Source organism: Solanum dulcamara, chromosome 3, assembly GCF_947179165.1.
Source record: "Solanum dulcamara chromosome 3, daSolDulc1.2, whole genome shotgun sequence".
Taxonomy (NCBI): Eukaryota; Viridiplantae; Streptophyta; class Magnoliopsida; order Solanales; family Solanaceae; genus Solanum; species Solanum dulcamara.
This window is the reverse complement of record NC_077239.1, coordinates 19,266,153-19,338,241: the sequence shown is the minus strand read 5'-3', so window position 1 is coordinate 19,338,241 and position 72,089 is coordinate 19,266,153. Positions and strand designations below refer to the sequence as shown.

Here is a 72,089-nt window from a genome sequence, read left to right as displayed (position 1 = left end):
CTTTCTTCTATATTTTTCGATAAAGGGAATTAATCTATGACCTATCCGAAGATGCAAGCGGTATGCGAATGATGCATAATTATTTTTGTATTGGGGGACAGGCTGCCGATCTACCCTTTGGCTAGATAGGTTTAACAGGGGTTGTTGAGTATCAAAAACTTATTGCCCAGAATCCTATTTTTTTAGAATGATTTGAAGGTATAGGCATTATTAGGAGAGACGAGGCACTAAATTGGGGATTATAGGGACCAATGGTACGAGCTTCCAAAATAGAATGGGATCTTCATAAAGTTGATCATTATGAGTCTTATGACGAATTTGATTGGAAGGTTCAATGGCAATGAGAAGGGGATTCATTAGCTCATTATTTAGTACGAATCAGTGAAATGACAGAATCCATATAGATTATTCATTAGGCTTTGGAAGGAATTCCAGGAGGGGCTTATGAAAATTTAGAAATCCGACGATTTGACAGATTAAAATACCTTGAATGGAATGATTTTGAATATCGGTATATTAGTAAAAATCCTTCTTCGAGATTTGAATTGTCGAAACAAGAACTTTATGTGAGAGTTGAAGCCCCAAAAGGAGAATTAGGAATTTTTCTGATAGCTGATCAGAGCATTTTTCCTTGAAGATTGAAAATTCGCCCACCGGATTTTATCAATTTACAAATTCTTCCTCAGTTAGTTAAAAGAATGAAATTGGTTGATATTATGACAATACTAGATAGCATAGATAGCATTATAAGAGAAGTTGATCGTTTAAATGATAATTGATACAACATAAATAGAGGCTATAAATTCGTTTTCCAAATTGGAATCCTTAAAAGAAGTCTATGGGATGGACAAAACAACTACCAAAAAAACAATGTGGTTAAGCATGCTATACCACAGAATTACAGGACCAATGATCCATCTCAACAAAAAAACACAGGGACAAGTACACTTTTTAATCTTATTTCTACTTCCAATAATTATGTTGATCTTGTTACAAAAGATCAAACCACTAACCAAGATGCAGGAGAACTAACCAAACAAAGGAACTCAACACTGAAGAGCTCATCAACACAATAGGAAAACACCAAATCTCAAAGACAAGGTACTGAATTTGTGCTCCCAAAGACCCCTCCCCCTCATATTGAATGCACAGGTATTACTTTCAAAGATACCACACATGTGAAGAATACAACAAGTGATTTAGGTATTGACTTAGTACTCCCAATACCCCTGAAACCCCTTCAATATAAATTTATTGTTGTTGATTTTGTAGTTGATGGAGGTATGGTTGGAGGAAGACAGGAGAACCTCACTAATAAGCAGGATGGGGAATCCAACAGGGGTAGGGTTTTGTCTCATGTTTTGCATGAGAACCACAGCACAGACCCTAGGTGTGACCATAGAGCCCCTACTACAAAGCAACTCCAGATCCTACAGAAAGAAATGTCCCTACAGATGACTCTACCATGCAAACCATTAAAGGTTCTATGGCCAAATATCTGAGATCCATTGCAAGTACTAGTGGCAAAGGCTCTACTGCTAAGAAGAATAAGTTGAGCAAGAAAAGGAGAGAGGCCATCAGAAAGAAAATTGAAGAAAAGAATTATTCTGAGAAATGCTAAACTCCCAACATTCTTGATAGTGTGGTACTGCAATAAAATGATCAGTATTGTCAACAACCTGTACTTGATGATGATATAGTAGGCATGGATATCATTCCCCTCTAAGCCCATTATAACCACATTCCACCCCAGCAAGCTGCAGACAAACCCTCAGAATAACCTACCAATTCTCAGACCAAATGCATTCCCATTACCAATACACAGATCCCCCCTAAGTTGGATGAGTATGCTGTGATGGAGTCTAAGAATGAGTATGACAATGATACTCACCCATTGATCGATCAAGATGAAAAAGATGCTATTAATGAATATCTTATCAGAGCCTCTAGTACAACCAATGAAAGAGACTATGATGATGAGATACAACAAATCACCAAATCTCAAGGCTTATCTCCTAGAGGTGTTCACAAACCTAGGTTCATCACCAAAGCTACCAGTCCCATCACATCTACCACTACAAGCAGACCTCACACTAGGTTGTTCATTTCCAAAATTTCTAAATGATTAGTACCCTTAGCTGGAATGTGAGGGGTATTAATAACTAAGAAGCCATGGAAAGAATCAAACTCCTCAAAAACATCTATAAAATTTCTCTTATTGCTCTTTTGGAGCCTTTTTTAGATAATACTCAGCTTCAACACTTCAGAAACCATCTTAATATGGATTATGCTATGCACAACCCAAATGGTAAGATTTGGATTTTTGGACCAAAGATGTGGACTGCAAGATATTGGAAAATGATGAACAGTTCATCCCTGTGAGACCACTCATGTAATGATCCCAAATTAGTTCATTACTACCTTTGTCTATGCAAAATGTAAGGATTATCTCAGAAGGCCCCTTTGGGATAGTTTACTGCAGTAGTCAACTACCCTCCTTCCATGGTGCACTATTGGTGACTTCAATATTATTACTGACCCTAAAGAAAAGCTTGGAGGTGTTACTTATGATATGAGAAAGAGTCTTGAGTTTATTTGTATTACTGTGGCTTCTGGTCTGCATGATCTTGGCTTCACTGGTCAGAAATACACCTAGTCTAATCTGAGGGGTATCATGTTCAAAATTTGGAAAAGACTAGATAGGGGGATGGTTAATGATAAGTGGTTAGAAACTATACCCCATACGAGCATTACTCATCTTCTTTCTGTCAGTTCAGATCACTGTCCCTTGCTCTTGGAAATGGTTGATCAACATCACAACCCCATCAAGTACTTCAAATTCTTGAACTGCTAGCTTGACCAGCCATCCTTTATGGACACTGTCAATAATTGCTAGAACAGACCTATAGATAGTAATCCAATGTGGATCTTTCACTAAAAAATAAAGAGACTTGCTGCTACCCCTAGTAATTGGTCCAAAAATCAGCTTGGAGACATCTATGCTAGAGTTAAAGATTATGAGGAGGAAGTTAGACAAGCAAAAGTGAATTTGATTAGTATAAATTCCAATGAAAACAGGTCTAAGCTGCATGCTATCAATGCTGAGTACATTTGATACCTGAAAATGGAGGATGCTATTCTCAGAAAGAAGACTCATCTACATTGGTTCAAAGAAGAGGATGTAAATTCCAGCTACTTTCATACCTTGATCAGAGGCAGGAGAAGGAAGTTTTACATTCAAAGAATCCAAAATAAGGAAGACTCTTGGGTGCAAGGTGATGCTGAAATAGCTAAAGCAACTTGTAAGCATTTCCAACAAATTTTCACTGGGGAAGAGAAGTATATTGAACATCAGGCCCTCCAATGCATTCCTACAATGGTCACTGACAAGAAAAATGAGGATCTTCAAGCAATGCCTACCATGGAAGAATTGAGAACTGTTGTATTTGCAATGAATCCTAATTCAGCAGCCGGTCAAATTGGGATGAATGGAAAACAAATTCAGGTATGTTGGCATATCATCAAAGAAGATCTTCTTAGTGTGGTTACTTCTTTGTTTTGTGGACAAACCCTGCCTAAGTATTTTACCCATACCTGTTTGGTTTTACTCCCAAAAGTAAAACATCCTACTAAAATTTTTGAGTTTAGACCCATAAGTCTTAGTACTTTCACCAACAAAATCATGTCCAAAATCCTGTCTCTTAGACTTGCTCCAATTCTTCCCAACCTCATCTCCCTTAACAAGTCTGGCTTTGTCAAAAGTAGAAGCATTTCTGAAAATATCATGTTTGCCAAGTAAATTATCCACCAAGTCAAAAAAACTAATGTAGGAGGCAATGTTATGATCAAACTTGACATGGCCAAAGCTTATGATAGGGTCTCTTGGTCTTATACTTGTCTTTTGTTGAGAAGAATGGGTTTTGGTGAAAGATTCATTGACATGACTTGGAGAATTATGTCAGATAACTGGTACTCTATCATAATTAATTGTTCAAGGCATGGTTTCCTCCATTCAACAAGGGGCCTCAAGCAGGGTAAACCTCTGTCCCCTGGCTTATTTATCTTTAGAGCTGAGGTGCTCTCCAGACTTATGAACAAACTAAACCATCGTCCTCAATTTCATGGATTCTATATGGCCTAAAAGGGACCCTAGATCAACCACTTATGTTTTGTAGATGATATCATTATCTTTTTATCTGGAAGAAAAAAAACCTTGACACTCATCATGGAGACTCTAGATGCTTATGAAAGGGTTTCTAACAGTTGATTAACAAGCATAAAAGTCACTTCATGATCCCTTCCAATGCATTTAAGTTTACAGTGATGAGGATCAAGAGAATTACAGGTTTCAACCAAAAGAATAGCCCCATAATGTACTTGGGATGTACTATCTACATTGGCAAGCAAAGAGTATTTACTACTCTAAGCTTACTGCAAAGGTAGTAAATAGGATCACTAGGTGGCATTCAAAGATTTTGAGCTATAAGGGAATACCTATACTTGTCAAACATGTCATCCAAGACATGCCAATACACCTTCTATCTGCTAGCAACCCTCCCTCAACCATCATCAAACAAATTCAAAGTATCACTGCTAACTTCTTTTGGGGATGGAAGAATAACAAAAGGAAGTACCATTGGTCTTCCTGGAAAAACCTGAGTTTCCCATATGATGAGGGGGGCATAGGGGTAAGATAAATCTCTGATGTGGCTAAATCCTTTCAATATAAGCAATGGTGGATACTTAGAACTAAGAACACTTTGTGGGGAAAATTCCTTAAAGACAAATACTGTTAGAGGGCTAATATCATCACTAAGAAATGGGATACTGGTCAGTCCTTAACCTGGAAGCATATGATGAAAAACAACCACAACATAGAGCCCCATATTCAATGGCAGCTTCTATCTGGTTCTTGTCTTTTGGTGGGACAGCTGGCTAGGTGTTGGTCCTTTAGCACATTTCTCTACTAGCAGTTGCAGATTCAACAACACTCAGGTATCAGCCTTTATGATCAATGGTCAATGGAATGTTGATCTAATCATCTAAAAGGCCCCCCATAATTTGTGTCTACCATATTAGCAACCCACATCAACAATCAACCTCTTAAACAAGACCAACCTTGTTGGAATCTTAATAGCACTGGAGAGTTTAGTTGTTCTAATGCTTGGGAGCTTATCAGAGATAAAAGGTCCAAGACTAGGCTCAACTCTTGTACTTAGCACCAGCTAATACCTTTCAAATATTGTTTTCTTGTTTGGAGAGATCTTAGAAGGAAACTACCCACCAATGAGAAGATAACCAGCTTTGGACAAACTCCTTCAGAGTGCTACTGCTGCTATAGACCTGGCCAAGACACCATAGACCATGTCTTTATTGCTGGAGCCTTTGCTAGGAATATCTATAGGGTCTTTGCTGATTCTTTGGGCATAAATAAGGAGTATACACCTCTTAGAAATTGGTTGATGAGGTGGTGGACCTCAAAGAACAGGAATGAAGCCCACAAGTTCATGTTACAAGCAGTTCCTGTCTTCATATGTTGGAACCTTTAGAAGAAGAGATGTGCTTCCAAGTATGGTGGAAAGTAATCTAATCTTGTAAGAGTCAAATTTTCATTCTACAAAGACACATCCAACCTTCTCAACACTGTATTTCCCTACATCAAGTGTCCAAACAATTGGAGGGACCAGGTCCTTCTGATTGGCCAATGCTACCATGATCTAAAAATCACTCCTGTTTGTTGGACTAACAAACAGACCACATGGTGAAGTTGAACACAGATGGTAGTGCCCTTGACAACCCTGGCAACATTGGTGGTGGAGGAACCTTAGAAATGCACATGTTAAAATCATTTTTGCTTATACAGTCCCCTTGGGCACAGGAACAAACAACCAGGCTGAGATTAAAGCTGCCATTTTTGGCCTCTCTTGGTGTCTTCAGCTTGGTTATTCACAGGTAGTCCTAGAGGTTGATTCTCAACTCTTAATCAGGTGGCTCCAACAAGAAGCAAAGCCCCATTGGTCTATTAAAGAGCTGCTGGACAGTTTAAACAACATCCTCAATCAATGCCACTCTTTCAAATGCAACCACATCTTTAAAGAAGCCAACTTCACAGCTGATGCATTGTCCAAATACAGTCATAAATGCACCTCCCCAGAACTCTACTTCACCAAACAAGATCTTCCCAAAGAAGCTAGAGCTCACATGGAATTAGACATTCTAGGAATGGCTAATTTCAGAAGAAGAATACTCAAGAGAATCAAGAAACCACCATGACCTCTTCAGCTTTGTTGGTCCAACTTATTCTTCAAATTAGATATCACTATGCATAGTCATAACTACTTTGAAGGTCCTATAGTTGAGAACATTAAAAATGGGAGAGTCTCCCCTGCTCTGTGCATGCTTAGATTAACCAAACTAACTCTACAGGTTAGGATCAAAATAGAATTTTTCTTCCTTTTCTCTGTCTTTCTTGGCTGTGTAGGTACCTGTAGACATGCAATATATCAGCCAACAATTGGAGGGACACTCAAGTATGTTTCATGGTACAGCAGTGGCATAATGCAACACTTGATAACTTGGACCTTATTTTGGAGATTCAAGAATTATGCAGAGCTACAACAATGGAACCATCAAGCTGAGGTGCAGGCTGCTCTAATGGGCTTCTCTTAGCGTATTCAACATGGCTATAGCAGGGTTCCCTTAGTGGAACACCTGCAGCACTGAAGATCAACATCTTCCACATCCAACAACCTACAACTAATGGCAGATATGCACCTTTCAACAACTGAAAAGGATGATACACTTTTAATGCAGCCTCTTGTAGGTAAACTACAACAAGTATATTTTCCTTCCTTAGATTCTTTTGGTGCAGGTACAATGCAGGACTACAACATCTCTAGGAGTTCCTCTACTGTAAATATGTTTCCACAGTACAATAACTCCTTACAACCTGCAACATCTCAGTAACAACAATATCTGCAGCAGCTACATACAACAGCAACAGTCAATAAGAGTAAGATGCAACACCTGGCAACTAGGAGCTTATTTAGGAGATGTAAAAATTATGTAGGGCTACAGCACATGAACCAACAATTGGAGTACTCTTCTTTCTTGTTCAATTTGTATAGGTACACTAAGCAGTTGCATCAATTGAGTTATCCAACACCTTACAACAAATTCAAGTACTGCAGCAGACTACATCAACTGATCCTGAAGCTGCAAACATTATCCAAAGAGCTGCAACATGCTATATTCAATGCCAACTGCAACACCCTTATCTCTATAATTCAGCATTTGCAGAACTCAAGAACCACCCATACCTTAATCCACCAAGGAGCTGTACATTTCAAAAATACAATAACCAATACCAGGAGCAGTCAACAACTTGCCATAGTCACCACAATTACAACATTGGAATTTTCAGATACCACCAACATGCAACAACTTGCAGCAACTGACACCAACCACAACATCTTCCAATGTTTCTACTGTGTAGCACTCTTGGAGGTCCTCTTCTTGTTTGCTTGTTTGTGTAGGTACACTACACAGCTAAAGTATCCAAGAATAAGATCCCCAATATCCATCTCCCTACAATAATTACAGAGCTACAGCAATATAGCAGACATACAACACACCATCCAACACTTGGATTTCCTTTCCTCCTTTGCCTCTTTATGCAAGATTTCTGCAGAATGGCAGCAGCAACAACATTTCAGGAAGGTCCCCAACTACAAAAACTCTGCTATACATAGTTGCAGTTTCCAACAGAAGCTAAAGTATCCAATCTGTTGCAATCAACAGGAATAACTCACAACAACAACTAGTTCTTATTTGTTATGTTTGATATGGTGAGTCCTTCAATAACATACAATGTCTAAACCTCCAAGAACAAACAAAAAGGACTACAAAGTTCTATAACTTGGACAAACTCGGTATGATAAGACTAGGAAGGACAGAGATGAAAGAACGACTTTGATCTATGGAAACTAGAAGTTTCGTATACTTGTTCTTCTTCACTTTAGTTATGTATAAAATGTAGCTTATTTGAATAGGACTAGTGTAGGTTCTTTTGTGTACTCACATGGAAGAGGAGAGTCTCCCTCATTTATGGTTTTTCTTAGTCACATTGTATCGAGAGGAGTCCTCTCATAGGTTTATCACTTTGTCTAGTATTTAGAAGGCACTTTATAGCATCGGGGATGAGTTAGCCGACCTTACTAGGTTAGCTAACTTATGAACCACCTCAAGTTCAGAGGTAAGTTTTATGTCCCCCTCCTTGTCTTTTAATTTTTATGTATGCTAAGGCTTGGGGGTGCTGCTCAACCCCTGACTATGCACGAGAGATGGGAGCCTCATGTAGGGTCTGTTCCCATAAAAAAAAGTCTATGGGATCATATGGATGCTTGTCCCTATTTTGACTCTTGTATTAGGAATCACAATATGTGTACCAGTTATTATTTTGTTAGAAAGAGAAATATCTACAGGAATACAACAACGTATCAAACCTAAATATGCTGCCCCTTTAGGAATTCTTCAAGCTCTAGAAGATGGGACAAAACTACTTTTGAAAAAGAACCTTATTCCATCTACAAGATATAGTCATTTATACAGTATCGGACCATCCATAGCAGTAATATCTATTTTTTTAAGTTATTCAGCAATTCCTTTTGGTGATCACCTTCTTCTAGCCAATTTTAGTGTTGGTATTTTTTATGGATTGCCATTTCAAGTACTGCTCCCGTTGGACTTCTTATGTCGGGGTATGGATCAAATAATAAATATTCCTTTTTAGGTGGTCTACAGGAAGCTTCTCAATCAAATAGTTATGAAATACCATTAGCTCTATGTGTGTTTTCAATATCTCTACGTGTGATTCGGTAAGACCTAAAATTTCTCCAAATTCTTTTCTTTCTAGAAACAATGATAAAAAGATTTGATTGACTATATATATTTTTATTTTTCTTCAGCATTTAAGTTGATGAACTAAACAACATAGTTATATGAGTGAAAGAAAATAGCTTCTAAATTTACAATATAAAGGTTGAGTCTCATTTCCTATGTACAAGAATCAAATGGTGAAAAAAGTAAACATAAGGAATAGAGATTGTTTACCCCAAGATTCGTTAATTGTCATGATAGCTTGAAGCGGGTTCAGAAGATCAACTATATGGAGTTTTTACTGTCTATTACCATAGAAGGATTTCCACAATGATAGGTTTTCTTGCAAGACAAAATGAGTGGATGGTTAGGAGACTAAGATACACAAAGGATTAGTAATTGAGATTATGTAAGTTATAAAAAAGGAGATTTCTGTACGTAAAAGGAATTCAAATTGGGGCTTTACATTCGTAGAAATGATCAAGAAGTACTCCCCATGATTCTGATCCAGAGTATGTTCTTATCCACTCAGTAAGTAAATAACTATCAAGAACGAAGTAATCTTTTACTTTGGTTAAAGGCCCTTTTTCTGAGAAAGGAGAATAGGAATGAAATAAAATAAATTGAAATTGAAAGAAAAGAATCTAATTGAAAAAGCAAAAAGGAGGGATGGCTTTTTTTGTTTCCTTTTTTTTGTTTTTATTCTTTCCTATAATTCAATTTTAATTTCTATTTAGAGAGAGAAATTGTTTGTCATGATTCATGAACTAATGGACTCTCTAATTTTTTTTCGTAATTAAAAATTCGAGGTTGAAATGTCTCTATGATACTTCTCTAAAGCACATTTTTTTATTTTATTTAATGATAAGGTTATTAATCAACAAACCAAAATTCAAATTCTTAAAAGATGAGATAAATTCAGAAGCACTTATTTATTAGTTTTAAATATAGCAAAAAGAATTCCATTGGTCTAATTTGGGACCCTAGGATAGATTTTGACTCTATATGACAAACATATCAAGATAAAGAATAGGAAAGGTCCCTTAGATTGTGACCTCTGAGGAGTCGTATGAGATGAAACTCTCACGTACGGTTCTGTCATAGCGATGGGCATAGTGATGTTATCATCGACTATAATTATCTAACAGTTCAAGTGCAGTTGATGTAGTGGAAGCGCATTCAAAATATGCTTTTTGGGGGTGGAATTTGTGGCGTCAACCCATTAGGTTTATCGTTGTTCTAATTTCTTCTCTCGTCGAGTGTGAAAGATTACCTTTTAATTTACCGAAAGCAGAAGAAGAATTAGTAGCAGGGTATCAAACCGAATATTCAGGTATCAAATTTGGTTTATTTTACATTGCTTCATAGCTGAATCTACTAGTTTCTTCATTATTTGTAACAGTTCTTTACTTGGGAGGTTGGAATCTTTCTATTCCGTACATATTTGTTGCTGAGTTATTTATCATAAATAAAAGGGGTAAAGTCTTTGGAACACTAATTGGTATCTTTATCACATTAGCCAAAAATTATTTGGTTTTGTTCATTCTTATTGAAACAAGATGGACTTTACCAAGGCTGAGAATGGACCAACTATTAAATCTTGGGTGGAAATTTCTTTTACCGATTTCTCTAGGTAATCTATTATTGACAACCTCGTCCCAACTTCTTTCACCGTAAAAGACCACAATATCCTAGATTCATGACTTGTCTCAAACAAGAGAAAAAACAAGCATAAAATATTTTTTTATAGATATTCAACATATGCTCCCTATGATAACTGAATTCATAAATTATGGTCAACAAACAATATGAGCTGCCAGATACATCGGCCAAAGTTTCATGATTACCCTGTCCCACGCAAATCGTTTAGCTATAACTATTCAATACCCCTATGAAAAATTGATCACATCAGAATGTTTCAGAGGCCGAATACACTTTGAATTTGATAAATGCATTGCTTGTGAAGTATGTGTGCGTATATGTCGTATAGATTTATCCATTGTTGATTGGATGTTGGAAATTGATATTCAAAAGAACCATTACTTAATTATAGTATTGATTTTGGAATTTGTTTATCAATGACCGAAGAATATGAACTTTCTACTTATGATCATCATGAATTGAATTATAATCAAATCACTTTGGGTCACTTACCAATGTCAGTAATTGATGATTACACAATTCCAACAATTTCGAATTTACCTCAAATAAACAATGAATAAACCCTTAATTAGATTAAAAAAATTACGAATTACGAAGGATTAGTTCGGATCTAAAACAATGAGATTTTTGCTTGGGCAATTCAAACTAGTGGTTGCTTAATGAGCCTCCTAGCTTAATTTAGATTGAAAACAAAAATGATTTCAATATTCTATAGTATAATAGTAATGGTTTCAAAGTAGATAAATGATATAAAAAATAGATAGGTTAAAACTAATCTTTCGATGAATAAAGAATGTATAGTGGTCCAATAAAATAAAAGAATTTACATCAATTCATACCCATTAGAATTTCATTCAATTAACAATTTCAAACTATCATAAAAATAGAAAAACAACTTTTTTCCTGGTCAGGTCAATAAAGTCATGAAATTCTTCGTTTTTGATTTTTTTTTATAAAAAATGGATTTATCTGAACCAATACATGATTTTCTTTTAGTCTTTCTAGGATCGGGTCTTATATTAGGGGGTCTAGGAGTGGTATTATTTCCTAATCCAATTTATTTGGCCTTTTCCTTGGGATTGGTTCTTGTTTGTACATCGTTATTCTATATTCATCCAACTCCTATTTTGTAGCTGCTGTGCAGCTACTTATTTACGTAGGAGCTATAAGTGTTTTAATTATTTTTGTTGTGATGTTCATGAATGGTTCAGAATATTACAAGGATTTTCATCTTTGGACCGTAGGAGATGGAATTACTTCGATGGTTTGTATAACTCTTTTTATTTCACTAATTACTACTATTTCAGATACCTCATGGTATGGGATTATTTGGACTACAAGATCAAACCAGATTATAGAGCAGGATTTTCTAAGTAATAGTCAACAAATTGGAATTCATTTATCAACAGATCTTTTTCTCTCATTTGAACTTATTTAAATAATCCTTTTAGTTTCTTTAATAGGTGCAATTGTTGTAGCTCTTCAATAAAAAATTTCTATTAAAAATTGGAATTCAAATAAAATTTTGTTCTATCTTATCACATTCATTTTTCTTCAATTCTATTTGAATTCTAGCTTGATAAATAGAAAAACTTTAGGTCAATCTAGTACCAATATATTTCTTTGTTCCATACTTGTTATATACTAGTCAATTAAATTAGTTGAATTGTTGTTCATATTGAAAGGAGTAGAGATTGATAAGGAGTTGTTTAATGATTCTCAAACATGTACTTATTTTGAGTGCCTATTTATTTTCTATCGGTATCTATGGATTGATCACAAGTCGAAATATGGTTAGAGCCCTTATGTCTCTTGAACATATAGTGAATGCGGTTAATATAAATTTTGTAATATTTTCTGATTTTTTTGATAATCGTCAATTACAAGGAGCATTTTCTCAATTTTTATTATAGCTATTGCAGCCGCTGAAGCAACCGTTAGACTAGCTATTGTTTTATTAATTTACCATAATAGAAAATCAACTCGTATCAACCAATCAAATTTGTTGAATAATTAATATTAATCATCTAGATTCTAATATTGAGAAATCTATTTTAATTAGCATGTTTACTATGTAAGGTATGATCTTGTTTGCAAAACATATGAAATCAAAGTATTTTGGCCTTTCTCATATCTCATAAACCAATCCAGAAAGGGGTTGATTAAAAAATTATGATAACTCATTGATTCATCTGGTATCTAAATATATAATTTGTTTCTAAGTTTACTAGATCGAAAATTTAGAACATTCAAAAATGTATAGACCCAATGCCACATTCAGTAAAGATTTATGATACGTGTATATGATGTACTCAATGTGTCCGAGCCTTCCCTACCGATGTATTAGAAATGATACCTTGGGAAGGTTGTAAGGCTAAACAAATTGCTTCTGCTCCAAGAACAGAGGACTGTGTTGGTTGTAAGAGATGTGAATCCGCCTATCCAACAGATTTCTTGAACGTCCGAGTTTATTTATGGCATGTAACAACTTGCAGTATGGGTCTAGCTTATTGATACATTTGAGAAAACTCTACTTGAATTTATTTAATTTTTTACCGACAAACCTGTTCTCGAAAATCAAAATATTTTAAGCACGGTTTTTTTTGGTCCAAGTGTATCTTATCTTTACTATGAATTTTTTTTCCTTGGTTAACAATAATTTTCGTTTTTCTTATATTTGCGGGTTCTTTAATCTTCTTTCTTCCCCATAAAGGAAATAGGGTAATTCAGTGGTATACCATATGTATATGTATTTTAGAACTCCTTCTAACAACTTATGAATTTTGTTTTCATTTCCAATCGGATGATCCATTAATCCAACTAGTAGAGGATTATAAATGGATAGATTTATTTGATTTCAATTGGAGATTAGGAATAGATGGACTTTCTATAGGAACCATTTTATTAACAAGATTTATCACTACTTTAGCGACTTTAGTGGCTTGGCCAGTTACTCGAGATTCTAGGTTATTCCATTTTCTCATGTTAGCAATGTACAATGGTCAAATTGGATCATTTTCATCTCAGGACCTTTACTTTTTTTCATTATGTGGGAGTTATAATTAATTCCTATTTATCTACTTCTATCCATGTGGGGAGGAAAGAAACGTCTGTACTCAGCTACAAAATTTATTTTGTACACGGCCAGGGGTTCTATTTTTCTCTTAATGGAAGTTTTGGGTATTGCTTTATATGGTTCTAATGAACAAACATTAAATTTTGAAACATCAATTAATCAGTCATATCCTGTGGTTTTAAAAATAATCTTCTATATTGGATTTTGTATTGCTTTTACTTTCAAATCGCCCATTATCCCCCTACACACATGGTTACCAGATATCCATGAAGAAGAACATTACAGTACTTGTATGCTTCTAGACGGAATCTTATTAAAAATGGGAGAGTATGGATTAATTTGAATCAATATGGAATCATTACCTCATGCCCATTCTATATTTTCTCTTTGGTTGATGATAATAGGTACAATACAAATAATCTATGCAGCTTCAACATCTCTTGGACAAAGTAATTTTTAAAAAATAATAGCCTATTCCTCTGTCTCTCATATGGGTTTCATAATTATAAGAATTAGTTCTCTAACTAATACGGGACTTAATGGAGCCCTTTTACAAATAATCTCTCATGGATTTATTGGTGTTGAACTTTTTTTCTTAGCGGGAACGATTTATGATAGAATCAGCCTTGTTTATCTTGACGAAATGGGCGGAATAGCTAGTCCAATGCCAAAAATGTTCACGATGTTCAGTATCTTTTCGATGGCTTCCCTTGCATTACCAGGTATGAGTGGTTTTGTTGTCGAATTGATAGTATTTTTTGGAATAATTACCAGCCACAAATATCTTTTAATTCCAAAACTACTAATTACTTTTTTAATGGAAATTGGAATTATATTAACTCCTATTTATTCATTATTTATGCCACGCTAGATGTTCTATGGATACAAGCCATTTAACATTCCGAAGGATTCTTTTTTTAATTCTGGACCGCAAGAGTTATTTCTTTCGATGTCCATCTTTTTACCCGTAATAGGTATTGGTATATACCCCAATTTGGTTCTTTCATTAGAAGTTGACAAGGTCGAAGTTATTCTATCTAATATTTTTTATAGATAATTGGATGACTGAAATAAAAAAAAACCTATGTTTATTTTTAAAAACATTCTTGGACAATGAAAAAAAGAAGACTTTTTTTCTTCTATTAACTTAAGAATTAAGTAAAAAGAATGAAATTAAACTAATATGGTAGAAAATCGTGTGAATCATCAATACAATATTTGATTCACACGGTCCGCATGCTGGTTCATACAATGCATCGCCCACTCTTGTATTTGTAATAACTTGTCTTGAATTCAATTAAATGTTGATGGAAAAGAACAAAACTATGTAACCCTATTCCTAATAGATTGACCCCAAAATAGCATATTCAAATTATAAGAAATCCTATAGACACTACAATTGCAGAATTTGCCCACCACAAATTTCTATTTGTTCTAGTATGTAAATAAATTACAAATACGATCCAAGTAATAAATGCCCATGTTTTTTTTGGGTCCCAATTCCAATATGACCCCAGGCTTCTTTAGCCCAGACCTCTCCCAAAAGGATTCCTATGGTTAAAAAAGTAAATCCTAAACTAATAACTCGATAACTCTAATAATCCAATTGTTGAATCAATTGGGATCTGTAATAATTTTTAGCAAAAAAAAAGAAGTATTTTCTAAAACATTTTCACCCAAGAAAAATGACTCGTTTAAAAAACTACTGGTCTTATAATAAAAGCTTTCTATTTTTTAAAAATGTAATCACTAGAAGTGATACTGATAATAACGATCCACATAAAATGGTTGCATAGCCCAATAGCATCATACTTAGTGCATTATTAACCACTCAGATTGAAGACAAGGTAGTAATATTCCAAATTGGTGTATTTCAGTTAAAATACCTGAAGTAGCAAAGCCTTGGGTCAAAATAGCACTTGGTCCAGTTATTTTACTTAAAATTAAAACATTTTTTTGAAATACGGAATTATATGAATAAGGGAGAAACTCCATGAAAGGAAAATTAATGATTCATATACATCGCTTAGTGGGAAATGTCCTGAAGAAATCCAACGAGTAACTAATAATCCTGTTATATAGAAAAAACAAGTAACTATTATGCCCTTTTCTAACGAATCGTATAGTTTTACAATTTCATCGACTAAAAAGTTTATCAAATGAATTGTAATTACAATTAAAATGATCGAAAAGGAAATGTGAGTTAATATATGCTCTAAGGTTGAAAATATCATAAAAATCTTTAAAAAGAAGAGTCCCTTAATTACATAATTATAAAATAGAAATCGGAAATTGAATTCATTATAAGATCTATTTATCCTCTTTAGAAGATGGTATGCCTCCACTCGGACTCGAACCGAGATGCATTAGCACTGCTTCCTAAGAGAAGCGTGTCTACCAATTTCACCATAGCGGCCTGTCTTGAACTCATAATACCCTATGAATATGCAATCGTCAAGATTCAGTAAGCTATTTTAGTTTAGTAATGATTCAAATGGATCAATAACAATAAAAGGTTTTCAAATAGGAATTTGAGGTTGAAGGTTCATTATTTTTGATTTGAGTTTAGAGTCTTAGTTTTTTTTTACTTAACCTGGGACTTTCCTATATTTTATACTTTCCTCGAATTCAACTCTTATAACTAAATCGTTCTATACTCAATTAAGGAATAGAGTTAAAAAAGTTTTTGTTTTCATTGTTTAAGCAGCAATTTCTTATTTTTTTAAAAGAAATCTAAAATAAAACAAAAAAGGGATTTTGACGACAAAATAGAATGAAAAAAAACCATTTTGCATCGCTCAAAATTCACAATTAGTCATACATATTTTCATTAAGCAATTTTCTCTGTTGGGTTAAGGTAAAGATATACATGGGGTCTATATAATAATTCAGAGAAAATAAAAAGTTAGAAAGTTCGACAAAACAAAAAGGTTTCAAAATAGAATCAATTAATTTCAATGAGTTCTTAACTTTCATTAAACATTTTTATATACGTTCTTCTATAGATATGCAAATATAGAATTTTATTTTAATTTTATTCTGCAAATAGGTCGATGGGGAAAATAAAACTCCCCACCTTGGAATAGAAATGATCTTTATTCTTTTGTCAACAAAAAAGTTATTATTCAGTGAATAGTAAATAGAGGATTTCCTAATTCTATAATTTTCTATATCAATCAGAAAAGCGAATAGAGTTCCATTACATATGGATTGGTAAGCTAATCAATATCAAATATGAAAGGGAAATCGTTAAATTATTCAATTAGATAATAATTGAATAATTTAAGAATAATTGAATTATTTTTTCAAGTTGATTCAACTTATTCTAACGCTTTATTACTTATTTATTTTGATTTGGCGTACAAAAAAACTTTTTAAATTTCCGGTAGAAAGAGATTACGCTAACGAAAATGCCTTTAATGCTACCCAATACCCCTTCCTTTTCAATTTTATTTATGAATACACTTTTTGATGTCGAAGTGCGTTTTCTTGGAACTGCCATTTAGAAATTAAAAAATTACTCATTGTTATTGTTGGATGTGAATGACATCTATTGTTCAGAAAGAATTCTTTTTACTACTATTTATTTTCGAGCTATTAGTGTCCTTCAATAAAACATTATCGAGATAGGCAAAAGATGTGTGAAAATTGCTGAATATTGGAAATAAAAACGGAAGGCCAATATGTGTTTTTTCAATTTTTTCTATTTCATAAAACATTCATAATCGTAAAAAATAAAAGGTTCTCTATTGACAGGTATCTTTATTTCATAATTTCACATTCTTTTTTTTAATTCATAAAATCTATACTATAGAATTTTCTAATAGGTTGTTCCATAGAAATGAAAAAAGAAAATTAGTTGAACTTAATAAAAATCAAAAATAAAATAAAGAATCCCTAAAATATTCGATTTCTATTTATGGTTCCATATTTCATTTACGTGCAATAAAATACCTTGAAAGGTTTAAAGATAAGAAAGGCATTTTTACTTTAGTAAATTAAAAACTTGAATTCCCGTTCGATTCACTAGTCAAACTTGAATAAACAAATAGGTTTATTTCAAAGGAGACTAGTAATTAATCCCTTTCATATCATTTGAACAATTGTATGTTCATGATTTTAATAGTTGAAGTATTTAGCAAAGACTCATAATAATTAAGAATAGAAAACTCTTTTTAAGTTTTAAATTAGTTTAAGTTAGTCCATATTTTTACTTTTTAGTGACTCCTTTCAAAAGAGGTAAGATCCAGTGAATCGGAACTAATTAAATAAGAATTCAAAACTTTTTTATGGAACAGACATATGAATATGCGTGGATCAAACATTTCATTCTACTTCCGGTCCCTATGTTAATAGGAGCGAGACTTATTCTTTTTCCAACGGCAACAAAAAGTTTTCGCCGTATGTGAGCTTTTCAGAGTGTTTTATTATTAAGAATAGTCATGATTTTTTAAATCTACCAGTCTATTAAGTAAATAATAGCACTTCTTTTTATCAATATGTATGGTCTTGGATCATCAATAATGATTTTTCTTTAGACTTCGGATACTTGATCGACCCACTTACTTCTAATATGTTAATATTAATCACTACTGTTGAAATTATGGTTCTTATTTATAGTGATAATTATATGGCTCATGATCACGACTATTGGAGATATTTTTTCTTATATGAGTTTTTTCAGTACTTCCATGATGGGATTAGTTACTAGTTCGAAGTTGATACAAATTTATTCTTTTTGGGAATTGGTTGGGCTGTTTTCCTATCTATTAATAGGATTTTGGTTTACACAACCTGTTGCAGCAAATGCTTGTCAAAAAGCATTTGTAAATAATCGTGTAGGGGATTATTGTTTATTATTAGGAATTTAAGGTTTTTATTGGATAACGGGGAGTTTCGAATTTAGGGATTTATTCGAAATATTCAATAACTTGATTTATAATAATGAGGTCAATTTTTTATTTGTTATGTTATGTGCAATTATCTTATTTGCTGGTACAGTTGCTAAATCCGCCAAATTCCCCCTTCATGTATGGTTACCTGATGCCATGGAGGGGCCTACTCCTATTTTGGCTCTTATACATGCTGCTACTATGGTAGCGGCGAGAATTTTTCTTGTAGCTCGACTTCTTCCTCTTTTTAAAGTTATACCTTACATAATGTATTTGATGTAGGTTATACGAATAATAACAGTATTATTAGGAGCAACTTTAGCTCTTGCTCATAAAGACATTAAGAGAGGTTTAGCCTATTCTGCAATGTCTCAATTGGGCTGTATGATGTTAGCTCTAGGTATGGGGTCTTATAAAAGTGCTTTATTTCATTTGATTACTCATGCTTATTCCAAAGCATTATTATTTTTACGATTCGGATCCACTATTCATTCAATGGAAACTATTGTTGGATATTCTCCAGCTAAAAGCCAGAATATGGGTCTCATAGGAGGTTTAAGAAAACATGTACCAATTACCAAAATCACATTTTTAGTAGGTACACTTTCTCTTTGTGGTATTCCACCTCTTTCTTGTTTATGCTCCAAAGATGAAATTCTTAATTATAGTTGCTTATATGCTTAATGAGCATAAACCGGTTTCTTCCTATAATATGAATCGGGCAATACTATGTTATTCTGCATAATATATCGATATGAACATCATGGGTTGTCCTGTAATAAAACCAGTTATTGCTGATACCTTCTACTCGGTTCTGTGTTCCATAACCACAGCTCGGAGAAGGAAGAGATAGGAGGGCCCTATAATAAATGTGGTCATAAATCCATAATAGAGTCCGACCACAATGACCAAATTGATTATCTTCATGCATAAGGATACTAGATTACCTAGTAGAAAAGATTGAAAAATCATCACAAACCTCCATTAATTCTTTTCTATTGCCATTTCTAGATTATTATATGATGATTTTTGAACTTTTCATATATAGAAAAGAAATAGAAAGAGATATATTAGAAATGACATCTGTTATGTCAATGACACCAAAGGGATATTAAATAAATGAAATTGGGATATTGATGGAATATAATCAAATAGAGCGACTTTGACGTTCCCTTTGAAATGAGGCATGTAAGGGAGCCACTACAAAGAAGTTCAGGGAGTTATGAAGGAAGCTTCAAGCACATATTGGTCATGGATTGGGTACCAGAATTGAACTCTATGATATCGAATCTCCTGCTGTTCCTCAGTAGATCAGTGGTAGAGCGGTCGACTGTTAATCGATTGGTCATAGGTTTGAATACTACTTGGGAAGATTTGACTTATTCTGAATTCTTTAATTCAGAATAAAGGGGCTCGCTTTGCCCGTTAAGCGTAGGTTACCCATTCCCCATCTTTTGTTTCTTTTGCATTCTATCTCATTGTATCACATTTTGTTTTGCGAGATTAGAAAATCACCATCAATACCTCAGTCTAGGTCCGAGATAATCTTTACTTCATAGACCTAGGGCTATTTACAACAAGCCAATTAAGAAGTCTCAAATGTACTAGCACTGCATCTTTGATGCAGTCATCGATTCTTCCGAGAGGTCACAATTGCCGTGAGCAAAGATATTAATGATGAGGAAGGGATTTTTGTTATGCTACTAATAATTGCTCTGCTATTCTGCCCAAACTTGGCTGAGGAAGAGTTACGAGGAGTAAAACAAAAAAATATGCCAAGAAAGCTACTATGTGTTATGATTCCCCCATTCACGATAAATAAAAAGATAAAAAGAAAAGACATTCCATTTTGACAAAAGACCCACACCCAATTTCAATATCTTTTGGTTGTCTATCTCGATCATGATTTTCCAACCCTAGAGGGAAAGGTACTTCTCTTTTGGGCTAGTTGTAGGCGAGAAGGGATTCGAACCCCTGACACCGTGGTTCTTAGCCATATGCTTTAATTCTCTAAGCTACAGGCCCACCCCATCTCCACTAGATCTATTCTCGGGAGTACCCTAAAAAAGGAACCTTTCCTCTCCCCAGCCATTTCGGGTTAAGAAGATGTGAAAGCACATTTATTTCTATAAGTCTATAAGAAGGGTGCATTCCGAGGTATGAAGTAGGAGAGAAGGGATGTCATAATTGGGGTTTTGAATAAAATGACCTTTTGATTTTTTTTTTTGGTTTCATATTGAAAAAGTCATAATAATGAGAGGTATCATCCTGGCGTCACGCTATTTTTTTATAGGACCTCCCCTACAGTATCATCACCACAGTAGAGTTTAACCACCAATCTCGAGATGAATTGGTGTGGTTCCTCTACGCCTAGGACACAAGAATATCGAACCATGAACGGAGAAAGGTGTAACACCCCCCAAAATTTTTCTCTAAGATTCGGACCTTTCTTGTATTCGTGTAGGGTCAAACTCTATTATTTTGAAGTATATGCATGAGTCCCTGAGAAATTGAAAAGTGTTAGAGGTGATGTAGGATCACAAAGGACCCCTAGGACTAAGTTAAGTCCAAAAGATTCGTCGTAGCTAATTTTTAGGATGAGTTCGCATAAGGGGTCGTCTTCTAACGACCCTATCTTTTGAAAGATGATAATCTGGGTGGTCCACGACCTATTAAATTAAAGGTCATCGAGTCTTCTTTCCAACGCCACTAAGAATGTAATTTTTGGAGTTCGGAGTCAAAAGATATGACGATCCTAAGATAAACTAGCACGGAAGAAATTGTAGGCCTGGGTTTCAACTGCTGGAAATCTGGGCTTGGCACCGCAGTGGCGCGATGCGCCACTATCGCGCCAGGAACAAGCTTCAGTAGTTTGGTCCCGGGCGCGGCGCGCCACTATGAGATGTGCAGGGTTTTTAAGCCTATTTTCCAGAACTCAGAAAACTTGGGCTTGGCGCTGTAAGGACGCGACGCGCCACTATCGCGCCATAAAATAGCCTCAGTAGTTTGGTCCTTGGCGCGACGCGCCACTAACAGATGTGCAAGTTTTTAGCCTATTCAACTTGGCGCCGCAGTGGCGCGATGCGCCACTATCGCGCCTAGGGTGTTTTTGGCCTATTTTCCAGATTTTTGGAGAAAGGGCAATTTGGGTATTTCCCCAAATTATATATACACAGCCTTGGGGCGTTTTTGGGACCATTTTCAATCCCTTTCTCTCTCTCTCTAAAAGCTCTAGAAATCCCTCTCTTCTTCTTCTTCTTCTTCTTCTTCTTCTTCTTCTCCAAATCCTTCTCCAACAAGAAGTGCCTCCAAGAGCTTTAAGAGATCACGTTCCCATTGAAGACCCAACAACAAGGTTCCTTCAAAATCTACTTTAAGGTATGTAAGGCTACTCAAAACATGGGTTGAGTCCACCTATGTGCTCTACACTTTCTTTGAGGTTAAATGTTCATAAGAATGAAGTTTCTTGATAGGCCTATGTCTAAATGAGTCATGTCATCCATTAATGTGATTCTTGTTATGTTGATGTTGTTTAGAAAATAAATTTCTAGAAAGAACCTTCATGTGAGTATGAGTTGATGAAGATGAGTTGTTAAACATGCTTTATTGATTTTCTTAACTATGTGGATTATTACAAAAATGCTAATTCTCTTAACTATGTTGTTCATTTTAAATTGTTGGTCTAAAACCTTGGAGTTATGATGAGTTCCAAAGATATTTTAAATGAATAGAGAAATGGCTGGATATGTTTGTATGATGCCATAAATGTATATTTAAATTTACTCTTGAATGATATGATTGGAATCAGTCGGATAGTATGATTGGGAGATGTTTGATGGTGATAGAGTTGATGAGTTGACAAGGTTCTAAATGAGACTCGTTGATATGATTTGATTGAGTTGATTGAATGGAGTTTTATGAGCATTGAGTCTTGGGAGGAGTATCGAGCATCGAATTGGGATAGATTATAGTCCATACTCGAATCCAATAACTACGTCGCCAAACGTAGGAGGGGATTGAACCGTTAAAGTCGAATGCTTCCCCAAAATTATTGTCATGACATTATAGGACTTGGTTGGATTGGATCCATGATTGGTTGATTCGTTCATACCCTGGAAAAGTATGAACAGACGCGGCAACAATGTCGGTTTGTTGTACTGTCACTGGCTCATAAGTGATGATTGTCGGATATGAGAAACTCCCACATAGGTCTTGATAGTACTTTGAGTCGGATTGAGTTGAATTGTATGCGATTTGGTCCCGTCTAAACTATATTCTTGCTTAGACTTAGGACGCTTATTGAGTTGTACTTCTTTTTGAGTTGAGATTCCCGAGTTGATTTGGTCCTTTCTGATGTTGTTTCATTCCCCCATTTTACATACTCGTACATTCAATGTACTGACGCTATTTGGCCTGCATCATTTTATGATGCAGAGATAGGTACTAGAGATCATCAATCGGCGTACCGTTGAAGATCCACACACTCCCAGCTAGTTGGTGAGTCCTCCTAGTTTCCGGAGGATGTTGAGCTTTCCTGTATAGTTTTGTGTTGTTTCCTTTATTTTGATTATTGGTAGCCATGGGCTTGTCATTGGCACCTCCTAGATTATTGATACCATGTATGTCACACCCCGGGAGGGTACCCTAGACGTGACCGGCACTTAAAAGCCATTTCTGACCTTCAAGCGAACCATCTGATTCAGTCACCTCATCATTCAATCACACTCACCCAAAGGAGGGGTCAATCATAGCATACTATTCACATTGTAGGGCCGAAGGCCAAACATATTCAACTCAACAAAACAAGTAAAATAAGACTCCTCAAAATAACAGTCCAACCTTCTCACACTCTAGTCTATGAAGCCTCTATCAAAGTCTAGAAGGTGCCAATGACATGCCCATGGCTACCAATAATCCAAAATAAGAGGAAACGACAACAAAATTGTACAACAAAGCTCAACATCCTCCGGAAAACTAGGAGGACTCACCAACTAGCTGGGAATATATCTAGATCTTCAATAGAGCGCCGGTTGGTGACCCCTGGTACCTGTCTCTACATCATGAAATAATGCAGGCCAAATGGTGTCAGTACATGGAATGTACGAGTATGTAAAATGATCGGATGAAACAAACATCAAGAAGACATCAACATCAACTCAGCACCTCAACTCATATATATATATATAAATATAGGACAACTCACTCAAATATCCTATTTCTAACAAGAATATTTTAGACGGGACTAACTCATAAACCACTCAACTCAACTGACTCAGAGCACTATCAAGACCTAAATGGGAGTTTCTCTTAACCGACAACCATCACCTATGAGCCAGTGATAGTACAACAATCAGACGTTGTTGCCACGTCCGTCCATACCTTGCCAGGGCATGAACGCCTCCTTAATCATGGATACCATCGATTAGTCAAGTCCTATCATTTTAGGACAATAAAAATAGGAAATATCCGACTTTAACGGTTCGATCCCAAGGGAAGCATCCGACTTTAACGGTTCCATCCCTACCTACGTTGGCGGCGTAGTTTCTGGGGTTCGAGTATGGACTGTACTCTTACCCACCTCGGTGCTCGATACTCCTTCCATGACTCCATGCTTATAAAACTCCTCCAATAATCTCAAACAAGCCCTCACATCTAGTTTTATGTGGTACATTGCCACCTCATCAACTCAGTTCTCATTTCAACTCAATTAAGTCATAATGGCAAATCTCATTTAGGACCTTGTTCACTCGTCAATTCCATCCTCAAATCAACTCAATCAAGCCTCATTTAGATAAACATTTATGACATTTCCTCAAGATTCAGCACAACTCTATGACTTCAGCTCAACAATTCAAGTAGAATAGCACATTTAAGGAAATTGACTTAAGCAACATAATCACATGGCTAAAGAGATCAACAAGACATAACAACAAGTCATCTCCATCAACTCATACTAACATGAAGGATTTTAGGGACTTCTTAGCTCAACAACATCAACACATATAGCATCAAATAAATAGGAGACAAAGTTCATACAAACATAAACCATACCAAGAAACTCTATTTTCATGAACATCTAACCTCAAGGCAAGAGTAGGGCACATGGGTGGACTCAACCCATGTTTTGGATAGCTTTACATACCTTAGTGAAGACTTGAAGAAAACCTTGATGTTGGGTCTTCAATGGAGAACTCAAATCTTGAAGCTCTTGGAACTCTTCTTGTTGGAAATGGGGAAGAAGAAGAAGAGAGAGAGAGAAGCTCCTAGGGCTTTTTAGAGAGAGAGTGAGGCTGAGAAATGTGTTCCGAAAAGACCAAAGGCAATACATATATAAATTGGGTAAGTTCCCAAATTGCCCCTCCTCAAAAGTTCTGAAATTGGCTAAAAATGCACTTGGCGCGATAGTGGCGCATCATGCCATTGCAGCGCCAGACCAATTATGCCTATAACCTGCACACCTCGCAGTGGCGCGCCGTGCTAGAGACCAAACTACTGAGGCATGTTTCTGGCGCGATAGTGGCGCGTCGCGCCCTTATAGCGCCAAGGCCATATTTTCTGGGTTCAGGAAATTTTGCCTGAAAAACCCTACACAACTTTTAGCGGCGAAGGGCCAATCTACTGAGGCATGTTCCTGGCGCGATAGTGGCGCATCGTGCCACTATGGCACCAAGCCCAGATTTCCAATAGTTGAACCCCAGGCCTGAAAATCTCTATTGTGCTCATTCATCTTAGGATCTCCATACCTTTCGACTCCGAACTGCAAAAGTTACATTCTTGGTGGCATTGGAAAAAAGACTCAACGACCTTTAATTTGGTGGGTCGTAGGCCACCTAGATTATCGTCTTTCAAAATATAGGGTCGTTAGAAGTCGACCCTTTATGTGAACTCCTACCCAAACTTAGCCACGATGAATCTTTTGGATTTAATTTGATCCTAAGGGTCCTTCATGACCCCACCTCACCTCTAACGCTGCTCAAATTCTCAAAGACTCATCTCAACTTATGCATACGCTCCTCAATACTCGAGTTCGACCCTACCCATATACAAGAAGGGTTTGAATTCTAGGGGAAAATTTTGAGGGGTGTTACATTATCTCCCCCTTGGGATCATTCGTCCTCGAATGACGAGTGCCCAGGAATGGACTCAGGGTATAGATCACAATCAACATTCAGTCATTCAATCAATCAAATTTTCAAACAAATATCAATCAAAACTCAAAATGTACTAATGAATTCAAGTCAAGGAAACGTCATTACCTTCAACATTCTCCTCGGTAGGCACAAATAGGTGTGGATATTTAGATTTCATGGATCCCTCCGCTTCCCATGTGGCTTCCTCAACAAATTGGTTCCTCCACAGGACTTTGACTGAGGCGACCTCTTTTTTCCTCAATTTGCGAATTTGGTGATCAAGAATTTAGACCGGAACCTCCTCATAAGATTAACTATCCTTAATTCCAATGCTATCAACGGGAACTACCAACGAGGGGTCGCCCAAGCACTTTTTCAACATAAAAATGTGAAACACCAGATGAATAGAGGATAGCTCTGAGGGTAACTCTAACTCATAGAAAACACTCCCAATCCGCCTCGAAATCTGGTAAGGACCGATATACCAGGGACTAAGATTCCCCTTCCTTCCGAACCTCATGACTCCCTTCATGGGTGACACTTTCAAATACACCTAATCACCCACCTCAAACTTCAAGTCTCTCCTCCTTACGTCGGTGTAAGATTTTTGGTGGCTTTAGGCCGTCTTTAGCCTATGTTGGATAACTCTCACCTTCTCCATAGCTTGGTGAACGAAATCGGGCCCAATCAACTCGGCTTCACCAACTTCAAACCACCCAATGGGCGATCTACACCTCCTCCTATATAAGGCCTCATAAGAAGCCATTTGAATGCTTGCATAATAGCTATTGTTATATGCAAATTCTATGAGAGGTAAGTGATCGTCCCAATTCCCCTTGAAGTCAAGCGCACATGCCATCAACATATCTTCCAATGTCTGAATGGTGCGTTCTGCTTGGCCATCTGTCTGGGGATGGAACGCTGTACTCAAATTCACCTTCGAACCCAATTCCCTCTGAAAGGATTTCCAAAATTGGGAAGTGAATTGAGCTCCTCTGTCTGAGATAATAGACAAAGGGACCCTATGTAATCTGACGATCTCCTGTATGTATAACTTTGCATAATTCTCTGCGGTGTCAGTAGTCTTAACTGCCAAGAAGTGAGCCAATTTCATAATTCTATCCACAATCACCCAAATCGAATCATAGTGCTTTCGGGACCTCGGTAGACCTGTGATAAAGTCCATGTTGATCATCTACCACTTCCATTCCGGAATTTCTATATTTTGAGCTAAACCACAAGGCCTTTGATGCTCAGCCTTCACTTGTTGACAATTTGGGCATTTGGAAACAAATTCCGCAATATCTCTCTTCATCCCACTCCACCAATAGATTTCTCTCCAGTCATGGTACATTTTTGTAGAGCCCAGATGAATAGAGTATCTAGGACTATGCGCTTCGGCCATAATCCTTTCTCGAACATCATCGACATCTGGCACACACAATCTATTTTGGTACCGCAATACACCATCTCCCCCTTGGTTAAAAACCATAACCTCTTATTTGTGAACGACTCCCTTCAATTGGAGAAGGACGAGATCTTAGTCTTGCTTCTCCTTTACCTTTGCTACAAGTGAGGACGTAGCCCCATCTCGAACGTTTAATCCAGCTTCATTGTTATCTTCGAGTCGAACTCCCAATCGGGCTAATCTATGTACCTCCTTCGCCAATTCCCTCCTTCCCTCCTCCACATAGGCAGTGCTACCCATAGACAACCTGCTCAGAGCATCAACAACAACATTAGCTTTACCTGGATGGTAGAGGATGCTCATGTCATAGTCCTTGAGCAGCTCAAGCCATCTCCTTTGCCTTAGGTTGAGTTCCCTCTGGCTGAAGACATATTGCAAGCTCTTGTGATCGGTGAATACGTCAACATGCACTCCATACAAGTAGTGGCGCCAGGTTTTAAGCGCGAATACCACAGCTGCCAGCTCATGGTCATGAGTTGGGTAATTCTTCTCATAAGCCTTAAGCTATCTCGAAGCATAGGCTATCATCTTTCCCCTCTGCATCAGTACACAGCCCAACCCAATTCTAGATGCATCACAATAGACCACAAAGCCCTCTGTCCCATCGGGAAGAGTCAAGACAGGAGTAGTGGTTAGCTTGGCCTTCAGTTTCTGGAAACTCTCCTCACAAGAATCGGACCATTGGAACTTAGCCTTCTTTTGGGTCAGCTTAGTCAATGATGATGATATGGATGAGAATCCCTCTACAAACCTTTGATAATACCCGGCCAAACCCAGGAAACTTCTTATCTCTATTGGGGATGTGGGTCTAGGCCAATTCTTCACAGCTTTAATTTTCTGAGCATCAACCTGAATACCATCTCCAGATATAATGTGGCCTAGGAAGGCCACTGATGCAAGCCAAAACTCATATTTAGAGAACTTTGCATACAATACCTAGTCTCTCAAGGTTTGTAAAACGACTCTAAGATGATAGACGTGCTCCTCTTCATTCTTGGAGTAGACCAGAATATTATCTATGAATACAATCACAAATATATCAAGATACGGCTTAAACACTCGGTTCATGAGATCCATGAAAGCTGTGGGGGGCATTAGTTAACTCGAAGGACATGACCAAAAATTCAAAGTGTCCATAACGAGTCCGAAAAGCAGTCTTCGGAATATCACATTCCCTCACCTTCAACTGATGGTAGCCGAATCTCAAGTCTATCTTTGAGAAACATCTGGCACCCTAAAGTTGGTCAAATAAATCATCTATTCTGGGGAAAGGGTACTTATTCTTTATAGCGACCTTGTTTAGTTGCCTGTAGTCGATACACATTCTAAGGGACCCATCCTTCTTTCGAACAAATAGGACCGGAGCATCCCATGGTGAGACACTCGTCCTGATAAATCCCTTATCTAACAAGCCTTTAACTGCTCCTTCAAATCTTTCAACTCAGCTGGGGCCATTCTATAAGGAGGAATTGAGATAGGCTGAGTATCAAGAAGAACATCAATCCCAAAGTCAATCTCCCTATCAGGAGGGACTCCATGCAGATCTTCAGGAAAGACATCCGGAAATTCATTTATAATCAGAACCGACTCAAGGGATGGAGACTCAGTATTGTCATCTTTCACTTGGACAAGGTGATAAATACACCCTTTTAAGATTAACTTCCTGGCCTTAAGGTAAGAAATAAACTTAACCCAAAGCATAACAGGACTACCCCTCCACTCTATGACAGCCTCGTTCGGGAATTTGAATTTGACAACCTGAGTTCTACAATCAATAAAGGCATAACAGACATAAAGCCAGTCCATGCCAAGAATCACATCAAAATCGACCATGTCCAACTCAACTAGGTCGGCCAAGGTGTCCCTGTGATGGATCGACACAATGCAATCTCTATAGACTCTCTCAGCTAAGACAAAATCACCGATAGGAGTAGCTACACAAAAGGGCTCACGAAGATATTCAGGAACTTTATTGAATTTACTAGCCACATAAGGAGTCACAAAATATAAGGTGGCTCCTGGATCCATCAACATATAACAATCAAGAGAAGAGACTCGAATCACACCCGTTACGACGTTTGGAGAGTTTTCTTGATCTTGGCGACTACCCATAGCATATAAACGATTTGTACCTCCGCTGGTACCGGAAGTAGTACCCCTCTGATTACCCCTAGCCGGCGGTGCGATGGAAGAATGCTGGACTCTGTTTCCCCCTGTTGGACACTCTCTCTGAAAATGGTCCATTTGACCACATTTATAGCAACCAACCCTTCCCGCTCTACATTCTCCATAGTGGAGCCTACCACACTTGCCGCATGGTGGCTTTCCCCTTGAATCTTGACTTACACTGTCCTGGGATTGAGAACCTTGGGGTCTGAAATTCTGACGACTCTGTCCCTCCCGATCGTACCTGTTCTGCGGCATAAGTGCACTGGCAGTAGATGAGGCATAATTGGAAGGCCTCTTCTAGAAGAAGGACCTGTTGCCCTTGTTTTGCCTCTGTTCACTCTCATGGCCTGCTGATTTTACCCTCTTGCTTAGGTGCTCTTCTTTGTCTTTTCTTTTCTCCTCCTCCACCTGTTGAGCAAACACCATTAATCTGGAAATATCCATATCTGAGATCAATAATGTTGCTTTGCACTCCTTCTTCACATGCCTCCCTAACTGGATGAACTTCAGGCTATACTCCTTAACGGTCATGCCTTCTTGTTTCAGATTTACAAATTCCTCCACTTTCGCTTCCCTCAATTCTCGGGGAAAGAAGTGGTCAAGGAAGGCTCCCTCAAATTCATCCCATCTAACAGGTTCAGCATCCTCACCCCTACCCTGTTCCCATTGGTTATACCAAATGTTTGCCATATCTTTGAGTTAATAAGACACCAACTCAGCCCCCTCGATTTCCGTAGCATGCATAGCTTTCAGAATCTTCCACATCTCATCGATAAAGTTTTGGGAATCTTCATCGACCTTAGAACCCGTGAATGACGGTCGATTCATCCTCAGAAAGTCTCTAATTCTAGTGGCAACAGATGGGTCTTGGGAACTAGAGCTGAGAGCCGGCGAACTTTGGTTACCATTCCGGGCAGCCATTAATTGAGTGAGCATGGCAATCGCCTCTCGGAATTCTGCCTCTGATGTGGGTGTAGGCGGAGTAGCAGGCACTTGGGGTGCCTCCGCATACCTTGCGGGTAGGCCTCTAGCCTTTGCTGGGCGTACCTCCAATTGGGGCATCTCAGCATTGTAAACATTTCTCTGGCTAGACGTACGTTTAGGAGGCATTATCTGTAACGTACAAACGCACGAATTAGAAAGGAGTTTTATAGAGTTTAACTCTATCGCACGAAGTTAGAGTATAAAAGAAGTGAAACAATTCCTAATGTCCTATAGCCTTTTGCTTATAAGTGTGGTGCACAACATACCCATAAGCAAGACTCTACTAGATACGGCTTTATAGACTCCCTAGGACACTTGAACTCTGGGCTCTGATACCATGTTTTTCATGCCCCGGGAGGGTACCCTAGACGTGACCGACATTTGAAAGCCATTTCTGACCTTCAAGTGAACCACCTGATTCAGTAACCTCATCATTCAATCACACTCACCCAAAGGAGGGGTTAATCATAGCATACTATTCACATTGCAGGGCCAAAGACCAAACATATTCAACTCAACAAAACAAGAAAAATAGGACTCCTCAAAATAACAGTCCAACCTTCCCACACTCTAGTCTATGAAGCCTCTATCAAAGTCTAGAAGGTGCCAATGACAAGCCCATGGCTACCAATAATCCAAAATAAGAAGAAACAACAACAAAATTGTACAACAAAGCTCAACATCCTCCGGAAAACTAGGAGGACTCACCAACTAGCTGGGAATATATCTAGATCTTCAAGGGAGCGCCGGCTGGTGACCCCTGGTACCTGTCTCTGCATCATGAAATGACGCAGGACAAATGGCGTCAGTATATGGAATGTACGAGTATGTAAAATGACCGGATGAAACAAACATCAAGAAGACATCAACATCAACTCAGCACCTCAACTCATATATATATATAAATATAGGACAACTCACTCAAATATCCTAAGTCTAACAAGAATAGTTTAGACGGGACTAACTCATAAACCACTCAACTCAACTGACTCAGAGCACTATCAAGACCTAAATGGGAGTTTCTCTTAACCGACAACCATCACCTATGAGCCAGTGATAGTACAACAATCAGACGTTATTGCCACGTCCGTCCATACCTTGCCAAGGCATGAACGCCTCCCTAATCATGGATACCATCGATTAGTCAAGTCCTATCATTTCAGGACAATAAAAATAGGAAACATCCGACTTTAATAGTTCGATCCCAAGGGAAGCATCCGACTTTAACGGTTCCATCCCTACCTACGTTGGCAGCATAGTTTCTAGGGTTTGAGTATGGACTGTACTCTTACCCACCTCGGTGCTCGATACTCCTCCCATGACTCCATGCTTATAAAACTCCTCCAATCATCTCAAACAAGCCCTCATGTCTAGTTTTATGTGGTACATTTCCACCTCATCCACTCGGTTCTCATTTCAACTCAATTAAGTCATAATGGCAAGTCTCATTTAGGACCTTGTCCACTCGTCAATTCCATCCTCAAATCAACTCAATCAAGCCTCATTTAGATAAACATTTATGACATTTCCTCAAGATTCAGCACAACTCTATGACTTCAGCTCAACAATTCAAGTAGAATAGCACATTTAAGGAAATTGACTTAAGCAACATAATCACATGGCTAAAGAGATCAACAAGACATAACAACAAGTCATCTCCATCAACTCATACTAACATGAAGGATTTTAGGGACTTTTTAGCTCAACAACATCAACACATATAGCATCAAATAAATAGGAGACAAAGTTCATACAAACATAAACCATACCAAGAAACTCTATTTTCATGAACATCTAACCTCAAGGTAAGAGTAGGGCACATGGGTAGACTCAACCCATGTTTTGGATAGCCTTACATACCTTAATGAAGACTTGAAGAAAACCTTGATATTGGGTTTTCAATGGAGAACTCAAATCTTGAAGCTCTTGGAACTCTTCTTGTTGGAAATGGGGAAGAAGAAGAAAAGAGAGAGAGAGAAGTTCCTAGGGCTTTTTAGAGAGAGAGTGAGGCTGAGAAATGTGTTCCCAAAAGACCAAAGGCAATACATATATAAATTGGGTAAGTTCCCAAATTGCCCCTCCTCAAAAGTTCTGAAATTGGCTAAAAATGCACCTGGCGTGATTGTGGCGCGTCACGCCATTGCAGCGCCAGGCCAATTATGCCTAAAACCTGCATACCTCACAGTGGTGCACCGCGCCAGAGACCAAACTACTGAGGGATGTTTCTGGCGCGATAGTAGCGCATCGCACCCTTATAGCGCCAAGGCTATATTTTCTGAGTTCTTGAAATTTGGCCTAAAAAACCCTGCACAACTTTTAGCGGCGCATCGCGCCAGGGGACAAACTACTAAGTCATGTTTCTGGTGCGATAGTGGCGTATCGCGCCACTATGGTGCCAAGCCCAGATTTCCAGTAGTTGAACCCCAGGCCTGAAAATCTCTGTTGTGCTCGTTCAACTTAGGATCGCCATACCTTTCGACTCTGAGCTGCAAAATTTACATTCTTAGTGGCTTTGGAAAGAAGTCTCAACGACCTTTAATTTGGTGGGTCGTGGGCCACCTTTATTATCGCCTTTCAAAAGATAAGGTCGTTAGAAGACGACCCTTTATGCGAACTCTTACCCAAACTTAGCCACGATGAATCTTTTGGATTTAATTTGATCCTAGGGGTCCTTCATGACCCCACCTCACCTCTAACCCTGCTCAAATTCTCAAAGACTCATCTCAACTCATGTATACACTCCTCAATACTCGAGTTTGACCCTACTCGTATATAATAAGGGTTTGAATTCTAGGGGAAAATTTTGAGGGGTGTTACAGCTTCATAGACTAGAGCGTAGAAATGTTAGATTGTTCTTTTGAGTAGTTCTTCTATAACTATTTGTTGATTTGATAGTTATTTGGACTTTGGCCCTAAATTATGAATAGTACTTCATTGATTGAGTCTTCTGTTGAGAGAATATATTTGAATGAATGTGTGACTGGACCAGGTGGTTCGCTTGGAGGCCAGAAATGGCTTTTGAGTGCCGGCCATGCCTAGGGTACCCTCCCGGGGCATGAAAAACATGGTATCAGAGCACAGAGTTCAAGAGTCCTAGGGAGTCTATGAAGCCGTGTCTAGTAGAGTTTTGCTTATGGGTGTGTTGTGCACCACACTTATTATCAGGAGGCTATAAGACATTAAGAATTATTTCACTTCTTTCATACTCTGAATTCGTGCGATAGAGTTAAACTTTATAAAACTCTTTTCTAATTCGTGTATTTATACGTTCCAGACAATACCTCCTAAACGTACGGTCAGCCAGAGAAATGCTGATAACATAGAGATACCTCAGTCAGAAGTACACCCACCGAGGGCTAGGGGCCGACCTGCAAGGATGCTGAGGCACCTCAAGTGCCTACTACTCCACCTGCACCAACTTCAGAGGCAGACTTTTGAGGGGCGATTGCTATGCTCACTCAATTAGTGGCTGCCCAAAATGGTAACCAGAGTTCGCCAACTCTTAGCTCTAGTTCCTAAGAGCCATCTGCCGCCGCCAGAATTCAAGACTTTCTGAGGATGAATTTGCCGGCATTCATAGGGTCTAAAGTTGATAAAGATCCCCAAAATTTTATTGATGAGATGTGGAAAATCTTGAAAGCTATGCATGCTATGGAGATTGAGAGGGTTGAGTTGGTGTCCTACCAGCTCAAGGATGTGGCAAACATCTGGTATAACTAATGGGAATAAGGTAGAGGTGAGGATGCTGAACCTGCTATTTGGGATGAATTTGAGGGAGCCTTTCTTGACCACTTCTTTCCTCGAGAATTAAGGGAGGCGAAAGTGGAGGAGTTTGTGAATCTGAAACAAGAAGGCATAACTATTAAGGAGTACAGCCTGAAGTTCATCCAGTTGTCTAGGTATGCTCCAGAGATGATCCCAGATATGATGTCGAAGATGAGGAAATTTGTCTTCGGTTTGGGAAGACATGTGAAGAAGGAGTGCAAAGCGGCATTGTTAATCTCTAATATGGATATTTCAAGATTAATGGTGTATGCTCAACAGGTGGAGGATGAGAAGAGAAAAGACAGAGAGGAGCATCTGAGCAAGAAGGCAAGATCAGCTGGGCATGAGAATGAACATAAGCAGAATAAGGGCAACAGGTCCTTCTTCCAGAAGAGGCCTTCCCACTATGCCTCGTCCACCTTAAGTGCACCTATGCCGCAGAGCATGTATGATCGGTAGGGATAGAGTCGCCAAAATTTCAGACCCCAGGGTTCTTAATCCTAGGCTAGCATAGGTCAAGGTTTGAAAGGGAAGTCGTCATTCGGCAAGTGTGGTAAGCTCCACTTGGGAGAGTGTAGAGCGGGAAGGGCTGGTTGTTATAAGTGTGGCTAAATGGACCACTTTTAGAAGGAGTGTCCAACTTGGGGAGATAGATCCCAGTTTTCTACCACCGCACCGCTAGCTAGAGGTAATCAGAGGGGCACTACTTCAGGTACGAGTGGGGGCACAAACCATCTATATGCCATGGGTAGTCGCAAAGATCAGGAGAACTCTCCAAACGTCATGACGGGTATGATTCAAGTCCTTTTTCTTAACTATTATGTTTTGATGGATCCGAGTGCCACACTATCTTTTGTGACTCCTTACGTGGCAAGTAAGTTTGATATAATCCATGAGTGTCTCCTTGAGCCTTTCAGTGTAGCTACTCCTGTCAGTGATTCTGTCTTAACTGAGAGAGTGTATAGAGATTGCACTGTGTCAATTTATCACAGGGATACCTTAGCTAACTTAGTTGAGTTAGACATGGTTGATTTTGATGTGATCCTTGGCATGGACTGGCTTTATGTCTGTTATGCCTCCATTGATTGTAGAACTTAGATTGTCGAGTTCAAATTCCCGAATAAGGCTATCATAAGTGGAAGGGTAGTCCTGTTATGCCTAAGGGTAAGTTTATTTCCTACCATAGGGGCAAGAAGCTAATATCAAAAGGGTATATGTATCACCTTGTCCGAGTGAAAGATGATAGTATTGAGTCTCCATCCCTTGAGTTTGTTCCGATTGTCAATGAGTTCCCTGATGTCTTTCCTGAAGATCTTCCTAGAGTCCCTCCTGATAAGGAGATCAACTTTGGGATTGATGTCCTTCCTGATACCCAGCCTATCTCAATCCCTCCATATAGAATGGCTCCAACTGAGTTGAAAGAGTTGAAAGAACAGTTGAAAGACTTGTTAGATAAGGGATTCATTAGGCTGAGTGTCTCACTATGGGGTGCTCCGGTCCTAATTGTGAGAAAGAATGATGTGTCCCTTAGAATGTATATTAACTACAAGCAGTTGAACAAGGTCACCATAAAGAATAAATACCCTCTTCCCAGAATAGATGACTTATTTGATCAACTTTAGGGTGCAACTTATTTCTCAAAGATAGACCTAAGATTGGGCTACTATTAGTTGAAGGTAAGGGAGTGTGATATCCCAAAGACAGCTTTTCAGACCCGCTATAGCCACTTTGAATTCTTGGTGATGTCCATCGAGTTGCCTAATGCCCTCACCGCTTTTATGGATCTCATAAACCGAGTATTTAAACCATATCTTAATATGTTTGTGATTGTATTCATAGATGATATTTTGGTTTACTCCAAGAATAAGGAGGAGCACGCCCATCATGTTAGAGTCATCTTACAAATATTGAAAGACCAGGTATTGTATACAAAGTTCTCCAAATATGAATTTTGGCTTGCGTCAGTGGATTTTCTAGGCCATATTATATCTGGAGATGGTATTCGGGTTGATGATCAGAAGATTGAGGCACTGAAAAATTGGCCCAGACCCACATCCCCAACAGAGATCAGGAGCTTCTTAGGTTTTGATGTCTATTATCGAATGTTTGTAGAGGGATTCTCATCCATATCATCACCATTGACCAAACTGACCCAAAAGTAGGCTAAGTTCCAATGGTCCGATGCTTGTGAGAAGAGTTTCTAGAAATTGAAGACCAAGCTAACCACTGCTCTTGTTCTAACTTTGCCCAATGGAATAGAGGGTTTTGTGATCTATTGTGATGCATCTAGAGTTGGTTTGGGCTGTGTACTGATGCAGAAGGGAAAGGTGATAGCTTATGCTTCAAGACAGCTTAAGGTTCACGAGAGAAATTACCCAACTCATGACCTTGAGCTGGCAGCTATGGTATTTGTGCTTAAAATTTAGCACCACTACTTGTATGGAGTGTATGTTGATGTGTTCACCTATTACAAGAGTTTATAATACGTATTCAGCCAAAAGGAACTCAACCTGAGATAAAGAAGATGGCTCGAGGTACTCAAAGACTATGATATGAGCATCCTCTACCATCCAGGTAAAGCTAATGTTGTTGCTGATATTCTTAGCAAGTTGTCTATGGGTAGCACTGCCCATATGGAGGAGGGAAGGAAAGAATTGGCTAGAGAGGTGCACAAATTAGCCCGATTGGGAGCTCGTCTTGAAGAGAACAATAAAGGTGGAGTTAATGTTCAAGATAGGGCTGCATCCTCACTCGTGGCAGAGGTAAAAGAAAAACAAGACCAAGATCCCATCCTCCTCCAGTTGAAGGAAGTTGTTCACAAATAGGAGGTGATGGTTTTAACCAAAGGGGGAGATGGTGTGTTAAGGTACCAAAATAGATTGTGCGTACTAGATGTCGATGATGTTCGAGGAAGGATTATGGCCAAAGTGCATAGTTCCAGATACTCTATTCATCCTGGATCTACAAAGATGTATCACGACTTGAAGGAAGTTTATTGGTGGAGTGGGATAAAGAGAGATATTGCGGAGTTTATTTCCAAGTGCCCAAATTGCCAACAGGTGAAGGTTGAGCATCAAAGGCCATGTGGTTTAGCTCAAAATATGGAAATCCCAGAAAGGAAGTGGGAGATGATTAATATGGACTTTATCACAGGTTTGCTAAAGTCCCGGAAGTAACATGATTTGATTTGGGTGATTATGGATAGAATGACGAAATCAGCTCACTTCTTGGCAGTTAAGACTACTGACACCGTAGAGAATTATGCAAAATTATATATACAGGAGATTGTCAGGTTGCATGGGGTCCCCTTGTCTATCATCTCAAACTGAGAAGCTCAATTCACTTCCCAATTTTGGAGATCTTTCCAGAAGGGACTGCGTTCAAAGGTGAACCTTAGTACGACCTTTCATCCCCAGACAGATGGTCAAGCGGAGCGCACCATTCAGACATTGGAGGATATGTTGAGAGCCTGTGTGCTTGAATTCAAAGGAAATTGGGATGATCACTTACCTCTCATAGAGTTTGCATATAATAATAGCTATCATGCAAGCATTCAAATGGCTCCTTGTGTAGCTTTGTATGGGAGAAGGTGTAGATCACCCATTGGGTGATTTGAGGTGGGTGAAGCTGAGTTGATTGGGCCTGATTTTGTTCACCAAGCCATAGAGAAGGTGAGAGTTATTCAAGATAGGCTAAAGACAGCCAAAAGCCGCCAAAAATCTTACACCGATGTGAGGAGAAGAGACTTGAAGTTTGAGGTGGATGATTGGGTGTATTTGAAAGTGTCACCCATGAAGGGTGTCATGAGGTTTGGAAGGAAGGGAAAGCTTAGTCCTCAATATATTGATCTTTACCAGATTGCGAGGCGGTTTGGGAGTGTCTCCTATGAGTTGGAGTTACCCTCGGAGCTCACCTCTATTCATCCGGTATTTCACGTTTCGATATTGAAGAAGTGCTTAGGCGATCCCTCGTTGGTAGTCCCCATTGATAGTATTGGAGTTAAGGATAACTTATCCTATGAAGAGGTTCCGGTCTAAATTCTTGATCGTCAAATTTGCAAATTGAGAAACAAAGAGAGCGCCTCAGTCAAAGTCCTGTGGAGGAATCAGTTTGTTGAGGAAGCAACATGGGAAGCGGAGAAAGATATGAAATCTAAATATCCCCATCTATTCGTGCCTACCAATGAGAATGTTGAAGGTAATGCTCATTCCCTTGACTTGAATTCATTTATGCATTTTGAGTTTGGATAGAAATTTTTATTTGAGAAATTGATTGGTTGATTGACTGAATTCTGATTGTGATTTTTACCCCAAATTCCATTCTTGGTTTACTCGTCATTCGAGGACGAATGATCCCAAGAGGGAGATATTGTAACACCCTCCAAAAATTTTCCCTAAGATTTAGACCTTTCTTATATTCGTGTAGGGTCGAACTCTATTATTGTGAAGTATATGCATGAGTCCCTGAGAAATTGAAAAGTGTTAGAGGTGATGTGGGGTCACAAAAGACCCCAAGGACCAAGCTAAGTCCAAAAGATTCGTCGTGGCTAAGTTTTAGGATGAGTTCGCATAAGCGGTCAACTTTTAATGACCCTATCTTTTGAAAGACAAAAATCTGGGTAGCCTACGACCTATTAAGTTAAAGGTCGTCGAGTCTTCTTTCCAACGCCATAGGAACAAGCCTCAGTAGTATGGTCCCTAGCGCGCTGCGCCACTACGAGATGTGCAGGGTTTTCAAGACTATTTTCTAGAAACCAGAAAACTTGGGCTTGGCACTATAAGGGCGCGATGCGCCACTATCACGCAATAAAATAGCCACAGTAGTTTGGTCCTTGGCACGATGCGCCACTAATAGATGTGCAGGTTTTTAGCCTATTCAACTTGGCGCCACAGTAGCGCGATGCGCCACGGGTGTTTTGGCCTATTTTCTAGATTTTTGGAGAAAGGGCAATTTGGGTATTTCCCTAAATTATATATACATAGCCTTGGGGCATTTTTGGGACCATTTTCAATCTCTCTCTCTCTAAAAGCCCTAGAAATCCCTCTCTTCTTGTTCTTCTTCTTCTTCTCCAAATCCTTCTCCAACAAGAAGTGCCTCCAAGAGCTTCAAGAGTTCAAGTTCCCATTGAAGACCCAACAACAAGGTTTCTTCAAAATCTAATCTAAGGTATGTAAGGCTACTCAAAACATGGGTTGATTCCACCTATGTGCCCTACACTTTCTTTGAGGTTAAATGTTCATAAGAATGAAGTTTATTGATTGGCCTATGTCCAAATGAGTCTTGTCATCCATTAATGTGATTCTTGTTATGTTGATGTTGTTGAGACAAGAAATTTCTAGAAAGAACCTTCGTGTGAGTATGAGTTGATGAAGATGAGTTGTTAAACATGCTTTATTTATTTTCTTAACTATGTGGATTATGACAAAAATGCTAATTCTCTTAACTATGTTGTTCATTTTAAATTGTTGGTCTAAAACCTTGGAGTTGTGATGAGTTCCAAAGATATGTTAAATGAATAAAGAAATGGTTGGATATGTTTGTATGATGCCATAAATGTATATTTAAATTTACTCTTGAATGATATGATTGGAATCGGTCGGATAGTATGATTCGGAGATGTTTGATGGTGATAGAGTTGATGAGTTGAGAAGGTTCTAAATGAGACTTGTCGATATGATTTGATTGAGTTAATTAGATGGAGTTTTATGAGCATTGAGTCTTGTGAGGAGTATCGAGCACCGAATTGGGAAAGAGTATAGTCCATACTCAAACCCAATAACTACGTCGCCAAATATAGGAGGGGATTGAACCGTTAAAGTCGGATGCTTCCCCAAAATTATTGTCCTGATATTATAGGACTTGGTTGGATTAGATCCATGATTGGTTGATTCGATCATACCCTGGAAAAGTATGAACGGATGCAGCAACAACTTCAGTTTGTTGTACTGTCACTGGCTCATAAGTGATGGTTGTCGGATAAGAGAAACTCCCACATAGGTCTTGATAGTACTCTGAGTTGGAATGAGTTGAATTGTATGCGATTTTTTCCCATCTAAACTATATTCTTGCTTAGACTTAGGACGCTTGTTGAGTTGTACTTCTTTCTGAGTTGAGATTCCCGAGTTGATTTGGTCCTTTCTGATGTTGTTTCATTTGGCCATTTTATATACTCGTACATTCCATGTACTGACGCTATTTGACCTGCATCATTTTATGATGTAGAGATAGGTACTAGAGATCATCAACCGGCGCACCGTTAAAGATCTACACACTCCCAGCTAGTTGGTGAGTCCTCCTAGTTTCCGAAGGATCTTGAGCTTTCCTGTATAGTTTTGTGTTGTTTCCTTTATTTTGATTGTTGGTAGCCATGGGCTTGTCATTGGAACCTCCTAGATTATTGATAGAGGCTTCATAGACCGGAGCATAGAAATGTTAGACTGTTCTTTTGAGTAGTTCTTCTATAACTGTTTGTTGAATTGATAGTTATTTGGACTTTGGCCCTAAATTATGAATAGTACTTCATTGATTGAGTCTTCCGCTGAGAGAATGTGTTTGAATGAATGTTTGACTGGACCAGGTGGTTCGCTTGGAGGCCAGAAATGGCTTTTGAGTGACGGCCATGCATAGGGTACCCTTCCGGGGCGTGACAAAAGGCATGAGAGAAAAGCATATTGGCTAGTGATTATGAGTCCCCAATTCTTGACTTGAGGAGACACCAAAGGCCTCTACCCTTCCATACCTTGGATAGATAGAGAGGGAGGGCAGATCTTTTGGTTTTTTCATGTTGCCAAATAGTTGAACAATAGTTTTTTTGTGTTCTCAAAGATTTGAATAATGAAAATAGATGGCGTTTGCCTGATTGAATTGATCAGGTCATGTAGGAACATGGTTCGAGTCTACTAGTCAGCTAGGATGCCTCAGCTGCATACATCACTACACTTCCACTTGACACCTATCATAATGATAAACGGCTTGTCTCCCTGTGACCTTCTCTTGAATTCTCAAAAACACTTTTGTCGCTCCATCCGTAGAGAACCTATTGTTGTCTTGGTTGTGCTATCGAAAGCTCTGGGGAAGTCGGAATAACAGAGCACTCATCTTGGGGTAGGCTTACTACTTAGATGCTTTCACCAGTTATCCATTTATCACTTGGCTACCCAACATTTATCGTGGGCATGATAACTTATACACTAAAGGTGCGTCCTTCCCGGTTCTCTCGTACTAGGGAAAGGTCCTCTTAGTACTCTAACACCCACACCTGATATGGACCAAACTATCTCACGATGTTTTGAACCCAGCTCACTTACCACTTTAATTGGTGAATAGCCTAACTGTTGGAACATAATACAACCCAAGTGGCGAAGAGCCAACATCGAGGTGCCAAACCTTCCCATCGATGTGAGTTCTTGGGGAAGATCAGCCTGTTATCCCTAAAGTAACTTTTATCCATTGAGGAACAGACCATTCACTCAGAACCGTTGGATCACTAAGGCCGACTTTCATCCCTGCTCGATGGGTGGGTCTTGCAGTCAAGTTCTTTTCTACTTTTACACTCTAGGGCCAATCTCTGTCCGGCCTAAGGAAACCTTTGCATGCCTCCATTGCCTTTTAGGAGGCCTAAACCCCATAGATACTGTCTACCTAAGAGTGTCCCTTGGCCCGTAGGTCCTGACATAAGGTTAGAATTCTAACCCTTCCAAAATAGTATTGCACCGATGGCTCGGGCCCCCTTGAAGGATGCCTTCATTGCCTTCTACCTAAGCTGTGTAAGAAAGGCCCAAAGCCAATCCCAAGGAACAGTGAAGCTTCATAGGGTCTTTCTGTCCAGGTGCAGGTAGTCTGCATCTTTAAAAATATGTCAATTTCACCGAACCTCTCTCCGAGACAGTTCCCAGATCATTACACCTTTCATGCAGGTTGAAACTTACCCAACAAGGAATTTTGATACCTTAGGACCGTTATAGTTACGACTGCCGTTCATTGGGACTGCGGTCGCTGGCTCTCCTGTCATCAGGTCACCAACTTTCTTGACCTTCTGGCATAAGGAAGCTGTCATCCCTCATACATGGTCTTATGACTTTACGGAGACCTGTGTTTTTGGTAAACAGTCGCCCTTGCCTAGTCACTGCAACCCCCTTTGTGAGGAGGCACCTTTTCTCCCAAAATTACGGGGCTATTTTGCCGAGTTCCTTAGAGAGTGTTGTCTCTCGCCCTAGGTATTCTCTACCTACCCACCTGTGTCAGTTTTGGGTACAGGTACCCTCTTACTGAAAGTTGTTCGAGCTATTCTTGGGAGTTTTGGAATGGGTTACTTCAACGCTATAGAGTTTGGTATTCGAACATTGGCTCGAGGCATTATGTCTACGCCTTCTTACCCTGAAGAAGCTGGGAAACCTTACATTCTTGAATCAATATCCATCTTCTGGCTAACTTAGCCTCCTCCGTCCCTTGGGACTAACAAGGGGTAGTATAGGAATATTCATCTGTTGTCCATCGACTATGCCTTTCTGCCTTATCCTAGGCCCTGACTCACCCTCTATAGATGAACCTTGCGGAGGAACCCTTAGATTTTCGAGGCATTAGATTCTCACCAATGTTTTTGTTAATCAAGTCGACATTCTTACATCTACTTCATCCACCACCACTCGCGTGGAAGATTCTCTCTAAGGTGGAATGCTCTCCTACCGATGTATTTTTACATCGCATAGCTTTGGCAGATCGCTTAGCCCTATTCATCTTCGGCGTAAGAGCACTCGATCAGTAATCTATTACACACTATTTCCAGGGTGGATTCTTCTAGGAAAACCTCCTAGTTGTCTCAGCACCCCTACCTCCTTTATCATTGAGAATCATTTAGGGGCCTTAGTTGGTGATCTAGGTTGTTTCCTTCTTGACGATGAAGTTTTTCCCTTATAGTATCACTAGCTGACCTTGACCTCTGTTATTTTGAGGTCATATCTAGTATTTAGAGTTTGCCTCAATTTTGTACCGCTCTCGTGGCCCGTACCAAAAATGTGCTTTACCCCTAGATATCCAGTCAACTGTTGTGACTCTACGCATTTTGGGGAGAACCAACTAGCTCTAAGTTCGAGTGGGATTTCACACCTAACCATAAATCATCAGTTGATTCTTCAACATCAGTCGGTTAGGACCTCCATTTAGTTTCACCCAAGCTTCATCCTGGTCATGGATAGATCACCCAACTTTGGGTCCATAAGAAGTGACAATTTCCTTATGAAGACTCACTTTCGTTATGGCTCTAGTAGGTTTCCTTAACCAAGCCACTACCTATGAGTCATGGATCATTCTTCAATAGGTATGCAGTCAGATACCTGGCTCATCCCACTGATTGGAAGCCTGTGGTTTCATGTTTTATTTCACTCCCCGACGGGGGTTCTTTTCACCCTTCCCTCACGGTAGTACTTTGCTATCAGTCACCCAAGAGTATTTAGCCTTGCAAGGTGGTTCTTGTTGATTCACATGGGATTCCACGTGCCCCATGCTACTTGGGTTAGAGCATAAGCTAGTTATTCTTTCGGCTGCTGGACTTTCGCCATCTAGGGTGTAATATTCAGGCTGCTTTACCTAGCAGCATGATACTTGTATTGCTCTCCCATAACTTAATTTTAACGATTAAGGTTGCTTCTATTTTGCTCGCCCCTATTATGGGAATCGCTATTTCTTTCTTTTCCTCTGGCTACTATGATGTTTCAGTTTACCAGTTTGTCTCTTTCTTGCCTATGGATTCAACAGCAGTTCGAAAGGTTTCCCTATTCAGGTATCTCCAGATTTATGCTTATTTTTAACTCCCTGATGCATTTCATCAATTACTACGCCCTTCCTTGTCTTTGATTTCCTAGGTATCCACCATAAGCCTTTCCTCATTTGAACCTCACCCTTCACTTTTAAGGCTATGCCATCCTAAGGTGATGCTAAATGGATGGATCTTATCAAAGTCCATGAATGATAAATCATAGATCGAACTGCCAAATCAGAAAATTTGGGTGCTATTATAAAGCTTTGTATTGGCTAAGTTCACAAGTTGGAGATAAGCAGACTCGAACTGCTGACATCCACCATAGGGTAGACCACCGCCTCTCAGGTCCCCTGAATGATTCTACCATAGAGGCTAATGATAGATAATAACTCCCCTCGAACACAACTTACCACTTTCATCGTACTGTGCTCTCTAAATAACAACTTTCTCAAAATCTCACTCAAAAAAAGCTGAGTTGGAATTCCATTCTATCTAAAGATTCTTGTGGTTTTGGAGGATCCAACTACAGGAGAACTAGGAATGGAGGGCTTTCCCCCCCTTCTGCCCGACTCTTTGGTCTTAAGAACGCTGGTTTTAAGAATGAGTCATTGCCCATCTCTGATCCTTGCTGCCCAACTTGAGAGCAAACAACTAATGCATTCCCTTTATTGAACAAGGTTCTATGGTCGGTCTGTGACCCCTGGATGCCGAAGGCTTCCTTAGGGTGATCTCGTAGTTATTATAGGGTTGAAATAATAGGGTCGGTCCATGGATTTTCCTTCCTTTCTTTTGCCGTATTTCGCTCAAAGGGTTGAAGGGAGATAGTGCATTAAGACATTCGCAAAGTCCAACTTCATCCTCTTCCCCAGAGATCTCAGATGAGGGAACCCTGGGAGAGCCACCGACTCCAATTATCGTCCATGTATGATCCATACTAGATCTGACCAACTGCCCATCCTATCTCCTCTATGTTCTTGACAGCCCATGTTTGTTTCAGTAGAGTCTTTCAGTGGTACTTTTGGGTCCATTTCCACATTACTTGAAAAAAGTGAGCCACCAGTTCAGGTACAAGATACTATCATTACCGCCTTGACAATTAGATATCCAACCCATAATCATAACTATCCAATTATAAGAGCGGAGCTCTACCAATTGAGTTATATCTACTTGAGCCAAGTAGAGCATGAATGAAGTAGTCAGATGCTTCTTCTATTCTGTTCCCTGGCACAGCTGGGCCATCCTGTACTTGAACCACATACCTCTCCCTTGAATTAAATTATTGCACCTACGATCCAACCAATTAGGAGAGAATTAATAGATTCCTTTTCGGGAGCGATTCATCCTTGCCGAATGTAACATACAACTCTCTGTTGTACTGCGTTCTCTAAGTGTGCTTGTTCCCCCCTTCTTTCTTACCTTGGCAAATCTTTGTGATATAACTCCGAAGAGAAAAAAAGGCCTTAATAGACCTCTTGTCCTAACCCTAGACACTATAATATCCTTTTTCAAACCTTCTCGCATTTCGATTTCTAGTTAAGAAAAAAATGGCTCAAATGGTATGATCCCTCTATCACCCTAGAATGAAAGGGGTGATCTAATAGTTCTTGGTCTGTGAAGATGTGTTGTTAGGTGATCCATTTTATTTTCCCATTGAGGACAAACCTAAACCTTTGCTTGAGAGATAGCTATCCATACACTAATAAGGGATGTATGGATTCTTGAGAAGAGAGGAGCCGTGGTAGTCCCCCCCCCCCCGAACTATCTGAATCCCACAAGTGAATAGAAAGTTGGATCTACATTGGATCACACCCGAATTGCCCCATCTATCCTCTTGAGGAAGATTTTGGTTTCAAACACTGGTTAGAAAAGAAGGATTATGACATGCTAATATGACTTGGATGATCCACATCTCAGTGTTACATGCCAATGAGCACATTGAACTATCCATGTGGTTGAGATCCCTCACAGCCTAGGAACAACGATACAGTTATCAGGGGAGGGCTCTACCACTGAGCTAATAGCCCATCGTTCAAGCCTCCCACTAGGGGCCCATTATTCCAAAAGCGAGAGAAACCCGATCGATCTCTTTCCTTTTTTCACCCCTATGTCGCCATATGGGGGGAACATAGAGATGTAAAATAGGGGTCCTATCAACTTGTTCTGACGTAGGATAATAAGCTCATAAGCTTGATCTTACTTCACCATCGAGAAAGTAAAGAAGACTTACATCTCCAAGTTTAACTCAGATGTAGATCCTTTCTTTTTTGGGGGCGGTGTGAAGCAATGTCAAACTAAAATACCCAACAAGCATTAGCTCTTCCTGAAAAAAAAGTGATCCAGATGCACTTTCTAGTAAGGATACCTTGTTATGACATTACTCTAGTCACTAGCCTTGCCTTCGGCATCCCCCTCCTTGCAGTTAAGGTAACGACTTTGGGCATGGTCATCTCCCATAATATGATGGGTGGTGTGTACAAGGCCTAGGAATGAATTCACCGCCGTATGACTGACCGATAATTACTAATAATTCTAGCTTCATGGAGGTGTGTTGCAGCCTATAATACGAATTGAGGAAGAGATTTTGGGGTTAGCTCACCTTTGTGGGATCGCAAACCTTTGTCCGGCCATTGTAGCACGTGTGTCACACAGGGAATAAGAGGTATGATGACTTGACGTCATTCTCACCTTTCTCCTTCTTATCACTGACAGTCTATTCAGGGTTCCAAACTCAATGATGGCAACTAAACACGAGGTTTGCATTAATTATGGGACTTAACCCAACACCTTATGGTACGAGCTGACTACAGCCATGCACCAATTGTGTCTGCATTCCCAAAGGCACCCCTCTCTTTTAAGAGGATTCGCGTCATGTCAAGCCATGGTAAGGTTCTTTGCTTTACATCAAATTAAGCTACATGCTCCACCACTTGTGTGGGCCTCCATTAATTCATTTGAGTTTCATTCTTGCAAACTTACTCCCCTTTGGTGGGATAATTAATGCATTAACTATAACACTGCATGGGTCAATAGCACAGTGCCTAGTATTTATCATTTATGGCTAGGACTACTGGGGTACATAATCCCATTCGCTCCCCTAGCTTTTGTCTCTTAGTGTCAGTGTTAGAATAGCAGAGTGCTTTCGCCGTTGGTGTTCTTTTCAATCTCTACGCATTTCACCGCTCCACCGAAAATTCCCTCTGCCCCTACCATACTCCAACTTGGTAGTTTCCACTGCCTATCCAAGGTTAAGCACCGGGATTTGACATCATAAGTAAAAAGCCACCTAATTATTCTGGATAACGCTTGCATTCTTTGTATTAGCGTGGCTGTTGGAACAGAGTTATATAATGCTTATTCCCTATATACCGTCATTGCTTCTTCTCTGGGAAAAGAAGTTCACGACCCGTGGGCCTTCTACTTCCATGCGGTATTGCTCCATCAGGCTTTTGCCCATTGCAAAAAATTCCCCACTACTACCTCCCATAGGAGTGTAGGCCGTGTCTTAGTAGCAGTGTGGCTGATCATCCTCTCGAGCCAGCTACTGATCATTGCCTTAGTAATCTATTGGCTCACCAACTAGCTAATCAGACGCAAGCCCCTCCTCGGGTAGATTCCTCCTTTTGCTCCTCAACCTATGGGGTATTAGCAGCCGTTTCTAGCTGTTGTTCCCCTCCCAAGGGCAGTTCTTATGCGTTACTCACCGTCTGCCACTAGAACCACTATTTCCCATCTGACTTGCATGTGTTAAGCATGACGCCAACGTTTATCTTAAGTCAGGATCGAACTCTCCATGAAATTAATAATTGCATTACTTATATCTACCTTTTTTTGTAGACAAAGAGAATTTGGAATTATCTTTCATTCCAAGGCATAACTTGTATCCATGCGCTTCATATTCGCCCAGAGTTCACTCCCAGAAATATAGCCATCCCTTCCTCCTCACGTTAGTCCCACGAGCCTCTTATCCATTTTTTCAATGAACGATAGCAGGGGAGAAAATCTAACTAGAAAAACTCACATTAGGCTTAGGGATATTCAGGCTCGAATTGATGACTTCCACCATGTCAAGGTGAGATGCTACTGCTGAGTTATATCCCTTCCTCGCCCCATCGAGAAATAGAACTAACTAATTCTAAGTCAAAGGGTCGAGAAACTGAATGCCACTATTCTTGAACAAGTTGGAGTCGAGACTTCTTTTCGCACTATTTTGGATATGAAAATAATAGGAAAAATCGAATTCAATTTTCAACCGCCCTTATCAAAAATAGGATTGACTACCGATTCCGAAAGAACTGGAGTTACATCTCTTTTCCATTCAACAGTTCTTATGCATTTCCACGCCCCTTCGAGACACCAAAAAATGGACAAATTCCTTTTCTTAGGAACACATACAAGATTCGTCACTACAAAAAAGGATAATGGTAACCCTACTATTAACTACTTCATTTATGAATTTCATAATAATAGAAATACATGTCCTACCAAGATAGAATTTGGAACTTGCTATCTTCTTGCCTAGCAGGCAAAGATTTACCTTCGTGGAAAGGATGATTCATTCGAATCGACATGAGAGTCCACCAACATTTCTAGAATCCATGTTGTATATTTGAAAGAGGTACCAACAGTTCATCACAGAAGAAAGGACTCACTAATTCGGGATCACTAACTAATACGAATCTAATATAGTAGTCTAATATATCTAATATAATAGAAATTACTAATATAATAGAAAAGGTTTGTCTTTTATGTATACTTTCCCCTGTTTTGTTGATACCCCAAGATTTACGCAATCGATCGGATTAGATAGATATCCCTTCAACATAGGTCATCAAAAGGATATCGGAGACCCACCAAAGTATGAAAGCCAGGATCTTTGAGAAAATGGATTCTTATTCAAAGAGTGCATAACTGCATGGATAAGATAACACTAACCAGTCAATTTGGGATCCAAATTAGAGATTTTCCTTGGGAGGTATTGGGAAGGATTTGAAATGGAATAAAATCAATTCGTACAAAAGAAAAGGTTCTCTATTTATTCAAACACCGTGCCTATGGGATAGGGATCGAAGAAGGGGGAAAACCAAAGATTTCACATGGTACTTTTATCAATCTGATTTATTTCTCTCCTTTTTTTTTACCCCCATATTTTGGAGGATTTATAGTGTTTCCACACTTCCCCTCCATTGTGACTCGAACCCAGGACCTACCGGTCGTGGGTGAAGGTGCTTAACCAACTGAGCAACCCTCACTTGTCTTTTATTTCTTTATTTCTCTCATTTCGTTCAATAAGAAAATGGGTCAAATTCTACAGGATCAAACCTATGGGACTTAAGGAATGATATAAAAAAAAGAGGGAAAATATTCATAATAAATATCTATGAAATAGAAGAACCTAGATTCCAAATGAACAAATTCAAACTTGAAAAGGATCTTCCTTATTCTTGAAGAATGAGGGGCAAAGGGATTGATAAAGAAAGATCTTTTGTTCTTCTTATATATATAAGAACGTGATTGGATCTGCATATGGTTGGTAAAGAGAATAATCTTATCCTTTGAGAATAATAAAAAATGGACAATGTTCAATTGGATTATGAAAACGTGACTAAATTGGTCCTAGCTACTCTTCGGGGCGGAGTAGAAGAGGGGGAGGGATTCTCTAATGCGTAAAAGGATCCAATGAATTTGAAAGAAGTAAATGAAGAGCCATATGAGGTGAAAATCTCATGTGCGGTTCTGTAGAGTGGCAGTAAAGGAGACTTATCTATCAACTTTTCCACTATTACACCAAAACAACAAAACTCTGCCTTACGTAAAGTTGCCAGAGTATGATTAACCTCTGGATTTGAAATCATTGCTTATATACCCAGTATTGGCCATAATTCACAAGAACATTCTGTAGTCTTAGTAAGAGGGGGAAGGGTTAAGGATTTACCCGGTGTGAGATATCACATTGTTCGAGGAACCCTATATGCTATCAGAGTAAAGTATCATCACTAAGGTCATTCTAGTACGTTGTAGATTCTTATCCAAGACTTGTATCATTTGATAATGCCATGTGAATCGATAGAAACATGTTAAGTGTATGGTTAATCCAATAACAAAAGTTACGTATGGGGACTGGAGCACGCTACCATGAGACAAAAGACCTTCTTTCTAAAGAGATTCAATTTAGAACTAGTATATGTCCAAGGTTCAATATTGAAATAATTTCAGAGGTTTTCCCTGACTTTGTCCGTGGCAACAAAAAATTAGAAATACCTCAACTTTTTAGAATAGGTCCAAGTCAAATAGCAATGAATCGAAGTACTTCTTTTTATACTATTTGAGAAACCCAAGGACTCAATCGTATGGATATGTTAAATAAAGGATTTCAAATCCTAGAAGGAAAGGGAGGGAAATAGATACTCAATTTAAAGTGAGTAAACAAAATTCCATATTTGATCTCATAGATACATATAGAATTCTGTGAAAAGTCGTATTCAATTAAAGTCGTATGTATGGCTTGGAGGGAGATCTCTTATATTTTTCGAGATCCACCCTATAATATGGGGTAAAAAAAAGCCAAAATAAGTGATTTTAGCCCTTATAAAAAGAAAACTGATTCTTGAACACCTTTCATGTTCATGTCACGTCGAGGTACTGCAGAAAAAAATTAGCAAAATCCAATCCGATTTATCATAATCGATTCGTTAACATTTTGGTTAACCGTATTCTAAAACACGAAAATAAATCATTGGCTTATAAAATTATCTATCGAGCCATGAAAAAGATTCAACAAAAGACAGAAATAAATCAACTATCCATTTTACGTCAAGCAATACGTGGAGTAACTCTTGATATAACAATAAAAGCAAGATGTGTGGGTGGATCGACTCATCAAGTTCACATTAAAATAGGATCCACACAAGCAAAACCACTTTCTATTCATCGGTTATTAGCGTCATCACAAAAACGTGTGGGTCAAAATACGGCTGTCAAATTAAGTTCCAAATTTATGGATGCTGCAAAAAGGAGTGGCGATGCCATACGCAAAAAGGAAGAGACTCATAGAATGGCAGAGGTAAATAGAGTTTTTGTACATTTTTGTTAATTCATGAACAAAATCTATACATCTCGATCGAAAAAGAATCAAGAGAAAAAGAAAGAATCAAAATTGATCAATATATTTTTCAAAATAAACAAAAAGGAAACGGAAGATGAAACATAAATCATGGATCAAATAATCCCTCTCGAGGACTTTCTTTAAGGGGAACCTCATGTAAATACCATGGAATAAGGTTTGATCCTATTCATGGCGATTCCGTTACTATTCCATAAATAGAAAGTTTGACACAATTGGTATTTTTTTTAAAAATTGGAAGAAGTAACTAATTCATGATCTGGCATGTACATAATGAAAACTTCATTCTCAATTCTGCATGACATTTCATGAAAGCCTTTCATTTGCTTCTCCTCGATGGAAGTTTGATTTTCCTAGAATGTATCCTAATTTTTAGCCTAATTCTTCTTCTAATGATCGATTCAACCTCTGATAAAAAAGATATACCTTGGTTATATTTCATTTCTCCAACAAGTTTAGTAATGAGCATAACAGCCCTATTGTTTCGATGGAGAGAAGAACCTATGATTAGCTTTTTCAGAAATTTCCAAAGAAGGAACAATTTCAATGAAATATTTCAATTTCTTATTTTATTATGTTCAACTCTATGTATTCCTCTATGCGTAGAGTACATTGAATGTACAAAAATGGCTATAATAGAGTTTCTCTTATTCGTATTAATAGCTACTCTAGGGGTAATATTTTTATGCGGTGCTAATGATTTAATAACTATCTTTGTAGCCGCAGAATGTTTCAGCTTTTACTCCTACCCATTATCTAGATATACCAAGAAAAATGTATGGTGTAATGAGGCTACTATGAAATATTTACTCGTGGGTGGGTCAAGTTCTTCTATTCTGGTTCATGGTTTCTCTTGGCTATATGGTTCATCCGGCGGAGAGATTGAGCTTCAAGAAATAGTAAATGGTCTTATCAATACACAAATGTATAACTCCCCAGGAATTTCAACTATGCTTATAATCATTACCGTAGGAATTGGGTTCAATCTTTCCCCAACCCATTCTCATTAATGGACTCCTAACATATATGAAAAAATGCTGTTCGTTCGAGAAATTCCTACCTCTCTATCTATCTCTGAGATGTTTGGACTTTTCAAAACTCCATGGACATGAAGAAGAGAAATGGTATCCCCACTCGGACCAAGAAAGAACTTTTACTTGTTCAAATAATAATTAAGGTAAAGCAGGGTCAGGAATAACGAATCTCTTTATGATAAATAGATCCATTTTTCAAGTTCGTTATTACAGGTAGTTCCTACAAAAGATCGGACTAATGACATATACAATACTTGAATTATCGATGTAGATGCTACATAGTTGGTTCTCATCCTTTTAGATACTACGAGTGTAATAAGAGCATCCATCAACAAAAGGATCACCCTAAGATGATCATCTCGTGGCTATTGAGAACGAATGAAATCAGATGGTTCTATTTCTCAATCTTTCTGACTTGGTCCTACGAAACTAAGGTCGAAAAGATTGAAAAAATCAGTGATTCAAAACCACTGATGAAGGATTCCTCAAAAACATAAGGATTAGTAATCCTTTTTTGAAATCAAATAAACTCAGTATTATACATACGCGAGGATGGTAATAAAAAAAAGAAAATGGGTTCTTCTTTCTTTTATCACTTAGGAGACGTGTGAGATGAAAGTTTTATGTACGATTTTGAATGAGAGAAAGAAGTGAGAAATCCTCTTTTCGACTCTGACTCTCTAACTCTAGTCATTGCTTTTCTTTTTGTTACGTCAAAAGTAGCTTCTTCAGCTTCAGCCACTTGAATTTTTGATATTCCTTTTTATTTTTCATCAAACGAATGACATCTTTTTCTTGAAATCCTAGATATTCTTAGCATGATATTGGGAAATCTCAATTCTATTACTCAAATAAGCATGAAACATATGCTTGCATATTCGTCCAAATCGGATATGTAATTATTGGAATAATTGTTGGAGACTCAAATGATGGATATACATGCATGATAACCTATATGATATTCTATATCTCCATGAATCTAGGAACTTTTGCTTGCATTGTATCATTTGGTCTACGTACCAGAACTTATAACATTTGAGATTATGCAGGATTATACACAAAAGATCCTTTTTTAGCTCTCTCTTTAGCCCTATGTCTCTTATCCCTAGGAGGTGCTCCTCCACTAGCAGGTTTTTTTTGGAAAACTCTACTTATTCTAGTGTGGATGGCAGGCAGACCTATATTTCTTGGTTTTAATAGGACTCTTTACAAGCGTTGTTTCTATCTATTATTATCTAAAAATAATTAAGTTATTAATGACCGGACGAAACCAAGAAATAACCCTTCATGTGCGAAATTATAGAAGATCTTCTTTAATATTAAACAATTCCATCGAATTGAGTATGATTGTATGTGTGATAGCATCTACTATACCAGGAATATCAATGAACCCGATTATTGCAATTGCTCAAGATAGCCATTTTTAGCTTCTAGGGTCTATTTTTTAGGTCAAGATCCCTCTTACTAACCAAAATCAAAGAATTAGTAGATCTGTTCTACCCCAAATGGGAATGGACTAGGGTTATGAACTTATAATCTGATGATCGAGTCGATTCCATGATTAAAAATTCATTCCATACTGGACTAGGCCTGAATATGGTTATATACATTCTCATATGAAGAAGGGGCCATTCGGGCCTATCTTAATAGATATTATGTTTATATATGGATCCCTACATTATTACATTCCATTTAGGATTAGGAATATGCATAATTGGACCTAATTTTTACATATCTTTATTGGGACTCTATTCACCTCTTTAAGTGAATCGAGAAATAGGTTTGATTGTCCATCTTGTTGATATATATTAGGAATTGCATTCTCCAGATAATTCAAATCGAAGCAATTGGATGTCCAACTCGGGCCTATATGACAGGACCAATCAATAGATCCACTTTTGTCATATATTCCATATATCACACTAGATAGATATCATATTCATGAAATACGATTCACTTTCAAGCTACCTTGGTGGTGAAATGGTAGACACGCGAGACTCAAAATCTTATGCTAAAGAGCATGGAGGTTCTAGTCCTCTTCAAGGCATAATATTGAGGATTCTTATTCAATGAGAATTCTCAATAAGAGATAAACCGATTCGATCTGAGGTCTTGGAATTGGAATAAATTCGGCAGCGGATCGCAAAATCTTTGTGATCTTCTTCATCTAATGATTGGGGAGTCCTCTTTAAAATTGTCCTCCCGTAACCCAGCAGATAAAGTACATTACATAGTCTAGAGATTGGCGACTTACCCATTCAGTGACTTTGGCATTCCAGTCTTCCGCTCTTTTCAAGTCCTATACAAAAGAAAATCTAGTACTTCTTAGTCATGAATATCTGCGCTGGTTGTTTGTTGTTCAAGAATTCTTGTTTAGGCAGTTCATACCATCTATACATAGTGTTTTGATCTAATATTTCAATTCTTTTGTATTTCAGCAGTAACATATTCTTCCATAGAGCTAAGGTCCAAAATATGGTAGAAACAAGCGTTTCCATGACTATACTACCCAGTTAATTTTGTTCCACTTAATCCCATGGCCACATATCTTTTTGGCTAAGGAATGGGAAATCTTTCTCCTATTACATGAATCAAATTTTCATTTCATCTGGAAAAAGCCATATTTTTTCTCAACAATGTCTTTGTCATTTGATCCAATAATATTTTATTAGATAGGAACAGATTTGATAAATACTGATAACTCTCGAATAGAGTATTAGAATAGAAAGATCCATTAGATAATGAACTATTGGTTCTAATCCATCTCTAACGATTAATCAACCATTCAAAGTATTTTTCGTACCTATTCTTGATAAACTAGAGTTTATATATAGTTGTAGGAGGATTTGTTTGGTAAGTAAGAAGCCCCTTTGACATCTCTTCATCTGCAAATAATTGTTGATGTGAAAACACAGAGCTAGGGAATGATCTTTGAATAGGAAAAATAGTGGATCTACAAGGTCCCAAATGAATTGGCTTATTTGAGAAAGGCCTTCTCCTTTGTAAGATCTATCTCGTGTCTAGTACTGCATGGTTCCACTCTACAAGAACTCCAAATTATTGTCTTGAAGTTCATTCTCTTCATCATAAATGATACGCTTGCCCTGAAATAACCTGGACCAATAAGTAAATCCCAATTCATTGGGCCTTTCGATACAATCAAATAGAAAGTCCCAAGGGCACCATATTCTAGGATCCCAAACTATGTGATTGAATAAATCCTCATGCGGATCAAATGCTCCTTCTCCCTCCCCTTCTTTAAACTTTGATTCATATTTTTCATAGAGAAATCTCTAATCAAGGATAGACCAAGAGCCTTTTTCATCATATCTAAGGGATTCCTCAGTTCGGGCTGAAGAAGCAAGGTCACTCGATAATTATCAAACTGATTGTAATCTTTTTCTGTCTGTGAAGATTCCACAAGAGCGCTCTCTACTTCTAATAGTACATGAACTAGATTATAATCATTCTCACAGAGTCCATAAGAAGTGATCCCATTTTTTCCATCGGGTACAAATAAAGACCAAAGATCTTAAGCGACCGATCCGGTAGAACAACTCAAAATATAAAGAAGTATCGTTAATATCTTCATGCACACATTTAATTTATTCGGAGATATTAGAGTGGGATCCATTTTTTGGGGAATATGAGTCGAAGCAATAACAAGAATATTTCTAGTAGAATATCTTTCACAATCCCTAGAGAGATGGTTCACTAATAGACACAGGGATAAGTCATTCGACTCATTCACATCCAGATCATAAATATTTGGAATCCATATTATGCAATGAGACATTGCTTTTGCTAATTCTAATTGAATGGTGATATAAAATTTATCTATTTTCGGCATCATATCCAAAGTTAGCCCATTTATCCTAGTTAGCAGTTCCAGCTCCATATCAAGGTCATGATTGATATCCTCACTAGCATCAAGATTGTTACTATCATCAATATCGTACCTATCATCAATATCAATCTCATAAAGAATAAAACCTTTAGACTTGTTATCCAGGAACTTGTTCAGAAATATCATAATGAAAGGTACATAGGAGTTTGTCGCTAGGTATTTAACCAAATAGGATCGTCCAGTTCCTATCAAACCTATCACTAAAATACCCTAGAGGGGGATAAGGCTAAGCGGAGCAAAAAAGGTTTACCATGAGATGGGAAATGAAAACTATTTTCCCCACATGAAGTTTGTGAAGAAGTGATTATGATAATGAGCAAGAAATATCCGTCTTTCTGCTAAACAGGACAGATTGAACTCATAGTTCATTAGATGTTTTTTTATGAATGTCAACTGAGTATCATAAGTAAATTTCTCCCGGTTATAAAATTATTTGATAACCAGAGTAATTCTTTGATAAAAGTTCACAATGAGTCAAAATCAATAGAATTTGATCAATCCTATTTTCTGTCATTAAGGTGGAGAACTTAACCAAAAATTCTCTTTCTACATCATCAATCGAATTACTGTTCACGACCCAGGATTCTTTTTTCCCATTAATCCAATCCTTGTTCACATTTTTTATTTTTCTTATCAATGAATAGATCCCTTTACTTGTATGACTTAGATGTCTCCTATTTCTTGAAAAAGTAATTCGATTGATGGGATTTGGTATGAGATCAATGATCTCATTGAGATTGATATTCCAATCTCTCTTCTTAGAATGTATTGATTTGACCCCGAATTTCTTATAGAGAATCTCCTAATTGTTCCAGAGTAACTAGAAAGAGATTCTTTAACCAGAAAGAATTCGGTTCAGATGTAGGATACCTATCAAGAAGTTTTCGCATCTCAATCATAGATGATGGAATCATCAAAGATTTGACCTTTCAAATTATGTCTATAACTCACTAGAGGCTTGGGAAACAAAGAGAATATGTGTACGAATGAGATATCTAGCAACAAGAAGAAGGATAAGGATTGAATAGAGGAACTCCCGAGCATTTGGCGATTTCAGATGTGTCAATATCAATGGTGACTCATTATTTCGATGAATCATTTCTTCAGACAGAAGAAGATTATGTCAACACTTACTTGAGATCTCACTTATGAGATTTCATTGTGGAAGAAATATTTTTTTTGAAGAATTCTCCATGATATACCTGATCCATGCATAATATCAGGAAAAATGAATACAAATTTTTGACTTCTACTTATTATAGGCAATAAGTCTAAAAAAAATATCTAAAAATATCAAATTTAGATATTTTACCTTGTTGAAGTAAGGAACCATGGCATATATATTTGGAATAGATTCTATTTTGAGGGAGTTAAAAAAGCACTATCTCGTTGAAAGGTTCTATACGACTTCCCTTTCTTAATACATTTTTTAGAAAAAAACTCTATTGCCTCTTTTCAGATAATAGATCTTTCTTAGAACATGGAGTGTGAACCAAAGCCATGTTTTAATTGAAATTGAACCAAAACCTCTACTATTTTCGGTGTAAGGAGGTTTAGTCTTTACGAGGGAACCCCCTAGACAGATTTAATCCCAAGGGTCAATCAAGCCTTTGAAACTAGTGAAAATAGTCATCACAATCTGAGTTCCTACTTTCAACGAGATTTTCTTATCTTGTAAAACTTTCTCTCTTTCACCAGGAAAGTTATCTGGTAAGCAATATCTTTGATTGATGTGCATGAATAAGGTTGATTAGTGGTAGCTTCTTGGAGCTTTCTCTTACCTTAATTGAACTGCCCCATTCTTAGCTCAGGTTCTTTCTTAATAAGGCATCCTTTTTGAAGCCAGAATTTTCCTTGGTACCTAACATACATAATACATGAAAGTCTCCTTGAATAACCATAAGGTAACCTAAAAATCCTTAGCAAAGACTTCTATAAGACGTTCTATTTATCCGTAGAAATCTATTCGTTCAAGAAAGGATCCAAAAGATGTTGATCATAAATAAGAAGATTGGTTCAGTAGAAACATGAAAGTGGATTCTCATTCATATACACAAGAATTATATAAGAAGAAAAAGAATCTTTTCTTTCTTTTTTGAAAAGGAGTAACCGGGCTTCTTTGAAGTAATAAGACTATTCAAATTGCAATATATGTGGAGAAAGAATCGTAATAAATGTAAAGTAAAGGCATGTTCCTGACTTAGAAATAGATTAAAAATTCACCCTTCGCCCACTTCTCCATCAATGAGGAAATAGTAGTAGCAGGAGTATCCCCACTAAATCAAGGTTACAATCCCAACCAAGTCAAAGAGTTCGATACGAAAAAATGAAAAATATGAAAGCTTTCCTTAACCATTCAAGGAAAAGGTTTGACTTAGACCACTTAGTAGGACCTTCAGGCTTACAAGAGACCTTCCATCCATGGTAGATATCTTCCTAGTCTTTCTGCTTATTTGGGAATATGACTTTTTCTTTTCCGGTCCTTTATTGGAGGAGAGCCTACAATTTCCAAATGTTCGAAAGAAAGATTCTAATGTCACTATGGGAATAACTCCAATATTCCTCCTGAATGTAAACCCCTTCTTTTTTCTCTTCCACAAAAAAAAATCTTGCCTCATCAACCATCTCATCTATAATGCAATCTTTCTTCAAATGCATCGGATTTGCTGAAAGCTTTTACTTTTTTGAGAAAGGCAAGAACTTACAACAGCTCATTCCCGAAAGAGGATTCATACCCGACCATTCCTTATTCAGTAATGGAATAAGGGTATCTCAATCCACACAATAGGTTAGAACTATTGAATGATGATAGGCTTATTCTGAAAGTACACATTTTTTGTTTTAAGTCCGCTGGGATGGATCAAACTAGTTGGTTATGCAGGAAGATAATGGCATAAAAGAAGCATTCCACTTTTTGAAGGAGAAGAGTCAGTCTGCTTCGCACCTCTGAATTGCATTGGGTTAAGTGGAGCATAGATAAAGCGATAGGCAGAAGAGAGAGAATTAGTCTGTCTTTATATATTGACTTTCTTTGCATCAAAGCTTTCCGGTTCTCTTCCTTTATGAAGAAAGGAAAGGCTTGTTATCGACGAAGAAGATATTTATACTGTTCATCCTAAGAAAAGCAGTTTTAACTTTGTACAACTATTCTATGCTAGTATAGCATGCTTCTACTTATGTTGTGTTGCAAATTACAGATTAGGAAAAATCCTTTCGTATTCTAAGATGCCCGGATACAAATCTGTACTTGTTGACTGAAAGGTTTTTGGCTTTCTAGCAAGCTTAAGGGCTAAGGGAAATTCATCTTTGGATCAATGACATAGTTGAATTAGCTAAGATGCAAAAGCAACCTCTTATTGAAAGAACTTTAGGAAATGTATATATACTTCTTTTCATCAAATGGATTAGAGATTTCAAAAAGTAGAAGAGGTTCAATTCCTCTTTGATATGGTTAAGGCAAAAGATAGATATAAATATCAGAAAAGAAATTCTCAGGGATGAATGGTCTATTCTTAGGTCATCGGGTAAAGTTTAATACTTCCAAGCTAAATGTACTAAATCAATTAGCCTATTACTATTGGAAAATTCCATTCATTTCTTGAAAATATTTCCTACTCATATTATCTATCTACGATAAAAGTAGAAGCAAGGTGGAACAATTCAACTAGTTGAAGGAATGTGGCATAGTTAATCAACTGAATCCACGCTTAGAAAGAATAAATTTGAAGCCAAGTTAAGAATGGTGACCATCTTTCTTTCCCATCGGTTTCAGAGCCCTATTTTCATCTAACTAAAAATATCATATAAAGAAGAAACTTTTACGCCCAACAACTTCATACTTTCCGTTGGTCAACAACTAACAAAAATCTCTACACTTCTTACTCGATAGGACTTAGATCTCGTCTTTGAAGGAATCAAAAAAAGAAAATTATAATGAACTTAAGTCGATTATTTCTAAGATCTAATTTCAGTTTTTTCTTATGTAGTGGAAATACCTTACAATATGAAGTTTTACGCTTCAGAGAAGAAATGTTCTTAGTGGATACAGGACTTGGGACCCCCAGAATTTGTATGCAAGATGAGCCTACAAGGGTGCCAATCAATCGAGCCACCAGGTTTGAGAATATGGTGGGATTCCTGGATCTAGTGTCCGATGAATCACTGATGAAAGAGCAGATTTTGGAGAGATTCTTCATCGATCTGGTGGCTAGTGAATCACTGATCGAAGAGAGAACAACCGCTAGGTTTAAGAATTTAGTGGGATCTACAGATGTAGTGGCTGGTGAACCGCTTTTTCTTCTTCCATGAAGATTTAGACAAAACCAAGCTTGGATGGACCTGAACAAGATTGGGTGAACGAATACAAATATCAAAGGCTTTATTAATGAGAAATAATACGGAGTTCTTTAGTAGCCATCGCAGGTTTCATTATTTTTCTTCCATTCCACCGCAGAAGAAAAAGGATATCAAATGATTGATTCACCATTGAGAACATTAACCCCAAAAAGAGAAATATTGTGGTGTTCTAACAGTGGCATTCTCCCTTCTATCTATCAAACATTTCATTATGGAACTTCCTCCCCCCAACACTCAAAATCTCATTAATAGATGGGAATCCTTGAGAGAATTCTTAGGGCTTTCTGTGCTCTGATTGCTCTTTCCCTTGGACACTTTCTAGTATTAGATAGAAGCACCCCCCCTGAATTGATCCTTGTTTTCATTTTTTCTTTACTCTTTCTCATTATCACAGTAGTTTTGATAAGAAAAAGAACAAAAAGTCTGATTCTATTTTTCATTTTTTGTTTCCTCCTTTCCCTGTTTAGCTTCCTTTAGAGATTCTTCATTATGGACTTTTTTTCCTTTTCTAGAGCTCCCCACAACTTTTTTATTTTTTGTATTATCGAATGAAAGTTCTAATTCGGCTAGAGAATCAGGAAGTCTTCCCCACCTGGAATCAGAATATAGTTCGGAATCACTCAATATTTTTGAAATATTATTGCTTTAGAGAATGAGGTGCAAATATATCAGTGTATAAGATTCTTGGAGAATGGGGGGTACTATGGGTTTTGACTTCCCTTCCGGAGGACCGGTGTAGCTCACTTCGCTTATGTCTTCGTCTTTCGCTAGGGCTTATACTTCATCAATGTCCTTACTACCTTTCACGCTTTTCAGGACCTCGATCCAAGCCCTCAGTCTCAAAAACTATAGCATGGATGGATAGATGCCATATCGCTGTTAGTTTTTAGGTATTTCGTATATAGTACGACTATGACCCTCCTCTCAACCCAATCCCTTACTTGACCCTAAAAACTAACTATTGAGTTGTAACCAAAGTAGATTTAGAGAAAGGATGATGCCCAGAAAATAGATTTAACCCAATGTCAAACTGGCCAAAGGCTCAGAATAAGATAATTCATGGATTCAGAATGACTTCATTGACTGATCACCGAACAAAAAAGACACTTTATGCAACATCTCAAGTCGGAAAACTCTATAATCCTATCATGAAGTTAGGTTAGGTAAACCTCAGAACTAGATGTTATCACCTTTCTGATCTAACACCACAGGTGATGACAGGGATCATCCTCTCAATAGGATAGAAAAGAAAGAAGGAATCTTCCTAGGAAGAACCTAGACGGTTTCTGAAGCATCCTTGACTTTGTTGTTCACAGTAGCAGCTTGCCAAGTGGGAGAATGAGGACCATTGGATCGAGGTCATGAAGGCTATAATATAGAGTTGGAGGCCTTATTTCTTTGACACATCTAGAAAATCCCATTGAAGAATCCCTACTTATACCCATGCTTCCTCCTATCCTTGATGGATCAATTGAACAACTTTACAGAGAAAAATGGAACTCCAAACCGCTATACAAGCGAATGACTTAATCGCGAACTATAGTCTTTGTTTGTTCGACTGACCAATTTGAATTGATTGGACTTTGTTTCGGGTAGTGTTTAGTCATAAGCCTGTCTCTTTTGGTCTTTACTTGTCTTCTTTCGTTCTACTCCTTTCCAACTCATTTCTTCGGTTCAACAATTTAAATACTGCACCCCTTCTCTAGGGCGGCAGATGGGTCTAGAGAACCGAACTATCTCATGATTTCAATCCAGTTAGAAAAACTTCTCCGGAGCAATTCACGTATCACTTAAGTAGTAGTATGAAACCTTAAGAAAAGGCGATCTACTAGTTGAAAAAAGGAGGATCTGTTAAAGAGTTTATGTTGTCTCGATAGGGAATAGTCCAATCTTTTCCAACACCGGTGCAATATGAAAGAGTCCTTTAGAATTCCACGGCCGTTAGCTATTAAGTATTTCGAACTTCAGGTATTAGAGAAAAAAACCCTTATCCAGAACAAACTCCTTAAGTTAATGCTTGAACAAGAGGGTCTCTCTGAAATTTACAAGGAATCCCCTTACTCAAACATAAGAAAGGAGGCTTCTCATGTTCTTGAGGACACACTTCAGTCTGTTGACAATCCATGCCATGCCTTTCAACAGAATCTTCTTGAGGGGAGTCTTCACTTTTTTTTACAGGATTTGGCTTTTTGGGGTAAATATTCCAGTGTTTACCAAGATTTTTGAGTTATTTTCTTGATTATGATTGATTGCCTCTTTTGATCCCATGCTTTCCATTGAAGAAAAAATATTGCAAATTGATCAGAAGGGCCTCCAAAGAAAAAAAGAAGAATTAGCCAACCTCTTAAAACCTCTCATTCAAAAAAAAAAGGCAGAGGTATTTCAAATCATCAAAAAGCTGCCTTCATCAAGAGCTGTGGTGGAAAAACTTATTAAACATATTGGATCATCAAAATCCAAGATGGAAAATGGAGGCCTTACTAAGAGATTTACAAATCTCAAAAAATTCTTAAGTTGGATAAGGGAAAATGTGGAAGACCCCCTCAAGGATAGCATAAGCATCCGTAGTGAAATTCGAACAATCCTTAGTAAAAATTCTTAATAATATATTTTTTTTATTCATATGATATAAAAGATCATATAAGGGGTGGGATACAAATTGTGCTCACAGAGTACTTTAGGGTTGGAGTGAAGAACCAGAAAAAAGTTTGCCAGGAACTGTATAAATAAGGGGTCGAGAACTGCATAGATCTGAGACTTTGTTTCCTTTTCTGGGAGGTAAGTTATGTGGGTGAATGAATCTTTATAGGGTGTTTTCGATCAAAAAATGATCAAACAATCGATTAGTAGTATGCATGTGCCAGAAGACCGATGATCCCTACTAGAGCGGCATGACATATTTTTTGTATTTTTTTGTGTTTTCCTTTGATCTGCTTATTCCAGTGAAGTTAGTGTGAATGGTTACTTTAACACATGACATAATATGCTAGCAGCTCTCGTGCCAATTCATTTTTCACCTTCTAATCTTACATAAAAATAAAGAAAGTTAGCTCTTTATTTGTTTATCTCGCCCTTTTTTCTTTTCTTTGATTTTAGATGGTAAAAAGAGAATGGAATTTCCGATCTTGTACCTAAAGTGCGGTACACTTCACACTAACCCAAACTCCATACCCTCATAAAAAAGAGGGACCCCCTTTGTTTTCTTGGTCAGTATTCAAAAGGGGAAAGTTCTTATGGCAATCTCAGGCATACTACTAATCCATTATTTGGCCTGATTGAAACAACCTAGGAAAGGTTGTTAGTGTACATAACAAAGTTCTTATACCAAGAAATCCAGGTATCAGATCCCTGTAGTTTGAGCCCTTTTTCCCCAAGTTCCTATATATGGAATGATTTCCAGCGAGTAAAGTAGTCTAGGGGAAATATAAGCCCCACCCACTATCCTTTCCCAATAAAGGGGGCATGTCCTTGAGAGGACTCAAACTACAATAACTATTTAACTAACCAAAACCATCTCCTCCCATTATTGTTAATGCAATATGTAGGGCTTGCGCCAAAAAACCATTATATATTCATAATTATTGGAAGAAATTATAGATATATGATAAGAGCTGTAAATTAGCTTCATTTTTTACTCCTAGAAAAATATTTTTTAAATTAAGTGTAGTGTGTCCTACTGGGAGTGGAATTAAAGCTTGTAAAAATAAGGGTACAGAAAAGTGTAGCTAATTTGTTATTTTACCATGTCAGCCACAATCTCATTTAGTCGATCTTGATAGTTTGAAAATGAGAAATGTATTAATATAGACACTCTCCAAGTTGATAGGATCCAAATGAAAAAATGAAATACAATGGTAGGATTTACCATCTTTCTTATTAAATAATGAAAAATCAATTGATTGGGAAAGGTCTTGGTCATGATGGTAAGCGAGGGAGGATTTAGTAAAGGGATAATGTAGCTTTATACTAATATAGTCCCGAGTTGGTTATTAGAGTTAGAAACTTCACAGCTTCCTCCACTCACCTCCACGGGTAAATATAGTCTACTAGACTAGCCAAGAAAGAGTGATGTAGACTATATTTTAGGTCATTCGAAAGGGATCCGTATAGTTTTGGGGTGTAACATTGTGGTTGTTACCTCTCCTTTCAGTCTAGTGACTTTGTATCTATCCTTAATGAGAAACATGAGTTCTAGAGGCATCTTCATTTCATATCAATTTTGGTTTTTCTGCACCATATTTTGATCTGCCTCTTCTTTGATCCAGAATTCCCATCAAATCCTTGACTCTTCGAATACAATAGAATTTCACACCTGGAAAATCTTTCACTCTATCTTCTCTTATTAAGACCATAGAATGTTCCTACAAATTATGACCTTCACCTGGAATGTGAGCAAATATATCATGTTGATTTCTCAACTGTACTTTGGCTATCTTATGTGGAGCTTAATTAGGTTTTTTTGGTTTTCTCATTGAAATACTCGGGCATACTCCTTGCTTCTGGGGACATTGGTCCAATGCTTGAGTACGGTCCGTGGACTATTTTTCTTCTCTAATGAATTAATTGATTTAATGTAGGCATTGCAATTTCCTTTATCCTTCCCCCTTATTTTTTGCCCTATTACTAGTGGTTACACCCTATCCGAAGTACCCCTTTTCCATTTATAGAGATATCCAATCATCAAAATCAATAAAAAGTCCATCATGGACCAAGATCCAAATGGATAAATCTTCTTGGGAGGTACTGCCCAAGGAAAGGAAAAGATTACTTCCAGATCAGAAATAATGAATAAAATGGAAACAAGATAAAATCTTTTATTAATACAACTTATGGCATCACCGAAAGTATCAAAACTACATTCGTAGGCCGACAATATTTCTGGATAGGTCGAACTATTGGAAGAAACTATAAAAGGAAGATCGAGTGGGATCAAAGAAACTAGAGGGCTGATAACTAAATAGATACAAATAAGTGCAAATTTTGACATCACCACAGAAAACTTGGTTCTTTCGCTCCTTGCTGGCGGAGAGGCATACCAGAAAAAGAAAAAATAGGAACGACGGAACAAAGAACGAAACTGGCGTGATTGAACGGTTTTCCTCCCTTGCGAGAATGCTTATTTTTTCGTTGATTGAGTGGTTTTCCTCCTCTAAGGAGGTCATCCTTTTAGAGAAAAATTCCCATTCAGTATGAGAGTGAATCTTTTCTTGTATTTCTACTCGGACTTGCTGCTTTGGTTTTAGAAATCCTTGAAATAGTCTGCTTGAGAAGTCTTAACATCTTCATAGAATGGAGAATTATGCCTCTTGGTATAGAGACTTTTTAAGGCTTCCCTAAGATCTCCGTGATCAAATTCTATTTGTTCGAGGTGTCTTTTGACTATGGCCTCGAGGTCAAGTGGATCTATATACAATTTTGGATTCTCTCGACCATAGAAAATAAGTTGAAAGATGGAGGAAATCTTCTCTCGAGTGGAAATGAAAATATCTGTATTAAGAAAGTCTAGCACCATTACTTCATAGGTCGGTGACATGGTAGGGGTGGTTCTTAGTACTTGATATACATATTCCACCCATTCTGGGTCCTGATCCGATTGGCTAAGATAGTAATGGAGAAGGATTAGCTTTGAGGAAAGCATCGAATAGCCTGTATATGGAAAAAGTAGTTGTTCCAAATTTTAATAAAGGAGAAGGCCAACCCATATTAAGAGAACAAAAAAGAACAACAATTTCAACCAAAAAATGACCCCCTAAAAAGCAAGATTTCTAAAATAAAGCAAACAAAGACATCTTTCTATCTTCAACTTAGAACCAAGATTGAAAGTAAAGAGAAAAAGACATGACCAGACGAATTATGTGAAATAAGTGAATTTATCCAGTTGAGGCTTTCTTGATTGATTGAGACAAAGTGATTCCCTCAATACAAGTTAACTTCGCCAAGCTTGTATGAGTAAGAAGTGTAGAGATTTTCGTTGGTTGTTGACCAAGAAAAGTATGGGAGTTGTTGGGAGTAAATGTTTCTTCTTTATACGATATTTTTAGTTACATGAAAAGTGTGCTCTGAAACCGGTGGAAAAGAATGGTCAACACCTTTTAAGAAGAATTACTCTTTGTAGAGCTAAATATAAGGGCGATGAAAGTTGTAAGCTGTAGAAAGGAGATATTATTTGTCCATAGACACTTTGGAACTAATTGTGGAAATTCACTCTTTTATTCTAAGTGCACAGAATGGTGCCTTGCAGCTACTATGGGTCTTCATAAGGAAGCAGCAATGGGGAAAAGAAATCCTAAGAAGTTTTCCTATGGACTCTACCTCAGCGACCTTCTTCCGTACTTTCACGAGAAAGAAAGCTATCGACCTTATCTCCGTTAGTTTTTCAAGATCAGTGAACTTGGATGTCAACATCTCTATGGGGCCTACTCTAGTCTTTTATCTGCAGAGAGATGGTCATTTACATGCTGACTTACTAAAGTATGGGAAAGAAATAGCTTATAAGAACAAGGAAAAGAGTTGACTTGCTTACTTGTTAAAGTAAGGAAAATGACGTTGCTTACTAAAGAAGGGATTGTTGACCCTTTCAATCTTGTTTGTACCCACGGGGTGCATTGAACACCAACTCAACTAAAAAGAGAAAAAAAGGTACTCACTCATCGGTAAAGGAAAGGCTAGGCTTTTCTTACGCTAATTTGTCTCTTATTATATTTACTAGATTTACTATTGCAGTGAGCACTATTCTATCTCGAGTAACCTCATTACAACTTTTTTGGCTAGGTGCCCTACCTAAGACTTACTTCTCATCCGACTAGCATAGTTTCATATAACTCTTGAAAGAACAAGAGATGTTGATCAATTAGAGAAATATCCTAGGGAAAGTGGCAGAACCATCCCCACCTTTCAAGCCAATCTCTTGATACACATAAATATGAAACCGTTGCAACTGATCCTGCATACCAATAATCCATCGCTTAAAGTAATAGCCAAGGTTTCAATGTATTCATTCTAGTGGAAAAATAGTGTTGTGGGAAAGTCAGAGTGTAGTGTCACTCCTGGGACACTAGCGAGTCCATCCCTAAAAATTAGGACCATGAAGCAAGAGTGTTATCGCACTAAGTGACTACCGCTTCTTAGATACTCTAAGCCACAATATGTATTGTCATTGAACCAAGACCATGGAAGGTTGGTTATAGTCGCATTCTATTAGTGGGATCCATAGCCCGTGGGTATTTCCCAAACCAGCAAAGAAGAAGGTAGTCTAGCACTACCCTAATCCTAAAAGACAAGTAGGCAGGACTTTCAGTTAGAATGTCTAGGTTGGGCAAACTGCCTTTCGCCTTTTTAAAGCCAATTGATTATCGTATTTAACTAAGCCAATTACCACTACTTGGGATTTCTAGTTCTGCTCTAAGATAAAATTAAGATTCCAAACTCCATGAAAGCAGGAGATTGATTAGCTATAATCAAATTTCATGACGGTGATCAAACAACATTAACTATGATACTACAACCTCTGCTAAGGGAGTTTGGGAAGATCTCAACTATGAATAAGAAGTCGAAGAAGCCCTATATCTACCTTTTACTTACCTACCTTCCCAGACTAGCTAGTCAGGGCAAAGCATTCTTACCATTAGTAGTTTTGGCATGATAGACTCATGAGATGTGACCTCATGATAGGTCGGTGGGAATGGCTCGTTATCGTGCATTTAATCAATTTCCCTTTGAAATGATGGTCAAATTTTGCCGTAAATAAACAAATGAGTTTGATTCAAGCATCTGACCAAGAATACAGTTCAGATACCCCAAACAAGAATCCACTTAAGATTTTTTCTTTTTTATCCTTGAGGGCGGGTCTCGTGACAACTCCTTCCTCTGTGGTCTCTATTTGTAGTAATAAAATTATCTAAGTAATTGTGTCTATCACTAAAGGCAACTAAGAGTCACTCAGGGCTATTATACTTGTAGTACTCAGTTGTTATAGTCTAATAGAGTGTTTGAAATCCCTGAATCCTGACTCTGTACGAAACAATAGGCTCAAGTTATAGTCCGTATCCCATACTACTTTTCTGGAGTAGGAAAGAGTGTGATCTCAGGTTTCTTAGCAACTCAAAGAGAGACCACGAGGGTCTTCCTTATGGTTCTCTATAGTCCATTAATAATTAATATGTCTAATAATCCTTCTTATCCCTTAAGCAAAAGCAAGCAAGGGAGTTGTCACACCTTAAGAGGGTACCCTAGGCGTGGCTAGAACTTAGAAACCATCTCATGCCTCCGAGAGAACTAATTGGTCTCATCATTCATTTATTCATCAGTGAAGACTTAAGTGAAAATAAGAATACTTATGTGGGGTCGCCATCATCAACATCAAATGAAAGAAATAATCCTTAGAAGAAGTAGTTTCGAAGGAGAACTACTCCAATTACATCATCAAACTCTGTCTATGAATCCTCTAACACTATCGATGGTGCCAATAACATGTCCATGTCTACTTCAAAATAAACATAATACTCAACAATATTAAAAGGATAAAGAGTTCTTCCGAATATAAGAAGGACTCACCAAATAGCTGGAAAGTAATGATCTTCAATGAAATGCCTGTTGAGGATCTCTAACATTTGTATCTGCATCTTAAAATGATGCAGGTCAAATGTCGTCAGTACATGGAATGTACGAGAATGTAAAATGGCAGCATAGTAGGACAATTATCAAGAAATTCTTCTCAGGAAGACTCAACTCAGAACTCAACATCTTCTCAACATCAATAATGCAAGTTTAAAAATAATAATAATATGCAATGCTTACGCAGTTGGGAGTTTCTCTAATCGACAACCATCACTTATGACCTAGTGATGATACAATGAAGCGATGTCATTGCCACATCCATCCAATGCCTTGCCAAAGTAAAGGAAATCACCATCTAGGATCCAATCATTAAAGTCCTCTTTTTGGGACTTAAGAGGTATAACCTCCATCCTACACCGGCTACGTAGTTCTGTTGTTTGAGTCAATTAAACTCTTACCCAACTCGGTGCTCAATACTATTCCAAAAATATGTGCTCATATTAACATCATCATCTAGTCTTATTGGAAAAACATAAAACTCATCTTATTATCTCTTTATCAATCATTATACTTCAAAACATTATTTACATCTAATTAAGACATCATGCTTAAAACATCATTTACTCTAATTTATTTAAACTCAATTCTTTTTCTTCTTTAAAACTCAATAAAATACATATATAGTATTAGTACAATTCACTCTTTTTGTCAATAAATATTAAAAACCAACATCTTTACTCAAAACATGTGTAAAAATATTCACGATTATCAAATCAATTAGGGTTCATGGGAAAGTAGCTATGAACAATAATTCAAATAATATGAGTGATAAAAATAATATTAATCTCAATGCCTAAATATATCCAACTCACTATAAGAAGAATTAATTCATTTATAATTCAAGACTACGGTAAAACTCAACTATAAATCAATTACGATGAATTTAAATATTGGGCGCATGGACGAACTCAATTCAATGCTATGAATAACCGATAATGAAGCCTATGTTGATCATCTCCCACTTCCATTCTAGGATCTCTATATTTTGAGCCACTCCACAAGGCCTTTGGTGCTCAACTTTAACTTGTTAGCAGTTTGGGAATTTGGATACAAACTCTGCTATATCTTTCTTTATTCCACTCCACAAAAATATTTCTCTCAAGTCATGGTATATCTTTGTCGAACCTAGATGGATGGAATACCTAAAATTAAAGGCTTCTGTCATGATTCTCTTTTGAATGCCATCAATACTTGGAACACATAATCTTCCTTGATATATCAACACTCCATCTCCCCCTTTGGCAAAAGCCATTATCTTCTTCTTGCGAACCTCGTCTTTCAGTTGAAGGAGAATGTAGTCCTGATCTTGCTTTGCTTTCATCTCTACAACTAGAGATGATTCAACTCCATTGTAGACTATTGTACCGCCCTCATTAGAGTCAATAAGTTGAATTCCCAAAAGTGCAAGTCAATCCACTTCCTTTGCCACCTCCTTAATTTCCTCTTCTATATGGGTCGTACTCTTCATGGATAACCTACTTAGAGCATCGGTAATTACATTTGCTTTACCTGGGTGGTAAAGAATGCTCATGTCATAATCCTTGAGCAACTCTGGCCATCTTCTTTGCCTTAAGTTCAGATCCTTTTGAGTGAACACATACTGCAAGCTCTTTTGGTCTATGAATATATCAAGATGTACACCATAAAGATAGTGACGCCAAATCTTAAGAGCAAATATCACAACTGCCAACTCAAGGTCATGAGTGGGGTAGTTACTCTCATAAGTCTTAAGCCATCTAGAGGAATAGGAAATGAACTTACCTTTATGCATCAACACACATCCCAACCCAACTCTAGAAGCATCATAATAGATTACAAAACCATTCGTTCCCTCGGGTAGGGACAGTAGTGGAGCACTAGTCAATCTAACTTTCAACTCTTGAAAGCTTTTCTCACAAGCATCAGACCATTGAAACTTAGCCTTTTTATGAGTCACCTTAGTCAATGGTGAGGATATGGATGAGAATCCCTCAACAAACCTCCTTTAGTAACCAGCCAAATCTAAGAAACTCTTTATATCGGTTGGAGCGGTGGGTTTGGGAAAGTTCTTAGCTGCCTCAATCTTTTGAGTATCAACTCAAATTCCATCACCAGATATAATATGGCCTAGGAATTCTATAGACGCAAGACAAAACTCATATTTTGAAAGCTTAGCATACAACTCCCTCTCCTTAACAGTTTGAAGGACAATCCTAAGGTTGTTACCATACTCAGTCTTACTTCTAGAGTAGACTAAAATATCATTGATAAAGTTAATCACAAATATATCCAAGTATGGCTTGAATTCCCGATTCATGAGGTCGATTAAGGATACAGGAGTATTTGTCAATCCAAAGGACATAAAAAGAAACTCAAAATGACCATAGCGGGTTTAGAAATCCATCTTAGAGATGTCACATTCTCTCACTTTCAACTGGTGATAGCCTGATCTGAGGTCTATCTTAGAGAAGCATATGGCACCCTGAAGTTGGTCAAATCAATTATCTATCCTGGGGAGAGGATACTTTTTCTTTATGGTGACCTTGGTCAGTTACCGATAATCAATGAACATTCTAAGGGACCCATATTTCTTTTGCATGAATAGGATAGGAGCCCCTAAGATGAGACACTTAGCCTAATAAATGCCTTATCTAGGAGGTCTTTAAACTATTCTTTCAATTCTTTCAACTCAGCGGGAGCTATCCTATAAGGAGAAATTGAGCTAGGTTATGTATCAAGAAGGATATCAATACCAAAGTCTATCTCTCTATTAGGAGGGATTTCGGGTAGACCTCAGTAAAGACTTTAGGAAACTCACTCACAATGGGAACTAACTCAAGAGATGGACCCTGATCATTAATATTTTTGACTCAGACTATATGATATATGCATCCCTTAGAGATTAACTTTTTGGCCTTAAGGTAGGAAATAAATTTACCCCTAGGCACTACACAACTTCTCTTCCACTCTAAGATATGCTCATTTGGAAGTTGAAACTTTACAATTCAGGTCTAACTGAGGCATAACAAGCATAAAGCTATTCCATGCCAAGAATCACATCAAAATCAACCATGTCCAACTCATTAAGTTTTCCATGGTATACCTATGATATATTGATATAGTACAATCTGTATAGACACTTTCAGCTAATATAGACTCACCAATAGGAGTAGACACGCTAAAAGGCTCAAGAAAAAACTTAAGAAGGATCTCAATTTACTAGCCAAGTAAGGAGTCACAAAAGATAATGTAGCACTCGGATCATGTAATGCATACAAATAAAAAGAAAGGACTCGG

At 37.8% G+C, this 72,089-nt stretch overlaps 1 protein-coding gene and 3 pseudogenes across 1 annotated transcript; 3 read left to right on the top strand and 1 right to left on the bottom strand.

Annotated features, from left to right (window-relative positions):
- Nucleotides 1–14,258: 14,258 nt before the first annotated feature.
- LOC129883496 (NAD(P)H-quinone oxidoreductase subunit 5, chloroplastic-like) lies at nucleotides 14,259–20,169 on the top strand. Its single transcript, XM_055958149.1, has 4 exons — nucleotides 14,259–14,337; nucleotides 18,617–18,711; nucleotides 18,790–18,907; nucleotides 20,135–20,169. The coding sequence occupies exons 1-4, from the start codon at nucleotides 14,259–14,261 to the stop codon at nucleotides 20,167–20,169; spliced, it is 327 nt and encodes a 108-aa protein (XP_055814124.1).
- A 683-nt stretch (nucleotides 20,170–20,852) lies between these two features.
- LOC129883495 (uncharacterized) lies at nucleotides 20,853–42,690 on the top strand (annotated as a pseudogene).
- A 998-nt stretch (nucleotides 42,691–43,688) lies between these two features.
- On the top strand, nucleotides 43,689–60,370 carry LOC129883494 (ribosomal protein S1, mitochondrial-like; annotated as a pseudogene).
- Nucleotides 60,371–64,405: 4,035 nt separating this feature from the next.
- On the bottom strand, nucleotides 64,406–64,778 carry LOC129881588 (ribosomal protein S12, mitochondrial-like; annotated as a pseudogene).
- Between the last annotated feature and the right edge of the window lie 7,311 nt (nucleotides 64,779–72,089).

Excerpts from the sequence above, each read along its gene's own strand:
- LOC129883496 (XM_055958149.1), top strand. The coding sequence starts at position 14,259 with ATGGGCGGAATAGCTAGTCCAATGCCAAAAATGTTCACGATGTTCAGT. Across the intron at positions 14,338-18,616 it reads GGCTTCCCTTGCATTACCAG|TTGCTAAATCCGCCAAATTC; the intron begins GTATGAGTGGTT and ends TTGCTGGTACAG. Across the intron at positions 18,712-18,789 it reads TTATACATGCTGCTACTATG|GTTATACGAATAATAACAGT; the intron begins GTAGCGGCGAGA and ends TATTTGATGTAG.